This window comes from Sorex fumeus, unplaced genomic scaffold (genome assembly GCF_029834395.1).
Source record: "Sorex fumeus unplaced genomic scaffold, SorFum_2.1 ptg000046l, whole genome shotgun sequence".
NCBI lineage: Eukaryota > Metazoa > Chordata > Mammalia > Eulipotyphla > Soricidae > Sorex > Sorex fumeus.
Window position 1 is genome coordinate 11069223 of NW_026606103.1, and position 60948 is coordinate 11130170.

At 41.3% G+C, this 60948-nt stretch overlaps 1 long non-coding RNA gene and 1 other non-coding gene across 2 annotated transcripts; both read right to left on the reverse strand.

The window, feature by feature from the left end:
• Positions 1–15956: 15956 nt before the first annotated feature.
• LOC130031198 (uncharacterized) lies at positions 15957–18106 on the reverse strand. Its single transcript, XR_008793630.1, has 2 exons — positions 16855–18106; positions 15957–16272 (listed from the first exon to the last, which is right to left on the reverse strand). It is a non-coding gene; the product is annotated as an uncharacterized LOC130031198 (long non-coding RNA).
• A 24936-nt stretch (positions 18107–43042) lies between these two features.
• Positions 43043–43169, reverse strand: LOC130031317 (small nucleolar RNA SNORA9). The gene has a single exon (XR_008793664.1). It is a non-coding gene; the product is annotated as a small nucleolar RNA SNORA9 (small nucleolar RNA).
• Between the last annotated feature and the right edge of the window lie 17779 nt (positions 43170–60948).

Sequence of the window (60948 nt, forward strand, 5' to 3'; positions counted from 1 at the left end):
CAAAAAAATGATTAATAAATTGTGTGCATAAAATGTGCAACATACTAACTATAGTTAGCAAAACCGTGCTATATACCCACACATTGTTCCAACAGCAGATCTTTAATGCGGCTCCATGGGGTGATGAGATGCCACATCTTTGTAGCAATCACTTCAGGTCATTGCACAGCACACTTTAAGCTATAGTACCTCAGTAATTCCCAAACAGGGAGGCTAGTTCTAATTTACTTCTATTTAACTCCCTCGTGCCAAGTCCTTGTATTACATTCAACCATTTCAGAGAACTCAGACACAATTCTATATTACCTTGACTTGTAATTTTCCTTTATTTACATAATACCGATAAAATCATGTGGTCATACTATTGAGTAGAACTGGAGGGGACAATTGGAGGGACAACAGGATCATGGCTAGGCTGCCCTCAACTTCTGCTTATGTCCCTGAGTGGCCCCAAGAATGTCTCTAAGTGAACAGTGCCTCATGGACACCAACAGTTTCCTGAGAATAGAGAGAGGAGCACGGGAAAGGTTGTTCAATGAAGATCCAGTTGGCAGACCTCCACTCCTGACGGTGCCACCGAGCCCTGACTTCAAGAAAGATAAACCCGTAAGGGTCAGAGAGCTGGGAGCCTCTCTCCTCCCAGTCTACGCTAAAGACACTAGGCGAGTCAGGAACGGTTTGAGAAATGCTAAATATGTCCTGTCCTTCTGCGGGAAGGGCAGGCTACTGAAGCATCTCCAAGTGTCACCAACTCTGCCAGGAACTCTCACTGTTCTTGGGACTCTGTGCATCTTGGGGCCATGAAGTCATGGCTGTGTTTATCTGTCGCCTTGGTGTGTCTCTGCAGCATGTGCTATTGGACAGCAGCAGAGTCTAAACATCAAATAGAAAACAATGTCTTTTAAAACACTCTTTATTTTATTTGAGGCAGCACAATTCCCAATACTATTAATGACGGTTTCATGCACCCAGCGGTCCAGCATCACCCCCTCCCCAGAGCGTCTGCTGCCCTGCACCCTGGCCTGAGTGTTCCCACAGCCTAACTCCCCCCATCCCCCACCCGCCCTCACACGCCCATGTTAAGACCAGTTCTCAGGTTATCTTACCACTAGCCATTTGCTATCCCCTTACTATTTTTTGTCCTATCTCTCATATGAGAGAGGTTACTCTGTCTCCTGAATAACTTCACTCAGCAAGATGCTGTTAAATCAGGAAATCAACATAAAACACAAGCAGGAAATTAACACACACAGAGGAAAGCGAATTCACAGTGCCCTGTTCCCAGAATAAAAGGAACTTGCAGCACCTGTAATTACACCATGACTGAGCTGTGGCTGGGACAGGATGCACCCTTTGCTACCTGCTATTCTTTCTTGCTACTCCAACCTGCGTGCTTGCTTGCTTATTGGAATTCCAAGATATGGTTTAGCCATATAAGTCCCTCCCTTTTTTTTTCTCTCAGGACTGCCTCTCTCATCCAGTCTGTACAAGGGAGAGCAGTTCCTGGCCAGCTAATAAACACTCCTTAATCTGAGATAAAACTTTGCTGAATATTTTGGGGAAGGCTGCCTAGCCTATAACAGTGCTCCCCAGATCATCGCCATGGTGGCAAATTGCATGATGGTGCTGTTGGTGGAGGTTCCCCAGAGGGCTTATAGCAACCCGGAGAAGAGAGGTGGGCAGCCTTCAGGAGAAAATGCACCAGCAGTACTGGCTACTGAGTTAGTTTATATACACTTTCTCAAAGCTGCCTCATCCTCCACCCCATTGCTGGGGTGGTTGCCAGGGGAGAGTTTGAGGCAGTTGATGGTCTTTGGATATTCTTTTAGTGGCTTTGTTCCAGCACTGGAGCTTTTATTTCCAAGTTTGACAAGTTTTTGACAAAACAGAAAAGCTCAGGAATCCTCCTGCACTCCCCTGTTGACTCTCTGGGGTGGGGGGGATTTTGTGTCGAAGGATTCTGTGCCTTTGGATTGGTTCAGCTTCAGATGCATTTTGTCCAGCACACATTACCAGAGTTCCCTCTATAACTGTTTCATGTTTTTCTAATAGAAAAAAAGGGATTGCATTGTGTATAGATACACCATAATTTTTTTGAGATAACTTTAGAGAAATTTGAGTATAGATTGGAAATTAGATGATACTAATAACAGCATGTGAATTATTATGATGGAAGATACCACATGTAGAGAAGAAATTTGATGATTTGCTTAAAACATTTCAAAAGAGGAAATATTTCAACCAACTGAAATAGCTTTGGCAAAATTTGAAAAATTATTGAACTTAGGTATTAGATAAATAAAAAAACATACTATTTACTTTTATATATAGTTAGATCTTTGTGTCTGTGGCGAAAAAATTTAAAGTCTAAAGCTGACGTTCCAGTGGCTGTGAGATCCTTGTAGCCAACGGGAAGGCTTCAACCCATGTGAGAATCTGCTTCCTTCCCTCAAAGTCCTACATCACTTGCCTGTCCAGGCATTCAAGTTTAGACCCTGTGCGTCTCACACATACCCCTTCCGCAGTCACACAGTTACACAGTTTATCATGGAACACTTAAAGGTGGTGGTGGGGTCGAGTGTCTGCCAGGAGCTCTCTAGACTTTGCAGAATTCTGGCCTGCAACTGACCCCACAAGGGCCAGAGGTGGTGGGCAGGGAGCCTGTGTGTGTCCAGGCCCAGGGCCCCGAAGCCTGGAAGGGCGGAGGGGCCACCGCTTTCCCGGGCGTCCAGAGCTCGCTGCCTCGCTTGCTGCCAGCCTGGGCTGCCAGGGAGACTTCCCAGTGAGAGATGCTCAGAAAAGACTGGTATGTGGGGGACGAAACAGCGCCCGGATTCTCCCAAAGCTGGGCACCCTGTAGATTCTAGGCTCTTGCCTTTCCAGCCACTCCCCGCCCCTGACCCCGCCCAGCCCACCCTGGGTCCCCCATCCCGCACACCCTGGTCTCCCAGTTCAGCCCACCCTGGGGTTCCCCATCCAGGCCACCGTGGGTCCCCGGTCCAGCCCACCCTGGGGTCCCCCACCACGCACACCCTGGGGTCCCCCGTCCAGCCCGGCTTCTCCTCTCTCTGCAGTCCTGACACCCCCCTCGTTCCGGGGCTTAGCAGAGAGACGTTGAGTCGACAAGAGGACGCGGAGGGGCGGGATGTCTGTGACAGACGTGATTCCCCTCTCGGGACCCTATTTTGGATCCTAGCGGAAGGGACGCAGGACTCCAGGTGCCGCTGCTGGTCACAGGGAAGTAGCGCCACCCCGTGGTCCTAGTCGGACATCACACCTGCCTCCGCCCCCGCCACACAGCTCCTCTTCCCTCTTTACCTGTCGGGGTCTGGGAGTCAGGTACAGAGGCGGTGCAGAGGAAGGATGGAGCAGAGTGTCCGGGCCACAGGGGCAGCAGCACTGACATCAAGAAACTCGGACCACGTGTTATTGTCCTTAGGTGTCAGCCTTATAACATGAGGCTGACACCTAAGGACAGTAAATTCAAGGGATAGATAGATTGCTCCATAGTTGGAAGCCTGCCTCATGAGCAAAGGGGAGAAGGCAGCTGGAATAGAGAAGGGATCACTAAGAAAAAGATGGCTGGAGGAACTGGTCAGGATGGGAGATGTGTGCAGAAAGTAGGTAAAGGACCAAACATGATAACCTCTCAGGGTCTGTGTTGCAAGCCATAGTGCCCCAAAGTATGGAGACACTATGGGGAATCATATCTGCAATGGAGGCAGAGGGAGGGTGGGAAAGGGGTTTTATTCCAGGGATATTGGTGGTGGGGAATGTGCACTGGTGGAGGGATGGGTGTTTGATCATTGTGTGACTGTAACCCAAACATGGAAGCTTGTAACTATCTCACGGTGATGTAATAAAATTAATAAAAAGAAATAAAAAGAAACTCCAACCACAATGATCAAACTGAGAAAGGTGTCTGTGAAGAGGACAGGCTGGGGAGTCTGGGAGAGACCTGGGGACACTGAGGGAGTTAACACTGGCGATGGGATCAATGCTGAGCATTGTATGTCTAAAGCTCAGCTATGAAGGACCTTGGAAATCACAGTGATGTAGTTTCAACAGAGAAATAAGGAGACTAACCAAAAAGTCCAAATATTATTTATGTCTAACAACAACAGCGACAAAAATATATCAACAGAAACATAGTTCATGTGACACAAATGTCCGAGGCCCAAGGTCTTTACCATGTGTATTTTGTGAACCAAGCACCTTGGCTGACAAGTTTCTGGCATAGCTGTAGAAGTGCCTAAATGCACACTCGGACTTTGTTCCACAGAGTGGAGTTCCAATCGATGGCGTGCAGACTTTGCGTCACATTTGTGTCACATGTGGGGATCACAAGCATTCTGAGTGGATGTGCCTGTCTGTGTACACCTCACACACCCGCTTCCTCCCAGAATCACAGACATTCTGAAGCAATGCGCCCTATCCACAGCCTCACTCGCCCACTTTCTCCTGCAACTGATGAAGCCCCACTACTCAGCTAGGGCAGGAGAAGCCAGGAGAGGTGAGACACGGGGCGTCAGCCCCACGACCTTCCTGCTCCCACAGTCCAGCAGGTTAGAGCTGTCCTGAACCCTGGCACTCACCTTTCTCCTCTGATGGAGGACGCAGAGAAATGGGGGCTCCCCTGGGACACAAAGCCTGAGAGACTTGGCTGGCTCCACATCCTCTTCCTTCCATGCATGACATTTCCCCAGGGTCATCTCCTCCTCCCTGTCAAAGGGCCCCTGTTCCCAGTGTTGCCAAAAGTCTGGGCCACCCTAGCAACACCCGTGCCTCCAGCTAACTGAGTCCCTGAGCACCAGCCCAGGGGCAAGGAGGTGCCGGCTGCCCTCAGTCCAGCAGGTTCTGCAGGCGTCTGGGTTCACACACACACACACACACACACACACACACACACACACACACACATAGACACACACACGCACAGAGGGCAAGACCATACCAGTTCTAAAGTGGGTGAGTGAGGAAACCAGAAAAAGTGCTTCTGGGGGCTTTACTGTCCCTCCCAGCTGTGAAAGTACACTGTGCAGAGCAATGAACCAGTTAGGCTACAAAACACAAGGTAAAATGTAATGAGAGAACTTGAGGAGGGCCTTAAATTAGAAACTTTCCAATATGGACTGACTATGGTATAATTTTTTTGCTATAAAACGTTTTTGCTATATTCATTTGCTAAAATATTTTATTAGTTCATATAATGTTGTGACTATCACACACTTATTTTGGTGAACTGTGTTGACTTGTTTTATGCTTCCTTTAACATAATACTAACTTGAAGATTATGGGGCAAATATTTATATGTCTATCTTTCTTTACTGATAGTTTTATACTATATAAGTTATGCAACAAACAAAAAAGTTTGAACCTTCCAGATACCTAAATAGCTAATTTTTAAAAATCTGTTAAGAAGTCATCATTCATTTTTGATGATGTGAAAATGGAACTAAAGGTGTTTGGCAGTACCTAAGTTTAAGAAGTAATCATGTGGGTTAGAGCTAGTACTGAGGTGAGGTGCTTGCCTTGCATGCAACAGACTCCAGTTCAATCCCCAGCATCCCCTGAGCACTGCCATGAGCATCACTGTATGTAGTTCAAAAAAAAGGATGAATTAAAAAGAAAGAAAAGAAAAACAAATAATCATATAATTACATTTTAGAAAAATGTATTTGGACAGGAAGGACAGGACATAATTCTGAAACATTTGCACTTATACCTGAAAGGTGAGAGCTAGCACATCACCCTTTCCTTTCAGAGGGGGAAACTGAGGCTTGGGAGCTAAGTGGCTCCCACAAGTCCCTTTCACTCAGCCACACATCTTTTCCTGGGATGTTGACTGAGGACCAGGATCACCAGATTCTCTTTCTTAGCCAGAATTTATGAAGATAGCCATACTTTCTCAAAGCCTTATTCCCTATATAAGGAGACATCTATGATGAAACAATTTCCAAAACAACCCCTCCCCTAGCCATAAAGCTGGTCATGAAGTAGGCGTGAGTCAATACACAGTTGGCAGTGTCCTAGGCTGAAGCAGCTGGCCCCAGCGTCCTGGACTTAATTCTAGTGAGACCCTCTCTCTGCCATGTAGTTTGCCTCACAGCTGGGTGCCACCAGCATATCTAGGCCACAGTGAGGGCAAGTTTCCTTGTCATCCAACTGACTCATCCTTCCAAGTAATTGGCTTCTGAATATATTGAGGAAGTGGTGCTTGCTTTTCATTTGTTATTTGTTTGGGCCACACTTGGGAGCTCTCAAGAGCCTGACTCGGCTCTATGCTCAGGGATGACTCCTAGAAGTGCTCAAGGACCCTATGGAGTGCCAGGAACCAAAGCCAGTTGGCCATGTGCAAGGAAAATGCCCTCCCCACTGCCTCCTGCTCTGGCCCAGTAGTGAATCTATTTGAACTATCCAGAAGTCCTTCCATGAAACTGAGAATAATCCTCTAGGCCCCTTCCCCTCCAGAGCAGGAGAGTGACCAGGGCAGGGCCACAGCAGTCTCCCATATCACCCACAAACCCTGGTTTCCACCAGGCCAGTGTTGTCCTGTTGACAGTGACAGACTGAGGACATTTAATCCCTGCTGTGGCCTGTCTGAAACTAAGATGTGTGCTGGCAAGCTCGCAAGGAGGCAGTTCACCCCATCCTGACTGAAGGCATGTAAGAAAACAGCCCAGAACAGTGCAGGAACTGGTCTGCTCCTTCCTCCATGGACTCCCCTCTATTTCCCTCTCAGACTCAACCCTGCCTTCGCCCCAGGTGTTCACTCCCAGCCTGTCTCCTGGTCTCACATTCAGCGCCAATGACACCTGCTCATCTGGGTCCCCGGTGAGTTTGTGGAAGCAAGTGGCAGAGGGTTCCCAAGTGGCTCACCCTAAAAATACACAAATATTTTTGACAAAAAAAAAGAAGAAAAAGAGAGAGAAAGGAGAAAATATGGAGAGAGGAAGGAAGAAAGGGAGGGAGGGAAGGAGGAGAGTGAAAAAGGAGGAAAGGAAGGAAGAAATGCACCCTGCCATACTCTGGGAGGAGCCAGAGTCAGAGTTTCAGAAGACTCCAGTTTCCAGTCTTTTAAGGTACTGCATCGCTCTCCCTCCCCTCTGAGGAGGCCAGAGCGACCCCCACAAGACAAGGGGCCAACTGGGTGCAGGTCCCTGCTGCCCACAGGTGGGGTCTGGGAAGGGAAATCTTGCTGGCAGTAGAGACGAGGGGACACAGCCTCCCTCCCCCACACACACACCACTCTCAGCTCTGTGTTCTCTCAATGAAGTGACTGTTCTCACACAGTGACTCTGCTTCCACGTGGCTTGCCACCTGCATCACTCTTTTTAAATTTTCCCTCCTGAAATGACGGGGTGCCATTGGAATGAGTTGTACACGGAGCCATCATTAACAGCTTTGTAAAGGTCATGCTCCATAAAGATTGGAAAAGACCAAAATTAAGTAAAATAAACTTGTCCCTCCTGAAGAGACACCCCCAATAACACCCAGAGGTCAGCGGGACTCTCCTTCCTCCACGCCCAGCAACCCACTCTCCCTGAGAGGAACTGCCCTGCTGAGCACCTGCTGTCCCCAGGCAGCCTAGGTGCACGGTGACTCCTGCATCAGGTGCTGACAGGCAGCAGGGCCTGGCAGGGCGTGTGACCCCATTCCCAGGCACTGAATGCTGAGTCACAGGAGTGCACCCCATGAAAAGCCCGCCCCAGGCCATGCCTGAGCTTGTCTTAGCGTTCCACCTGTCTCCTTCCATCCCTACTGCACACTACTCCCAGTGAAGAACAAAGTTGGGAGGATCCTCCCAGGATAGGAGATGCATGCTGAAAGTAGGCTATACACTGGACATGATTGTCACTCAATGCCTCTTTTGCAAACCTCAGCACCCAAAGGAGAGAGAACAAAAGGGAATGCCCTGCCACAGAGGCGGGATGGGGTGAGGGGGTGGGAGGGCTACTGGGATCATTGGTGGTGGAGGATGGGCACTGGTGGAGAGATGGGTACTTGATCATTGTATAACTGAAACCCAAGCACAAAAATTTGTAAGTCTACAACTGTACCTCATGGTGTTTCACTAATAAAAACTGAAAAAAAGAAAAGAAAAAGCTTTAAAGGTCTAAACAGAGAATTTTACAGTGTGCTAGTTTGTAACAGAGGGCCTATGAAATCTGCTACTCGGATCAAGTGAGTCTCTACTCGATGGAACTGGAGAATTCTGCTCCCACCTCTGACCCCACATTCTCACCTTAGTGTACAGCTCTGCTAGTCACCCAAGCATCCACTCTTTCTTGCTGAGAAAACTGCAGTGACTGAGTTTTGCTCTGGGAGGGGGTCTCTATTCTCATTGTCTGATGCACAAGATCTGACTTCTAGACCTTTCCTGCATCTATCCCATGAAAACTCTTCCACATGGTGTGGCTAGAGGCGCTTAAGACTTGAGAGCTGTCTTTGGCTGTACTTACGGATAAACTCTTATGAATGAATTTGCATTAGCTTGCTAATACATCACAAATCACAAATCATCCTGTTAATCATCAATTGCCTCGAGCAGGGCCCAGTAACGTCTCCTTCATCCTAGCCCGGAGATTATATTCAAGGCTCTTTAGGAAAATGAAACCCATCATTGTTACTGGTATTTGGCATATTGGGTACGCCACGGGGAGTTTGCCAGACTCTTCCCTGTGGGCAAGCTACATTCGGTAGCCTGCCAGTTTGTCCAAAGTAGGAATGAGATAATAAGATGTCATAATAGGATGTCGCATGGCTGCAAATGCGGCCGCGCGGTTCCGGGAGCTGGTTTTTATAGTCTCTGAGTCTTGCTAGTACATATTTGTTTAATATTTGTCAAAGTGAAGCAGTACATATTTGTTCAATATCTATGTGGAACAAACTTTGATCTGTGTCCATTCTAGTATTTTCATCTATACCATGATCTCCCAAAAATATCTCCACAAATATCTCCCATCTTTATGCCTTGCACACAAAACTTAATGTTTTCAGCATGAGAAGAAAGATACAAAAACAGGTCTCTATGGCGTCATGTCCCTAAAGGAAATGCTTATAAGTCTAGAGTTTAGGGAAAGAACATCTGCCTGGTAAGAAGCAATACAAGATTGAAGTTTCCATAATTTCAAGGAATAAATTAGTGGTGCTTTCCATATCTTTTGAACTCCAGAAAAGTTCTTCTGGGAGCAGAGCATGAATGGGCAATGCTGCCTCTTGCTGTCTGTCTTGTTCATTTGTCCGATATCCAGGAGCAAGTCCTGACAGGGTAACAGACACACTGATCATGGACCTGAGGAATCAGCGCCCCGCAAACCCAAGCACAGCTCTGCCTCCAGGGGACTCTCTTCCAAACTTCCTCAGGCTTGCCACCAGGTCTGCTCTGCTTACTGCACTTTTTTTTTTATTAGTGAAACACCATGAGGTACAGTTGTAGACTTACAAATTTTTGTGCTTGGGTCTCAGTTATACAATGATCAAGTACCCATCCCTCCACCAATGCCCATTTTCCAACACCATGGATCCCAGTATCCCTCCCACCCCCCATCTCCCCATCCCACCCTGACTCTGTGGCAGGACATTCCCTTTTGTTCTCTCTCCTTTTGGGTGTTGTAGTTTACAAAAGAGAGGCATTGAGTGGCAACCGTGTTTGGTCTATAGTCTACTTTCAGCATGCTTCTCCCATCCTGGGAGGACCCTCCCAATACCCTTTATTTGGTGCTCCCTTCTCTATCTGAGCTCCCTTTTCCCCTTGCATGTGTGTCTGACCTCCAAGCCATGGAGCAAAATTCCTGGTGCTAATCTCGACCACTCTTGGGTGTTAGTCTCCTATTTTGTTACTTAGTGTTCCCCAGATGAATGCTTACTGTACTTCTGAGCAGTTTTTATGAGAACACAGGGTGGTCCATGTCACAGAGGACAATGTCACTGTCCCTCCCACAGTTCTTCAGGTTCCTTATGGCATTTCTGTGCTCCAAGTCTTCCTCTGGGGAACCAGGAAGCAATGACCTGTGTCCGTGTCAGGTTGTGTTACTCCAGGCAAACATGGGATCACAGCATGTGCCCACCTTGCAGAGTTCCCTCTAGGTGAGCCTGCATCCGCCACTTGGGGCTTGGTACAATCATCCTGGCTTCCTTCTTCCTCTCTCTCGTGTCCAGGCTCCTCACTGGGCTCCCCAAGAAGGATCTTCTTTATAAAAACTTACCCACACACCCTCATGTTGGGTCAAAAGGCCGCCTGAAAACACACAAAGATAAAGTCAGATATAGTTGAGGCTTCCATAATGCCATCAGTGCAGGCACTACCTGGTGATGACTGTCTTGGTGTCCTGCTGTTTGCTGGTCCCAGCAGGACACGGTCTGTTCTGTGAAGGCTGGCACCAAGTGCACTCTAGCCCTTCACTGGCCAGTTCCAAAGTGTGTCCTGGAGTGTCACTGGCCGGGGGAGCACAGATGGCTGAGCAGTGGACTCTGCCAGGGCCTTCAGAGAGAAGCTCCACTCTCACAGTGAACACAGTACAGAGACATGTGGAGCCTCAATCTTCCTGAATTTTGCCCAGCCTCCTCGGCTGACAGTGCACGGTAAGACACTGCTTTTTTGCAGCCCTGTGCCAAGGCTAGTAAAATCCTGCTTCAGTCTAGAGGAAGGGACATGCTTCCTCCAAGAGCTGCTGCAGGGCCGGAGCAGACTATTCCTGCCACACACGCATCCAGAGAGAGTAATTTGACTCTAATGCCCTTTTCCCACCACCACCCCACTCCTCTACCAGAAACACACCCATATTTTAGGTCTTCAGATCACAGTGCCTTCAAGTTCTTTTTTGTATTAAAATTAGTACTAGAGGCCACCACTGAGTCGTCCCATATAAGCCCAGTGTCCGGACTGAGATCTCTAGATCTAGTATCACCAAATACTAAGTTTTAACATCACTAATTATATTGGGTGGAGAAGGCCCAGTCATGATTCCCCATCTTCCAGTAGGTAGGCTTCACACCCACCAGCTGCCACCATCGCCAGGTTGGTCCCATCAATAGCCAAGACACAGAGACTATAAAAACCAGCTCCAGGAAGTGCGCAGTCGCATTAGTGGCTGCACAACCCCTTTTTATCTCATTTTTCCTTTGGAGAACCCGGCAGGCTACCGAAAGTATCCTGTCCGCACGGCCGAGTCTGACAAACTTCCTGTGTAGTACTCAATATGCCAAATACCAGTGACAATGATGGGTCTCATTCTCCTAACCCTGAAAGAGCATTGAATATGGTTCTTTTAAAATCTCAGGGCTAGGAAGAAGGAGACATTACTGGTGCCTGCTCAAAGCAATTGACGAACAACAGGATGATCGTGATCCTGATCGTGAATTATATTGGACTGAATCAACAGAATAGTGGATAAGGTGTTTGTGTGCACACAGTCAAACCAAGGTTGATCACTGATACTACAAGCCCTGCCAGGAATTATCCCAAATGAAGAGCCAAGGGTAAGCCCTGAATACCACCAGGTATAGCCCAAGGACAAATAAACAAATAAATAACATTACTAAGCCTGGCAAGCTACCGAGAGTATTCGATATGCCAGACACAGTAACAATAAAGTCTCCAATGGAGACGTTACTGGGCCCGCTCGAGCAAATCGACGATCAACGGGAGGGCCTTTACCTTTACCTTACCTTACTAAGTATAAGGTTAAGTATTAGTTACAAATACAAAGCATTTTTGGCCTCCAGAGGGTCTTTCTAATTTCCCAATGTAGGTTGGTACTCACTGGGACTCCCTCTGGGATAAGTTATGGGGGTTATCATTTCTATTTCTAAAGGAAATTTGCTGGAAAGACTAAAAGATCTTTTGCTAAAATAGCCACCAACTTCGGGGATGGAAAGACAGGATAGCAGGTAAGACTCTTGCTTGCATGTGCTCAACCTGGACCCAATTAACTCAGGCTGCTCTGTCTCTGGCCCCATCTATGAAGAATTTTCTTTTTTTCCTATGATGGTGATTTATTTTATATATTTTTGAAGAATTTCTTGCATTAGATATTTTTCTCAAATTCCATTAATAAATGGTATTTGATGAGTAGTGAAAAAGAAATAAATCTCCATTAGACTTATGTAAGTAGAAAACCAAAGAGCAAGGAGGCAAAAAGAAAGCTGATATAATAGTAGTGACTTGGTCTGTCTTGTTGCTTGCTCAGTTCTTGGAAAGTAGCTAAGGCATTGCTTCTTAATTAATATAAAATGAATAAATATAAAATGAAGAGGGGCAAAGATAGAGGCCATGTCTCAAATCTCCCCACCTAAATCCATAGCCTTTCATATGTGCTACATTTTCAGAAAGATCCCTTCCCTCATCTTCTCAACATTCCATTTTATTTATTTGTTTTTTTTATGGAATCATTGTGAGATACACAGTTGCAAAGTTTTCCATGATTGGGTTTTAGTCATACAATCTTCCAACACCCATCCTTTCACCAAGTGTATATTTCCCACCTCCAATATCCCCAGTTTCCCTCCTGCCATACCTCTCCAAGCCTATGGCAGACACTTCCAACCTTCCTTCTCTCTTTCTCTTTTTCATAAGAGGAATTTTCTTAAGCATCTACTAGGTCCACCATTAATTCAGATGCATTTTCAACAAAAAGATGAAATTGAAATAGAATTTCCTACAATCAAGAGAGTTTTCCTCCTAAGTATGAATAAAAGATAACACACTATGAGTAAAAAATTACAACTTCTATCTAGGGTCAAATGGATTAAAATGGTCTTACTATTGTGGAAAGACACATTTTCCAAGCCAGCTAAGATAATAAAGCCCTTGTTGTTCTTGCAGATTAAGCCACAAAGATGTACCAAATTTGTTGGCCCATTTCCATGGGAAGCAGAATATTTTGTAAGCTTCCTAAGTCACTGAAAAGTCTATGGCTGCTGCTCCTAGTAGTTATACTTTATAACACACAAACATTTGAATTAGTGAATACTGAACAAGTGTTGTTAAAGGAACAGTAGGACTTGATTCCTACAAATCTCTAGACACCTTTTTTTCTAGTTTATCAATACATACCTTGTTGTTTTTAATATTTCTGTTTAAATATGACTTAGGACCAGAGAGATAGTATCACAGGTAAAGCACTTACCTTGCACATGTCCAAACCAGATTCATTCCACAGCACCACACCCTGAGCCCAACCAGGAGTGCTTTCTGGGCACAGACCAAGGAACAATCCCTAAGCACTGCTGTGTGTGGCCCCAAAACAAAAATAAATATGACTTACTTGATATGCATTATTTGTTGCAGGTGAGTGAGTTGATTTCCATCTAAAACACAGTTCCCCATGTGGTTGGCAAATTACGTTGCAGGTGACCTGACTCCTAGTTCTTTGTCAAGTATTGAAGGTGACTTAGATGAAGTGGGGAACAAGAAAAGTAACCTCAAGAAAAAAAGTGCTTTCACCTTTCTGCTCCAGTCTCTCAGACACCAAGGAAATGGTATAGCATAGGACTGGTCAAGTCAATGACCAGCACCAGAGACACAGTTTGGATGCCATCAAACTGCACCTGGTGTTCTTTGTTCTGCACAGTGCAGGAACTGCTTCCCATTGCTTGAGTTCTCAGAGACTTTGAACTCAGGCTGGAGCAAGGAATTGTTCTTTGCAGGAAAGGAAAGTCACCTCAGCACAGACCTTCCAGGGACATCACCTTCTTCTGCAGAAAAGAATTTTAGGAAGAGATGAAATATTGAAATAAAATAGATTTTTTATAAACATACTTATATAAATGTTGGGGGAAATAAAAATATGGTCAAGAGAACACAAGATTCATCAAAGGAGGAAAAGCCAAGAGCACACATCTCTGATTAAGATGTGAGTTGGTCTCCAAGATGAAGAATGAGCCATAAAGTAAATTGCCACTCAATGCCTCTTTTGCAAACCACAACACCCAAAAGGAGAGAGAGAACAAAAGGGAATGTCCTGCCACAGAGTCAGGATGGAATTGGGGGGTTGGGGGGTGAGAGGGATACTGGGACCCGTGGTGGTGGAAAATGGGCACTGGTGGAGGGATGGGTACTTGATCATTGTGTAACTGAAACCCAAGCACAAAAATTTGTAAGTCTACAACTGTACTTCATGGTGTTTCACTAATAAAAATTTTAAAAAAATAAAGTAAAATCAAGGAATTACATACTTCACATTGAGATGTGGCCAATCTCCAGAGCAGAGAATGAGCCCGCCTGTCCTTAGAGAGTTGATTTACAGTTGGCTTTCTTCCCAACTGCCTTGGCCTGAAGTTCTCTGCATACTGAAAAGTTCATCTCTGTGTTGTCACAGGGAACTACCTTGAATTCTTAATGATCCTTTGCAACCTTTTAGAACCTTTAGATTCTCTCAGTCTGTACCCTGCAGTTCCCCATTGTCCTATCCTGAATTTCCTACTTTATAGCCATGGCCCTGTGGTCAGTGAGACTCCTGTACTCAGTACCGTGTCTGAGCACCCAGGCCCTGCCTGAATCTACCGTGTGTCTGAGCACATGCAAGCCCTACCTGATTCTGAAGCCAACATGGGTATATGCAGAGAGAAAGAAAGAGAGAGAGAGAGAGAGAGAGAGAGAGAGAGAGAGAGAAGGAGTGAGAGAGAGGGAGTGGGAGAGGGAGGGAAAAGAGAGAAAGGAAGAAGTGAGGGAGGAAGATAGAGAGAGAAAGAGTGAATGGATGCAGAAGGGAATGGGAAAAAGAGGGAGAGGGGAAGAAGAGAGAGGAAGAGGAAGGGAGAAAGAGAGGAGGGAGTGAGGGAGGGATATAGAGAGTGAAAGGGAAGGAGTGGGAGAGGGAGAGGGAGAGGGGAAGAGAGAGAGGTGGCGGGGCTAAGGGTGGGAGGGACACCTACTTAGGGACTTCCTTTTACCTGTTGCCAGATACCAGCCCAGATAATACCAGATAATCAAATATCTATTTTGATTGGATACCTTCTATGTGGGTGAGATTTTTTTTTCATGAAAATAAAGTCTTTATTTTCAGTTATTACCCACCAAGAAGAGAAAGTTAGGTTCACAGTTTTAGCTCTTGACACAAAAGTGAACTAGGAGGCAAATTCACATCCATCAGATACAACTAATGGACCAACTTTTTAAACTTTAGGCTATCTTGAAAGCTTGCAACATACCAGATATTGCTATGTATTCTCTAGTGACGAGAGGCCAGCAATGGCCGGCTGCAGAACTTGTGAAGCACTTTTAGAAGCAGGTGTTTTCTCTATGTTGCTAGAAACCAAGATGTTTATCAACATGGTACGTGTCCAGAAACAAGTAAAGATACTTGAAAGTCTCAACACACTTATGGGAGCGTGTATGTTGCAATCTCAAGAGGGGTCACTAGTCGATTCACAAGGACTAGACTAATACTTGCCTCTGGGTAGTAGATATGTAAATATAAAACTATACCGGACATTAACACCAGTGCAGAACACACTCAGCATCATAAGATCCAAAACACCAGCACAAAAGCTTATCCATCATTAAAATCCAATTTCCTCCTTCTTAACGTCAAACTAGTAGTTAACTAGATAAAATCCAAATGAATAGATCTTGTAGTATACAATTTCTCTCTTTAATGTATATGGGAGAACTAGCCAACTAAATAAACATTTTATGATTAAAAGATCTTTAATATTTTTAAGACTGGACATTGCTATAGGTAGAAATTGCATGAAAAAAGATCTCCAATATTAAATAAAATTTCCTTTCCTATTTTATCAATACATGTTTCCAAAAATTAAAATAATAATTCTAGAAAATCTATTCAATCATTCCCTCCATGTTTGTTCTAGTGGTGATACTCCCATCACAGGAATCCATTATTAACCTAATTTTCTAACGAAGAGGGAAAACATATTGATTACCACCTGGGGAACAGTCACCTACCAACTTCAGATCCAACTTAATAGCAATGTAGGAAATTCAGAAATAGTAAGATTTTTGGCTTATATTTCATGGATGGTGCTGTTGTTCTAACCTTATAAAGTAAAGCTGTCTGCTTTCCAAATTCCCAAAACTAAAATACACCCCATTATCACCATATTAACCAGTGCCCTTTGGTTTCTTTAGAACAAGGAATGGTAAAGGGTTGTTGGTTATGGATGCACATTTTTGATTTAGGACCTTTTACACACACATAAATCATACTGAAGTGGCCAGACACTTTACAGTTTACACATTAGCCAGATCAATGTGTGGCACCTACCCTGTCAGAGGGGGAAAACCCAACACCAGTAAAATTAAATCACCTCTATAAAGTAACAAAGTATGAGATTAATACCCAAGAATAGCTGAGATCAGCACCAGGACGATTACTCCATAACTTAGAGGCCAGCGGGTATCCTAGAGGAAAGGGCAGTTCAGATAGAGAAGGGAGCACTAAATAAAGGATGTTTGGAGGATCCTCCCAGGAGGGGAGATTCATGTCGAAAGTAGACTATGTACTGAACATGTTTGCCACTCAATGCCTCTTTTGCAGACCACAACACCCAAAAGGAGAGAGAGAACACAGGGGATTGCCCTGCCACAGAGACAGGGGGGATGGGGGGATGGGGGTGGGAGGGATATTATCCATGGTGGTGGAAAATGGGCACTGGTGGAGGGATGGGTATCTGATCATTGTATAATTGAAACCAAAGCACAAAAAATTGTAAATCTACAACTGTAAAAAACAATAAAATAAAATAAAGGGGAAAAAAATAAAATAAAAGGAAAAGGAATGCAGAATCAAAGTGTATAATAAAAATTAATATCCTGAGAATAAATGTTCTTTCAAGAATAAAAATAAAGAAAAAACAAAAAAAAACAAAAACAAAAAAAAATTAAATCACCTCACAGGATGTTATCTACAAACAGTAAGTAACTTAAACAACTTTCACCAGTAAGGTATCAGTTTGGAGTTTAAAATGGTAAAATCACTTACTATATACATATATATATATATATAGTTGAAATTGTGGATCAATTATAATTTGAGTCTAATGAACCATGCAGGAAGAGCAAGGGTTAATAAACCAATGTGCTTTGAATTTGTTCAAATACTAATAATTTCTGTATATAAAGATTTAGCATATATAACAGCTATCATGAGAAGTGAAAAAGATTTTCCCCAGAAATGAAAATATTAAAACTAAGTTAAAATACAGTTAGTATTTCACACAGCATAAAATTTGACAAATCAAAGTTTACATGTCCCATTGACCATGTGTGAAAATGCAAAGCAGGTATTAAAACTGATACTATGTCCAATATTTAAAACCAGTTTGTAATTGGGAGAACACCTAAATCCTTAATTAAAAAACACAAATGAAGTGAAAGCTTTAAACTGGTACACATTGTTCACACCTATATTTCAAGTTTGGAAATGCATATTTGCAAGCAGCAATACAAAACTTTTCATGAAGAATGCATAATCTCTGAAAATTATGAAAACATCCCTGCTACCAATACATTTCTAAATACAAAACTGACCACCATATTGTTACTGCTGTGTAGCGAGAGAAGTTCATTTTCAAAACAGATAAAATTCAGTCTTTAGGTGTGAATGGTATGAATGACAGTCTTTTTTTTTTAATTTCTTAGTCGTTTGGGATCCTTAAGCATGCAAAACCTCAGACAGGAGGGTCCACAAAGGAACCAGGGTTGTCTTTATGGCAATCCAGTTAAGCCAGAGTTGGGAATGCCTCTGGGTCATCTACATCAGGAGCAGATGTATTTGACTTGTCAGTTCTGCTACCACGATTTGGACGCCCATGGCGATGACGGCCTCCTCTTCCTCCCCTGCCACCACGTCCTGGGCGGCCAAAGTCTCCAAAATTGATCTCCAGCTGAGATGTTATATCATTGGCTGGCTTCCAGAAATGATGGTCCATAACCGAATCTTCAGCATGAGCCTCTTCACTCTTTGACTTATGAAGAACAAATCCCTTCTTCCACTGCCCATGAGCACCTTCAATTGGTTTTCGAATATTAAATTCTACTTTTGCACGGCCCTTATTCTGAATTGCCTTCCATTCATCCAAAGTCATCTCTTTTGGACCCTCTTCCTTTACTTCTTCAACTTCGTTCTTCTTATTTTCAGTGTCTGCCTATGTGGGTGAGATTTGAAATTCTAACTACTTCACCTGGGACTCCACCCTTCTCTCCAGCTGTAACAGCACTAACTAGGAAGAGGACACCTGTTTAAGGCAGAGACAGGAGATGAACTTGGTTTGGAAAAAGTCCATTTTTCTTCAATCCACATACATTTAGGTTGCAAGCAGATAGAGGGAAGGGTGCTGGTAATGAGCTCTTGATAATAATAAAGCTTATTATTTTATTATAAAAAATTTAATTGCCCAGACCTAAAGTCACCTAATGGCATAAATAACATATCCTTTTGAGTTGAAAATCCTGAGAACTTTGGAGATGGAGAAGCTTAGGTCCCACCAGAGAATGGCACATATTTCAGAAAAGGAGAAGCTATGGAGATAAGGAGAAAATGAGATATAGTGATAAGAACATCACAGGACCATCAAAAGTTCAAGGCTTTTGAGAATGCCCAGATTAACTTTCATATATGCAGAGAACTCCAGACAAAGACCAGGTGGAAAAAAAACAGACTTCTCCCGAAAGACATTCTATGCTCTCTGGAGAAGCTGTGTTCACTCCAGAAACACCACGGTCTTTCTCTTTCTCCTCACATCTCTCTAAATTTTTCTTCCAAGAAAAACTATTTTGTTTCCTCCTGCAGTTCTTTTCCTTGAGGGAAGGTGAGGGTCCTGGGAAGCCTGGATCAGATCTAGGACTAACTTTCCTGCAGAGTAACGCCTTGCTCCAGTCTGGTTCCAAGACTCCTTGGGAAGTAAGTTGCCCAGGACCATTTTCCACACCAGCAGAACAAGTGACTGAAGTGGGCAGAAGGGGAAGCTATGACCCCTTTTCTGAGGCTTCACTTAAGCCAGGGAGCCCACTCTCCTGTTGAGAGTCACCTCTCCCACCAGCAACACCAGTCAATAGATCAGTTACTAGGAAGCTCTTCTGGTTGGAGTAACTTGGCGGTGTGAGGAGGGGAAACTGGTTATCAGTGATACTTGCATTAGTGCTCTGGGCTGTTCCTTGAACTTCTTTGGTTGTGCCTTCACGTACAGAAAAAAAAACTGCCCTTGTCAGAGAAGTGGACCATTTTTTAATATGGAACTCTTGATTCTTTTGATCTGGAAAAATAAAAACTAGAGAACTGCCATAGAGTTTCCTATGTTAAAATCAAGGCCTGATTCCCTGTGTGCACTTTTTCCTCATTTTTGTTATTAAATCCACTTGAGAGTTAAAGATAAGTCTTGTTCAAATGAATCCTTCAAGGAGACCTCTTAGTGTTAGCAGGGCAGTCCAAATCTGAAAAAAACTTAAGGAGAATTGAGCTTTTGGCATTGTCTTATGTGGGAATATGGTAGAAAATATGTTCTGTTGAACTCAATAAAATATTCGTGTATTATTATGGGCAAATACACTGGGAGGAAAGCTAACTGCTTCACATTTATTGTATTATCTAAGGTTTGCAGTAGCTCAGAGAGGTAAGGCGATGAGGAATGTTGCCCCAAGGGTTTACCCCTGATTACTTTTAACTGAAAGACATTTAGAGATAAAAGACCTAAGTATGATTTTTGCCCAAATATCTACTTGCTTTCATCAGAAACTGAGTCCCCATGGTTGTTTGGGCAGAGAGAGAGAGACTGTCTTTTACTGCAGACTCTGGTTTCCAAGTCTTATTTTGAAACATATATAAGAGTGAAGTATGCTTCTACTTCTCCCTTCCCTCTCCTTTTCCTCCTCCTCCTATTAACAAGAGAGGATACATTTATGTATTATTTTGGTTTGGTTGCTTTTTTGGTTTGTTTTGGGGGCACACTCAGGGATGCTTAGTGGTTAACCCTGGCTCTGCTCTCAGGAATCACTCCTCCTGCTTCAGGGGATCATATGTGATGCCAGAGATCAAACCCAGGTCAACCACCTTCAGGGCAAGCACCTTACTTGCTGGACTGTTGCTCAACTCATTGTTTATGAGTATGAAGGGTAACCAATACTATAGAATGCCCACCACCCACCCAAATACCAATATACTCCACCACAAACCAATGGACCCTTCAATCCACTTCCCCTCACATGCTGATAATAATATTTCTACTGATAAGAGTCTGAGGGCTGTATACATCTCTGCACATTCTCTGTTCCCTTGCTTTGTTTTATAAAATTTGCCTTTCTATTTCTGACTCAGCTTCAAATGCTACCCTTCAGTTCCATCCACGTGGTGGCAAAGGCAAGAGAATTTAAACTTTTCTTAGATGAGAGTAAGATTCTATTGTGTATACACATTTTCTTTATTGTCACATATTGGGGCATGTGGATGTTCCATAACCGTATTGTAAAGAACTCAGTGAACACAGGTGTGCACATAATGTATCTTAAATTGAATCAGGTAAATTTTTTTCTTTTTTTTAATAGATACACCTGGAGATACAATACTACCAATTTTACGCTTGGAATAATGGTTCTCAGGGCCACCAGAGAAGTACTCATCTGTGCTGGGGGCCACAAGAGATTCAATATGTGTGTTTGGAGGCCACGTGGAGCCTGGGATTGAAATCAGGGTCTTGCACATGCCAGGCATATGTTTCCTACTTCAGCTATTTCCCTTCTTCAAGGCAGAGAATCTTTCTTTAAAAAATTGAGTCATGCATCTCCCCTCAATCATATGATCATCTACTCTTTGATAAAGGTGCAAGAAATGTGAAGTGGAGTAAGGAAAGCCTCTTTAACAAATTGTGCTGGCATCACTGGACGGCTACATGCAAAAAAATGGGCTCAGAACTCTGCCTAACACCATGTACAAAGGTAAGATCAAAATGGATTAAAGACCTCAACATCAGACCAGAAACCATAAGGTACATTGCAGACAAAGTTGGTAAAACCCTCCATGACATTGAAGCTAATGGTATCTTCAAAGATGCCACGCCACTGGCCGAGCAAGTGAAAACAGAGATAGATAAATGGGACTATCTTAAACTAAGAAGCTTCTGCACCTCAAAAAAAACAGTGACCAAAATACAATGACAGTCTACAGAATGGGAAAGTATATTCGCCGAATACACATCTGACAAGGGGTTGATATCAAAGATATACAAAATACTGGTTGAACTCCACAAGAAGAAAACATCCAACCCCATCAAAAAATGGGGCAACGAAATGAACAGAAACTTTCTCAAAGAAGAAATCCAAATGGCAAAAAAGCACATGAGAAAATGTTCTACATCATTAATTATCAGGGAGATGCAGATCAAAACCACAATGAGATACCATCTCACACCTCAGAGACTGGCCCACATTCAAAAGAACAAAAGCAACCGATGCTGGCGCAGATGTGGTGAGAAAGGGACACTCCTTCACTGTTGGTGGGAATGTCGACTGGTTCAGCCTTTCTGGAAAACTGTATGGACGATTCTCAAAAAATTAGAAATTGAGCTCCCATTTGACACAGCAATACCACTCCTGGGAATATATCCCAGAGAGGCAAAAATGTATAGTCGAAGTGATATCTGCACTTGTTTGTTCATTGCAGCACACTTTACAATAGCCAGAACCTGGAAGAAACCTGAATGCCCAAGAACAGATGACTGGTTAAAGAAACTTTGGTACATCTACACAATGGAGTACTATGTAGCTGTTAGAAAAGATGAAGTCATGAAATTTATATACAAGTGGTACAACATGGAAAGTATCATGCTAAGCAAAATGAGTCAGGAAGAGAGGGATAGACATAGAAAGATTGCATTCATCTGGGGAATATAAAGAAACAAAATATGAGATTAATACCCAAGAATAGCTGAGATCAACACCAGGAGGATTACTCCATAGCTTAGAGGCCAGCCAGGCATTCTAGGGGAAAGGGCAGCTCAGTTAGAGAAGGGAGCACCAAATAAAGGGTGTTTGGAGGATCCTCCCAGGAGGGGAGATGCATGTTGAAAGTAGACTATGAACTGAACATGTTTGCCACTCAAAGCCTCTTTTGCAGACCACAACACTCAAAAGGAGAGAGATAACACAAGGGATTGCCCTGCCACAGAGGCAGGGTGAGATGGAAGGGATGGGGGTGGGAGGGATATTATCCATGGTGGTGGAAAATGGGCACTGGTGGAGGGATGGGTATTTGATCATTGTATAATCGAAACCCAAGCACAAAAAATTGTAAATCTACAACTGTACCTCATGGTGTTTCACTAAAAATAAAAAATAAATTTAAAAAAATATATATTTCCATAGAAGAAAAAAAAATTGAGTCATGGAATCTCTCCCAAGTCTGGAGAAGGATTGGATGGACGCTTCAAATGCCAGGCACTTCTATGAGAAGTCTGAGGATAATAAGACCACCTCCAGCTCACTGTGCACTGTGCTTATTCATATTAGCCAACTTTGGGGAACCCTGATATGACAGATAAAATATTGATTCACTTATTAATATAAGTAACCAACTCTGCTGTTAGCCAATCCCCAGAACCTTCAGAAAATGATTAGGCACCCCAAATGAGAGTCCTATCATTTTGTATTTATGCAAAATAACTAAATTTATTAAGAATGAAGCTGGTGGGCCCCCACGATGGCTTATGAGAGGCAGGAGAGAGTTATTCACTTTCTCCAGAGCCATGTCTTCCATCCAGGATCATCTGGGAAGGCTAAGACTGGTAAAGTCTGCAACGAAACCCCCCTGAGCAATATGGGCCAGAGCCCCGCTAGCCCCACCAGATAGCCATCAAGTCACACCTGACATCAGTTTGGCTTTATGGGCATGGTAGTCAATCCCTCTACCCTGTTTGGGGAAGCCACAGACACAGGCTAGAGCCAGGAATTGTTCTTTGCAGGGAAGAAAAGTAGGTCCTGCGCCTCACCCAGGGTTTCCAAGTCTTTGTCTTTCTCACAGAAAGGAATTTCAGGAGTAGATAAACAGTGAAAAAAAAACACACAGAAAAACAGATTTTATTTGGAGACTTTTAGGAAGGGGAAGTTTGGAGAGCAAAGGAGAGAGAATAATGCACTCAAAATTAGAATGCAGGCTTCTCCAGAGACAGTACACATCTCAAGAGGGAAGTAACAGGTGACAAATATGCTTGGGCACCACGTGTGCTCGGCCACATGGCCAGGAGCAGCACATGGCCTCAGGCAGCAAACATGTGTGCATCCTTTGTTTAAGGTGGCTTTTATAGGGTTTCTCTAATCTGCCCCCACGTCTTTCTAGCTAGGTAGGAGTCCGTCCATTGCTAGGGTAGTTCTGGTCCTCTTTGAAATTCCTTTCCTGGCCTTTGATCCTGCTGAAGCTTCTCTGGGGGGCAGGGATCAACCTTCTCTGGTCGCTTGGGGGCAAGGTGGAAGTCTTCTCAGGCTTTTTTAGTTCCTGTGCTCACAAGGTGGGCTCTGATGGCCTTGGGACTAGATGGCCTTACTACTCCCGGAGTTCTATTGCCATCCCAGGCAGGGTTTGGGTGGTGGGTAGAGGGGGTGGCTTTCCCTAATCTACCTGCCTATATCAAAAGCAAATCATTTGGTAAAATAAATATGGATAGAAAAACATGCTTCGGTATCACGCCTTTTTGTAGAGATCAGATTCTAGTTCTGTAGAGATTAAACTTTCTAGGGAAATGAGGATATATACATCCTCTCCCCCCTGCTTCTAAGGCACATTGTGAAGAAAAGTTAGACATTTATAATATGTATTTACTCCTAAGGGTCACTTGCTGTTCAAATACTCTAAGAAAGTTATTAAACTCATGGCACTTCAAACTAGAAAGCAATTGAAGGTCTTTGGATCCACAACCCAGTGTTATAACAAAACCTCTGTATGAGGCACTAAGGGATTCTGAGCCCCTGGGCTGCAGTAAGAGCTGAAAACTGGCACAATTCTAACCCCTAAATATCATTGAATTTCAGCTCCAGTTTTGACAATACCTAACCTTGAAACAAAAGGCCATTAGGAGGCTGACAGGTGTGGCAGATTGATTAAGCTCTGTTGTTGGACTCTGTTATGTAACTCTGAGGACACTTAATCTAGCAATCCCTGTTCTCCTCCCTGAGGAAATCTGTGCAAGTACAAATCACATATTCGCAGACAGATATTCTAGAAGGTCTAATTTAAAAGATACACCTCTGGATAATCCAGACGGAACTCAGTTTACTGATGGAAGCATCTACTTCATGAGGGGCATAAAAATCTGCATATGCTGTTGGGAGTCTGACCAGGATCGTGGAAGCAAAATCTTGCCAGGAAGAATGTCAGCTTAAAAAAGAAAAAGATGAATTAATTACTTTCCAATTGAGCCTGCCAGTTGGCTAACGGCCTTAGAGTAAACAACTATACTGATTCTAAATATGCCTTCTTAGTCTTACATGCTCAGGCAGCAATATGGAAGGGACAGGGATATCTAACAGCTAAAGATAGACCAATAAAGACTGTTATTGAATCACTATGAGATACTGTTACAAAACTTTCATGATTGAGCTTCAGTCATACAATGATCGAACAACCCATCCTCCACCAATGCACATTTCCCACCACCAGCATCCACACTTAAGTACCTATTCTTAAGTGTGGGACGGAGGTCCTTGTTTGACTTGCATTGATCCAGCAGACAGAGAAGCATGTCTTCCTCTCTCCCTTAATCCTGTGTTTTTACATTGAAATCTCGCCATCCCCTCATAGCATTCACGGTATTCTAAGAGGTTGTCTTTCTTGTCCCAGTGTTTGCCTCTAGAGAGGATATCGCAATCACTCCCTCCTTTCACAAGCACTGCAAGTGTACCAGGAGCTCACAGAGCCAAGTCCCTCCTACTGCCCATCCAGATAAGTCCAGACTCTCTAGGATTACTCTTCAGGCTTAGTTTCCTTCGGACTCGCACCCACATCTCTGATTCACCATTGCTCGGTATTTCCCTCATCCACTTACTCAAGCATCTTGATAACATATGTATCCTCTGCTCTTGGAATCTGCCTTTTGTTCTCTTTGGCAGGCCTTAAATTGAAATCCTTTCAGAGTAAGTCCTCAGCATTTAGCCTTCGGAGGGTTTGATCAGAATGTCCTCTCCACCACTTTGTCATAGTCCTTTTACAGCCCTCATTTCTGCCCTTGAGTAATTTAATTGCGCATATATCTTCCATTAGGTTGTAAACCCTTGGAAGACAGGGATGTCGCCATCCATTATGATTTCCCCAGTACTTGATATGGTGCTTTTTGCTTGTGTGGTAGTGTGCAGGGGCTGGCAGCTCCAGGCTCTGTGCTTGGAGTTGCTCCTGGGGGTGCTTGAGGGATTTTAAGGTGCCAAGGATCCAACCCAATCCAGAGTCTTCTACATAACAGAGCATGTGCTCAGTCTCGTTGAGCTGTCTCTGATATGGTACTTTGAATGCATTTCGTATTCATGGTTAGTGGAGTTAAGGCTCAGTGTACTTGTGAATCAAGGTTTGTTTTTAATAAATTCAAAGTATAAATTGTTATATTAGCAAATAGTATTGTTTAAAATGGAACTTACTCATTTTTTAAAATCTCTATCCCATTGATATCAAGGATTTACAAAAAACTGGTTGAACTCCACAAGAAGAAAACATCCAACCCCATCAAAAAATGGGGCAATGAAATGAACAGAAACTTTCTCAAAGAAGAAATCCGAATGGCAAAAAAGCACATGAGAAAATGCTCTACATCATTAATCATCAGGGAGATGCAGATCAAAACCACAATGAGATACCATCTCACACCTCAGAGACTGGCCCACATTCAAAAGAACAAAAGCAACCGTTGCTGGCGCGGATGTGGCGAGAAAGGGACACTCCTTCACTGTTGGTGGGAATGTCCACTGGTTCAGCCCTTCTGGAAAACAGTATGGACGTTCCTCAAAAAATTAGAAATTGAGCTCCCATTTGACCCAGCGATACCACTCCTGGGAATATATCCCAGAGAGGCAAAAACGTGTAGCCGAAGTGACATCTGCACTTGTTTGTTCATTGCAGCACTCTTTACAGTAGCCAGAAACTGGAAGAGACCTGAGTGCCCAAGAACAGATGACTGGTTAAAGAAACTTTGGTACATCTACACAATGGAGTACTATGTGGCTCTTAGAAAAGATGAAGTCATGAACTTTACATACAAGTGGTACAATATGGAAAGTATCATGCTAAGCGAAATGAGTCAGAAAGAGAGGGATAGACATAGAAAGATAGCATTCATCTGGGGGATATAAAATAATAAAATATGAGATTAATACCCAAGAATAACTGAGAGCAACACCAGGAGAATTACTCCATAACTTAGAGGCCAGCTGGGTATTCTAGGGGAAAGGACAATTCAGATAGAAAGGGGAACACCAAGTGGAGGGTGTTTGGAGGATCCTCCCAGGAGGGGAGATGCAGGTTGAAAGTAGACTGGACTGAACATGTTCGCCACTCAATGCCTCTTTGGCTGATCACAGCGCCCAGGAGTAGAGAGAGAACAGGGGGGAATGCCTGCCACAGTGGCAGGGGGGGATAGGGGGATGGGAGGATGGGGGGGGAGGGATATTATCCTGGTGGTGGAAAATGGGCACTGGTGGAGGGATGGGTATTTGATCGGGGTATGACCGAGATCCAAGCACAAAAATTTGTAAATCTACAACTGTACCTCATGTCGTTTCACTAATAAAAAAGAAAAAAAAAAAGAGCGGGATAGACACAGAAAAAAAAAAAAAGAATCTCATGCTTTCAAAATAATAATGCGTTCGTGAAGACTGAGTGATATACGGAAGTATAGTGGCAATAGGGGGAATGAGAAAAAAAATACATATATATGTGTCTAAAAAAAAAAATCTCTATCCCAAAGCAACTCAATGAATTCTACATTATCCTCCATTTTATAGAGGTACAAAACAGGAGGTATCTTGCAAAAAGTTCCAGAGTGAGAGGAATCTGTGGCTTAGAAGATCTTGTTTTTCTAACTGAAAAAGGCCCTCATAATTCTCAAAAAAAATCCTGAGAAGTCAACCAAGGTTGGTTAAATGAAGAGAAAGGATGAAAGTGGGAAAGAGTACAGCTCTCCATATGCAAATCCATCCTGTCTGTCTGTCTGTCTGTCTGTCTGTCTGTCTGTCTCCATTTCTCTCACTCCCTCCCTCTTCCAAATCTTGGTTCAGCCTTGGGAGAGTATAGGAGTCCGGGAATTTATCCATTTCTTTAAAGTTCTCTTATTTCACAGCATAAAGATTCTCAAAGTAATCTCTGATTTGAATTTCCATAGTTTCTGTTGTGATGTTACCTCTTTCATTTCTGATTCATTTTATTAGGGTTCTCCCTCTCTCTCTTTCTTTGAGAGTCTTGTCAATGGTTTATTGATCTAGTTTATTTTTTCAAAGAACCAGCACTTGGTTTCATTGATCATTTGGATTGTTTTGGGGATTCCAGCTTTTTTTTTTAATTGAATCACCTTGAGATACACAGTTACAAAGTTTTCATGATCTGGTTTCAGTCATAAAATGTTCAAACACCTGTCCCTCCACCAGTGTACATTTCCCACCAGTGCACCAGTGTCCCCAGTCCTCCCTCCATCCCTCCCCCCCCCTCTCTCTCCCCTCTATCCCCCTCTCTCTTTCCCTCTCTCTCTCTTTTACCTCCCCCATCTCTCTCTCCTTCCCCTTTTGAGCATCATGTTTTGCAGTATAGATACTGAGAGGCCATCATATTTTATCCTTTACCCACTTTAAGCACACATCTTCCTAGACTATAGACCAAACATTATGGCTACTTAATACCTGGATTGCAGACCACAACACCCTAAAGGAGAGAGAGTAAAAGGTACTCTCCACCTGCCACAAAGGCAGGAGTGGGGGGTGGGGTGGGGATTATGGGGGGATGTTGGGAACATTGGTGGTGGAGAATGAGCACTGGTGGAAGGATCAGTTGATAAGATAACTCTGGAATTAATTCAAGAGGAACAACATAAAAATAATCATGGTCCCAGAGGGACAGGAAGGCAACTCTTGTGAAGATGCAACAGTCAGAAACATCACTGCTGAGTAGTTCCCAGAGCTGGAGGGGGCAAGCACCCAGATCCAAGAGACTTGAAGGGTACCAGATAAAAGAAATCCAACTAAAAATACTCAAAATACAAACTAGTCAGAATGATGAATGTCTTAGATAGGTATAGAGCACTTAAAGATTAAAGAAAAAAATGACATGCAAAGGAGTGTTGGTACAAATGACAGAAGATTTCTTACATGAGGCCCCAAGACAATGGTGGGAGATAATTAAACTCAATGAACAACTTTACCCAGCCAGACTCTCATTCAGATTTGAAGAAACTATACACAACTTCACGGATAAGAAACATTTCAGGAATTTTATGACTCAAAACTGCTGTAAAAAGAGAATGAAAAGGGCTACCGTAGATGAGAGAAATCTCACAACTAAACCAAATTTCTACAAATAGACGGTACAAACTCCAAGGCAATAATCACACTCAATGTCAGAGGCCTAAATGTACCAATTAAGAAACATCAAATGTCAGTATGGATTAAAAAATTGAGTCCAACCTTCTACTGCTTGCAAGAATTAAATTTAAGCAGTAAGGGCAAACAGATTCAAAGTCAAAGATTGGAAGACAATATTTCAAGCACACAAGCCCCCAAAAAGCCTGGGTGGCCATACTGATATCAGACAACATTGACTATAGTATTAAAAGGTTTTAAGAGACCGAGAAGGCCATTTCTCAGTGATGAAGGGATATGAACATCAGAAAGAACCCACATATTCCTAAACACATTTAAAATTCATAAAATGACCAATAGACTTGAAGGACATTGATGACAGCATAATAATAGTTAGAGATTTCAACACCACTCTGTCTCCACTTGATAAATCAGCTAGGCTAAAACTAAAAGAGGAAATACTGGAATTTACTGGAATTGAAGAGAGAAACAGAAGAGAGGAACTTAGTATATATACATATATTATATAAATATATACACACAATATGTATGTATGTGTGTATATACATTCTTCTCCAATGCACATAGGGCATTCTCCATGATAGAACACAAGTAAAATCACAAAACATAACTCCAAAAATTATTTAACATTCTCAAGTCAATCAATGCAATGCACTACATCAACACAAAAAATTAAAAATCATATCAATAGATGCCAAGAATATATTAGATAAGAGGATGAAGAGGAAGGAGAAAAGTAGCTTGTAGAAGAGAGCTCAGAACTTCCCCAGTCTCTGAACGGAAGCTCCAGAAGAGAGATAATGCAAGGTATCAAAGTAGGAACACCTAGATTACTCTGGATTATAGACCTGAGAAGGAAGGGAAGGAAAAGAACCTGAGAAGGACAGGGAAGGAAAGGAAGAAGAGGCAGATAGGAGGTAACGTGGGCAAAAGGACTCAGACACATTGGTAGTGTTACTGTTTACATATTTTATTTAGGAATGCAAAAAAAAATAAAAAGAATGTCAAAATTATAATGAGTAATTCAGAGGGTATTAATCACTAACAATTTAATGATTTAATTAAAAAATATTCAAAGCTCTTTTTAACTGCTTACCTCCCAAAGAGTTGAGGATTTCAGCAGATGGCTTCTTCTAGGAGTTTTTTTTTTTTTTGGTAGAATCTTTAGAATTTTCTAAATGTGGCATCCTATTTTCTGCAAATAGTTCAATCTTGACTTCTTTCTTTCATATCTGGATGCCCTTGATTTTTTTTTTTGGCCTAACTGCTATGAGCAGTACTTCCAGTACTATATTGAATAGGAGTTGTGAGATTGGGCAATCTTGTTTTATAACTAATCTTAGAGGTTTTTAGTTTTTTGCCATCTATAATACTTGCTGTGGGCTTATGTGAGATGACTGATTATATTGAGAAAATTTCTTTCAAGTTCCATTTTGTTGAGGGTTTTTATCATGAATGGGTACTGGATCTTGTCGAATGCTTTCTCTGCGTTGATTGATGTGATTATATGATTGTCATCTTTTCTTTTATTGATGCAGTGTATTATGTTGATTGAATCACAAATGTTATATCAGTTTTGCATCCTTGGGATGAGTCCTACTTGGTCATGGTGTATGATCTTTTTGATGACCTGCTAGATTTGATTTGTTAGTATTTTGTTAAGGATCCTTGCAGTTATGCTCATCAGGGATATCAGACTATAATTTTCTCTCTCTCTCTCTCTAACTTTTTTTTAATATCTGTGCTTTTGTTATGAGGGTGATATTTTTCTCATAGAAATTGTTTGGTAGTGTTCCTATTTCTTCGATTTTCTGGAAGAACTTTAAAAAGATTGACAGTAGGTCCTCTTTAAAGTTTTGAAAGTATTCACCAGTGAATTCATCTTGGCCTGGGCTTTTGTTTCTGGAAAGAATTTGATTACATTTCAATTTCTTCAATAGTAATAGGTTTGTTCAGGCATTCCAAATTTGGTACAGACTTGGTAGTTTATAGGAATACAAGAATTTATCTGGTTCTTCAAGTTTCTCTTGTTTTGTTGCATGAAGATTCTCAAAAAATCTCTGATGATTCTTTGAATTTCTGTGGTTTCTGTTGTGATGTCCCCCCTTCATTTCTCAGTTTATTGGGGTTCTCTCTCTTTCTTTGTAAGTCTTGATATCAGTTTATTGTCTTTCTTTTTTTTTTCAAGAACAAGATCTTAGTTTCATTGATCTTTTGGATTATCTTTTGTGATTCCAGCTCGTTCATTTTTACTGGTTTTTTTTATTTCCTTCTTGCCACCTGGTTTAAGCTCCTTTTGATGGTCATTTATCAAGATCTTAAAGTGAGAAGTTAAGCTGAATATGTGGGTTTTCCTTTCTGATGAATTCTTACAGAATTCTTACTAAACATTCCTTTTATAACTGTTTTAGCTGCATCCCACAATTTCTGGTAACTTGGTCTTTATTCTCATGTCCAACGTTTAGATTCAGCCTTCTGGAACTGTGAGTTACCCTGGATAGTCTTTGTCTTGGTCAACACAATAAAGTCAGACAGTCTCTCACCCTGTTCGTTCTATTCTAGGCCATGGGTCCCAATGTGGAGTTCTTCAGCTGAACTTCTCGGTCCTATCTTGGCATTAAAATCAACCAACAATGATCTTGTAGAAGGTGTGGTCTTCTTTATATAACTTCTCCAACTGCATGTAGGACTTCTCAATTACTCCTTCATCATAATTGGATGTTGGTGCGTTTACAACGAAGATAGAAACTACTGGCAGTGGGCCACATCTATTCAAGTGTAATCGTCCTATTCAGGTTGTAAGGCATTCGAAAGAATCAATGCTGTGGCCAAGTTCGTGTTGACAAGGACACCAACACCTCGGATGCCTCTTTTGTCGCATGTTCTGCCCTATTGTCTGTCATCTACAAGCTGTTCACTTGAGTCATCCTGAATAGGATTGACAGAACACTAGATGAAGGACAACCATGCGAGCAAGCCAAGTTCCGCAAAGGATTCAGCACAATTGACCACATCCACACGATAACCAAGCTCATTGAGGTTTTTTGGGAGTTCAAGATGCCGCTCTGCCTAACGTTTATTGATTTAAAGAAGGCCTTTGATTCTGTTGAGACAGAAGCAGTCATTGAAGCCCTAGCCAATCAGGGCATTCAAACTCAATACATCAATCAGGGTCCTCTGTGAGCTGCATTACGGATTCACTACCAGGATCTCACCATTCTACAAAGAAGTGATCATCGATGTCAAGAGAGGGGTTCAGCAGGGTGATACCATTTCACCGAAAGTCTTCAGTGCCACCCCCGGAAACATCATGAGATGACTGGAATGGGAAGGAATGGGAGTGAAGATAGACGGTCGGCAACTACATCACCTCCGCTTTGCTGATGACATCGTTCTAAATAACACCAAACATTAGCCAAATGGCACAAATGCTGGCCGACTTTGACCGTGAGTGTGGAAAGGTCGGTCTACAGCTGAATCTCACGAAGACAATGTTGTGAAAAACAGTCTTGTTCCAGATGTTCCAATCGCTCTCAATGGAACGACCATTTCCAAATACAACAGTTATGTGTACCTATGTTGAGAAGTCAACATGACGAATGACCTGGCACCTGAGTTGCGCAGGAGGAAGAGAGCGGCTTAGAATGCCTTCAAGAACATCAAAGAAATAACTAAGAGGACAAAGAACCTCCGGCTCTGGGCACATCTCTTCAATTCCACTGTTCTTCCTGCATTAACATATGCCTCAGAGACCTGGGCCCTACGAAAACAGGGTGAGAATGCTATTCGGGTCTTCCAAAGAGGAATCGAAAGAGCTATGTTTGGAGTGTCACTTTTCACTCAAATGAGAGAAAGAATCTGGAGTTCCAACCTCCTTTGACGGTCAAGAATCAGGGATGCTGTTTTGTTTGCCAAGGCGTCGAAAATCAGATGGGCTGGACATGTAATGATATTTGGAGACTGCCACTGGACTAGAGCCATTACCACCTGGATTCCATGGTACGTCAAAAGATTGCGTGGCCGCCCACCTACAAGATGGTCAGACTTCTTCATCAAGACCCTGAACGATCTGTTTGAGGCTCTTCATGTTCCTAGAACGAACAGATGCCATTGGGCTACACTAGCACATGACAGGAACAAATGGAGACGTTACTGGCATCCACTCAAGCAAATCGATGAGTAACAGGAAGTCAAGTGATCAAGTGATATCCTTAACAATTGTTTTCTAGCCTTTGACTTTGAGTCTATGTTTGCTGTTTAAATATGTTTCTTGCAGACAACAGAGTGTTGGTTTCAATTTTCTAATCCATCCTACCATTCTGTTTCTCTTAATTGGTATATTTAGCCCACTGACTTTGAAAGCGATTTTTGTTGGGGCGGGGGGGGGGCTTGTGCCATCTTTTTGTAAGAATTTGCTATGTCTGTGGGGGTTGTCTTATCTTAAAGTGACCCATCTAAATGGCTTTAAGTCTATGAAGTTTAGCTGTGAAGTTGTGTTTTGTTCCTTCAAAATCTGAATGAGAATCTGTCGGGTAAAGTATTGTTGGTGAGGCATTTGTTTCATTGAATTTTATTCACTGTATTTCACCACTATCTTCAAGCATGGAAGATTTAATCTGATAAATTGGTTGTACATATTAAGGATGCTCCTTTGAAAGTGATGTCCTTTTGTGATGTTTTCTTTCAGTATTCTATCTCTATCATTTTCAGCATTCTGATTAAGATGCATCTCATGGTATTTTCATTTTTATTTCTTTTAGCTGGCACCCGTTGGGCCCTCTGGATCTGGGTGCATGTGCTGTTCAGCTATGGGAACTCAGAAATGATGGCCTTGACAGTTGCTTCTTCATAGGGTTTTTTCCCCTGTCCCTCTGGGAACTCAAGGATTCTTACATTGTTGTTGAATTCATCCCAAAGTTCTCCTGTCATCTATTGGTTTATTTTGAGGCTATTTTCTATCTTCTGGTGTCTTCTGGAGATTTCCTGCACCTCATCTTGGAGTTCACTGATTCTGTGTTCATAAGTTGTTACTCTGTTAATGAGGTTTCCCAGTGAGTTTTTCATTTCATCTTCCAGGTTTTAGATCTGGCATTTATGTTTGTATTTTCATTTGTATTTTCCTTATTTCTGCTCTCATATCCTCTTGTGTTCCATTGGCGGTGCACTCCATTGTTTCTTTGAGTTTCCTATGGATCTTCATCAATCTCATTCTAAATTCTTTATCAGAGAGGTTATATAGCTCATTGTTACTGGTTGGTTCATCTGGGCTAAAATCTGCACTAAGTTTAGTGGGTTTCTGTGTTGCTTTACTATTGTGACTGTTGTAATTTGAAGTTGTTTCTTGTGTATTGTCGTAGTTAGAATGTCTGCATATGTCTATGATTAATTATGTAGAGGTGAAGAAATACATGGCTGTTCCTCTTCATTCCACGACGTCGCTCTTCATAGGTGGGGTTCAATCCTGACCTGGGGAGCAAAATGGCGTCCCTGTATTCAAACCAGAGTCCCGGATGTCTTCCTGGCCTTCTTTTTGGTTTTCAGGGACTACAATTGGGCAGAGAAGATGGCTTCTTTACTGTTAGTTTATTATTTGTTTTTAACATAGTTGTTTTTATTGATTCATTTTTAGCCTATGTCTTCCAATATGCTTCCATGATTACATCTGTAATTTGGAGAGCAAAATTTACTTCAAGAATTGTTCTACCAGCAGAATTCCCATATTCAAATAAAAAAACCCATACATTTAATATGCTCAAACCAATAGCATTAAATATTTTTATATTATTTTTTCTCTAACTATACAATGCAAACTGAACATTACCTATACATTTACTTATATTCAACCCTTTTTGAATTAATACAATAATTTTATCACTCTCTTTGGAAAATAAGCAAAGGAATGAGTTTTATTAGAATAAGCAGCTGAACAATGAAGAATCTGCTCCTCATGTACATGGGCCTGGGCTCTATCACCAGCACAGAAACAGCACCACCAATACAATGCAACTCTTAGAAATCTTGCTGAACAGTTCTCAAAGTTAAAGAATGCAGACATCCAGATCCAAGGAGCCAGACGAGTACCAGCTAAAAGAGACCCGAATAAAAACACTCCAAGGCTAAGCGAAATGAGTCAAAAAGAGAGGGACAGACATAGAAAGATTGCGTTTATCTGGGAATATAAAGTAACAAGATACTAACAACCAAGAATAGCCGAGATAAGTACCAGGAGGTTCACTCCATGACTTGGAGGCCAGCCGCACATGCGGGGGGGAAAAGGGAAAAGGCAGCTCAGATAGAGAAGGGAGCACCAAATAATGGGTTTTGGGAGGATCCTCCCAGGATGGGAGAAGCATGCTGAAAGTAGACTCTAGACCTAACATGATTGCCACTCAATGCCTCTTTTGCAAACCACAATACCCAAAAGGAGAGAGAAACAAAAGGGAATGCCACAGGGGTGGTATGGGATGGGGGGGATGGGGCGGTGGGAGGGATATTGGGAGCACTGGAGGTGGAGAATGGGCACTGATGAAGGGATGGGTACTCAATCATTGTATAACTGAAATCCAAGCACAAAAATTTGTACTTCTACAACTGTACCTCATGGTGTTTCACTAATAAAAATTAAAAAACAAGCCAAAAAATAAATATTTAAACTTTAAATTCAATTACTATGCCATATAATTCAATTTTCAGGTTTATTTTAGGGGCAGAAAAATCAGAATCAAGTTTGTCATCATCAGATATAGTATAAAATAATAGGAAAAAAAATAATTTTTTAAACTGAGCTATATTTTAAGTGATTCACAGTACTAAGGGGATCAAGTGTAAACGATTGTTTTATTTACTTTCAATAATTCCTAGGTTCTCAAAGATTTGCTCAAATGAAATGTTCACTCCTAAATAACACTAAATAATACTATTTATCTTTGTTCTCGGAGAGCCTGGCAAGGTACCAAGAGCATCTCACCCACATGGCAAAGTTTGGCAAGCTACCCGTGGCCTATTTGATATGCCAAACACAGTAACAACAAGTGTCACAATGGAGACATTACTGGGCCCGCTCAAGCAAATCGATGGACAACTGGTGGACGTTGCTACAGTGCTACCTAAAATTAATATTATTTCTTTTGGGGGGGGCATACGATGCACAGGTATTACTCCTGGCTATGCACCCATGAGTTACTCCCGACGGTGCTCGGGACCATATGGGATGCTGGCGACCGAACCCAGGTTGGCCGTGTGCAAGGCAAATGCCCTATCCGCTGTGCGGCTTAATTTGTGGCTCCAGCCTCAAATTAATATTGTCTTAAGTACAAAAAAAAGGTCAAATGAACTCCTCTCAAAACTCAAATATAACTTTTATAAGTGGAAGCACACTTCAAATCATTTCATTTCATTTCATTTCATCATCCTGTTATTCGTCGATTGCCTCGAGCAGGCCCCAGTAACGTCTCTTTCATCCTAGCCCTGAGATTATATTCAAGGCTCTTTAGGAGAATGAGACCCATCATTGTTACTGGTATTTGGCATATTTGGTATGCCACAGGGAGTTTGCCAGACTCTGCCCTGTGGGCAGGCTACATTCGATAGCCTGCAAGTTTGTCCAAAGTAGGACTTCAAATAGTCTGATAAATAATTTGAATAAAAGTATGGCTTTAAGGAATGCATGCAGGTAAGAAATGCTGAAGAGAAAAAGCACACCACACTGTATTCTGATATTGGAGAAAACAGCAGCATTTTCTCAAATGACTGCTGCCATTCAGTTGTCTGGTGATGGAGACTGAATGTGTACATGGTCTGTTTCACCAGCAGGGTGAGCTCGGTCCTCTGCGATAAACGTTTCTATGTAAATCTCATGGAAGCTAAAAGAAATCTTTTCTATAGTTACAAGCATGGGTGAATACATGGATAAAAGCAAACTATTAAATATGATTGTATAAAAATTTTAATACTAATTCAATATTGACTTTTAAATATGATGGTATAAAAATTTCATAGAGCAGCCCTATAAAAATAGCTTTAAAAAGTAATTACTATATTAAGATTCTACCACATATGTTTTGTAGTCACAGTGTCACCAAAGTAAAATTATATTTTACTGAAGTATTTAAATCTCTCCTATTTTTCTTACTACTAATCTTTATTGTTTTCTCACTTGTATTTGCTAATTTTTGTTTTGCTTTTCCTATTCTTTTTTTAATTCCACGTGCTTGGTTTTTCATCTTTTATAAGATTATGGTTTAGCGCTATGCTAAACATTAAAAGAAAGTGAATCATTTTCAATGGAAATATATAGTATACAAAGCATATTGAAAATATTTCAAATTTTTAGTGTACAATAATTTTAAGCAAATATTATTACCAAATACAAATTTTATTTATTTATTTTGCTTTTTTTTTTTTAGGTCACACCCAGCGATGCACAGGGATTACTCCTGGCTCATGCACTCAGGAATCACTCCTGGCGGTGCTCAGGGAATCATATGGAATGCTAGGAATCGAACCAGGGTTGGCTGCGTGCAAGACAAAAGCCCTATCCACTGTGCTATCGCTCCAGCCCCCAAATACAAATTTTACATATAAAATATTTCAGAAAATTTAACCAGAATTCTGAACAAACTGCCAAATATAGAGGATTATTTCATCAACATAAAGGAGAAAGTGCTTAATAACTGATTTAGTAGAAGGCACTATGCCCAAATATCTTCCAATGCAGCTTCAAATGGTTGAGTAGCACTGTCCTCCCGTTGTTCATCAATTTGCTCGAGCAGGCACCAGTAACATCTCACAACAAATTGTGAGACTTGTTGTTACTGTGTTTGGCATATCAAACACGTCACGGGGAGCTTGTCAGGCTCTGCCTGCAGGCAAGATACTCTCGGTAGCTTGCTGGGCTCTTCGAGAGGGGCGGAGGAATCGAACTCCAGTCGGCCATGTTGGCTGCTTGTAAGACAAATGCCCTACCGCTGTGCTCTCGCTCCAGCCCAAATGGTTGAGTATGAAAGTTTATCCATAGGATTATAAGATCAAGTTAACCTATATATGTATTTAAAAGGATGTTTAAGTCAATAAAGTTCAATGCCACCTTAAAAATCAAACACATTAGTTTATAATGCGAAACTTACTCAGTATTGTCATGGCATTATAAAATAAATAAAACTGCATCTTTAATAACAAATTGCAATCTTCAGATTAGTTATGTGGATAGATTATGGCATTATTCACAGAAAACTTTTAGAAAACAAGAAAGCGTACACACTGTCTGAAAACCCAGAAAACAGGAGCAGGTATTAAAAGCCGAAATAATGGTGCCTCGCCTGGACTCCTCAACCCCTACTCCTCTACACCACATGGACCCTCAGACTGCAGAAAAAGCTGTCAGAAACCTAAGAAACTGAGATGGGACATTTTGGCTTTCAAGTAACTTTTAATACCTAATAATATATATAATTTCTTTTTACAAAGAATACACTGAACTAACAACATTTTTAAGTTATGCAACTCAGATTTATGTAAAAACAATTGTTTCCAATTAATGCTCAATAACATTAAAGGTTAAACTGGAGCGATAGCACAGCGGTAGAGCGTTTGCCTTGCACGCAGCCAACATGGCCGACCCGAGTTCGATTCCTCCGCCCCTCTCGGAGAGCCCGGCAAGCTACCGAGAGTATCTCGCCCGCAGGGCAGAGCCTGGCAAGCCACCCGTGATGTATTCGATATGCCAAACACAGTAACAACAAAGTCTCCACTGGAGACGTTACTGGGCCCGCTCGAGCAAAATCGACGAACAACGGGAGGGCCTTTACCTTTTAACATTAAAGATATATTACAGAGATAGGTATATTATTATGGGCATTCGCTTTAAAAGAAATTCCGAGAATAAACATAGCTTTCAACATTAATTCACACAATGAATGTATGACCAACTTTAATTTTATTTATTTATTTATTTTTGCTTTTTGGGTCACACCTGGCGATGCACAGGGGTTACTCCTGGCTCTGCACTCAGGAGTTACTCCTGGCGGTGCTCAGGGGACCATATGGGATGCTGGGAATCGAACCCGGGTCGGCCGCGTGCAAGGCAAAGGCCCTACCCGCTGTGCTATCTTCCAGCCCCGACCAACTTTAATTTTAAATGGTATATCTGCTGACTAAAAAATATGCAAATCATTTAAAACACATACACTTCAGCAAAATTAATGGATACTTCTTTTCTATAAAATTATGTAAAGGGTTTAAATTAACTTTTATCTTTGACTTTAGTGAATTTAAACTATGTGTAATAATAATATTATCATCCATATAGGAAAGGAAAAAATCAAGCTCTCACTATTCGCAGATGATATGATACTATATCTAGAGAATCCTAAAAGCCTCTACCAAGAAACTCCTTGAAACAATAGACTTGGACAATAAAGTCGCAGTACCAAAAACTGTGTCCCAGAAAATCAAGTAACTCGGAATCAGCCTAAGGAGTAAAGGACCTCTAGAAAGAAAACTACAAAACGCTACTCCACAAAATAAAAGACGACATGAGGAAATGGAAACATATCGCCTGCTAATGAATAGGAAGAATTAACATTGTCAAAATGGCAATACTCCCAAAGGCACTATACAGATTCAATGTGATCCCTATAAAGATAGCCATGAAATTCTTCAAAGAAATGGATCATCAAGCACTCCTAAAATTCATTTGGAGCAACAAATGCTCATGAATAGCTAAAGCAATTCTTGGGGAAAAGGGTGGGGAGGCATCACCCTCTCCATCCTCAAACTCTACTACAAAGTGCTAAGAATAGTTGTAATAAGTACCAGGAGGTCTGCTCCACATCTTGGAAGCCGGCAGCACATGCCGGGGGAAAAGGCAGTTCAGACAGAAAAGGGAACACCAAGTAAAGTGTGTTTGGAGGACTTGCTGGGAATGCAAGATGCGTGCTGAAAGGCTGAAAGTAGACTATAGACCGAACACGGTGGCCACTCAATACCTCTATTGCAAACCCCAACACCCTAAAGGAAAGAGAGAGAAAAAGGGAATGACCTGCCATAGAGGTGGGGTGGAGTGGAAGGTGGGGTAGTGGGCAGGCTACTAGGTTCATTGGTGGAGAATGGATGGGCACTAGTGGATGGATGGGTACTTGATCATTGTATAACTGAAACCCAAATACGAAAGTTTGTAAGTCTATTTACAAACTAGTTACCATGTAACTGTACATGGTATCTCACTAATAAATATATATGTATATATTATCATTACAACATATAACTCATAGAAATTAAATTTACAAAATTCAAGATTAATCTTTACAATATAAATAAGGGAAAAGGTTTCTAGAAATACGAACTACCTAGTCTTGCATGGTGTCCAGTATTTGATTGAACCAAAGTCCTATATATAACGTAAAATCTTCTTGATACACATGTCAGTCATTTCTTGGAATTATTTAAAAAAAAAGGAAATCTATCAAAACAAAAAATAGATTAATTTCTTACGTTTCAGATATTTATCATTTTTCTCTAAGAAAGCATCTTTAAATAAACTAGTAACTTGATAAAACAGAAATGAGCTTGAAATTCACTAGAACAAATTAACAGTAAGCACAAACTAGGCAAATTATCAGCAACTGATTAGTTTCTCACATTTCATATGTTTCTCATTTCTCTAAGAGACTTTCTTTAAATAAACTACTTCATAAAAAAGAATTGAGCTTAAAAATTCACTAGGACACCCGAACTTCAAACTGTACTACAAAGCAGTAATAATTAAAACAGCATGGTACTGGAACAAAGGCAGAACTGCAGACCAATGGAAAAGGGTTGAATACACTGACATCTCTCCTCAATCATATGCTCATCTAATCTTTGATAAAGGTGCAAGTAATGTGAAGTGGAGTAAGGAAAGCCTCTTTAATAAATTGTGTTGGCATCACTGGACGGCTACATGCAAAAAAATAGGCTCAGAACTCTGCCTAACACCATGTACAAAAGTAAGATCAAAATGGATTAAAGACCTCAACATCAGACCAGAAATCATAAGGTACATTGAAGATAAAGTTGGCAAAACCCTCCATGACATTGAAGCTAATGGTATCTTCAAAGATGCCACGCCACTGGCCGAGCAAGTGAAAACAGAGATAGATAAATGGGACTATCTTAAACTAAGAAGCTTCTGCACCTTCAAAGAAACAGTGACCAAAATACAAAGACAGTCTACAGAATGGGAAAGGATATTCACCGAATACACATCTGACAAGGGGTTGATATCCAGGATATACAAAATACTGGTTAAACTCCACAAGAAGAAAACATCCAACCCCATCCAAAAATGGGGCAATGAAATGAACAGAAACTTTCTCAAGGAAGAAATCCGAATGGCAAAAAAGCACATGAGAAAATGCTCTACATCATTAATCATCAGGGAGATGCAGATCAAAACCACAATGAGATACCATCTCACACCTCAGAGACTGGCCCACATTCAAAAGAACAAAAGCAACCGATGCTGGCGTGGATGTGGCGAGAAAGGGACACTCCTTCACTGTTGGTGGGAATGTCCACTGGTTCAGCCCTTCTGGAAACAGTATGGACGATTCTCAAAAAATTAGAAATTGAGCTCCCATTTGACCCAGCAATACCACTCCTGGGAATATATCCCAGAGAGGCAAAAATGTATAGTCGAAGTGACATCTGCACTTGTTTGTTCATTGCAGCACTCTTTACAATAGCCAGAAACTGGAAGAAACCTGTATGCCCAAGAACAGATGACTGGTTAAAGAAACTTTGGTACATCTACACAATGGAGTACTATGTAGCTCTTAGAAAAGATGAAGTCATGAAATTTACATACAAGTGGTACAATATGGAAAGTATCATGCTAAGCGAAATGAGTCAGAAAGAGAGGGATAGACATAGAAAGATTGCATTCATCTGGGGGATATAAAGTAACAAAGTATGAGATTAATACCCAAGAATAGCTGAGATCAGCACCAGGAGGATTACTCCATAACTTAGAGGCCAGCCGGGTATCCTAGAGGAAAGGGCAGTTCAGATAGAGAAGGGAGCACCAAATAAAGGATGTTTGGAGGATCCTCCCAGGAGGGGAGATGCATGTCGAAAGTAGACTATGGACTGAACATGTTTGCCACTCAATGCCTCTTTTGCAGACCACAACACCCAAAAGGAGAGAGAGAACACAGGGGATTGCCCTGCCACAGAGACAGGGGGGATGGGGGGATGGGGGTGGGAGGGATATTATCCATGGTGGTGGAAGATGGGCACTGGTGGAGGGATGGGTATCTGATCATTGTATGATTGAAACCAAAGCACAAAAAATTGTAAATCTACAACTTAAAAAAAAAAATAAAATAAAATAAAGGGAAAAAAATTCACTAGGACAAATGAATACAAGGCACAAAGTAGGCAAAATATCAGGTAGTGCAGCAGGCAAGTGCTCTCATTGAGCATGTAGCCAGACTTAATCCTCAGCACCCTGATCATCATCAGGACTGAGCCCTGAGCACAGAGACAGGAGTAAGTCCTGAGCACGCCCAGGTGTGGCTTTAAACAAAGCCCACCCACAAATGTTTTCCCTCAATTCCCTGTTGTATCACAATCACATCTCAGGGTTCATTCCCACTGCTGACTGTCAAATACACTTACTTTGCTTCTTCATCCTCCACATGAGGACGATCATCTGACATGTGTCTTTTTCTTCTCAGCTCACTTATTATAACAGCTTCCAATTCCATCCAAGTTTCAGCCAGGTGAACCTTTCACCTCTTCTCATAGTTGAGCGGTATTGCACGTGTGTTTGTACAAGCTCCTTATCCACTCATCTCTTGTGGGCACTTGCGTTGTTTCCAGATCCTGGCTGCAGTCAACAATGCTGTGATGAGTACAGGTGTGGAGATGTCCTTCAGGCTGAGCCAAACCACAGTCTCTCCAGTGAAAAATGAGGTTCCTATCTGGCACACCCCCACTGGCACTTACTCATTTCTGGCTTTGTGTTACACATTTGTGAGTCCCCATGTGAGTGATATTTTATTTTCATTTTGATTTGCATTTCCCTTATAATCAATGATGACGAATTTCCTTTGCCTCTGTGTCAATTTCACATCTTGAGACCATGTCATTCCTTTCCACATTTTTGAATCGGTTTTTCTGTTGGAGAGCTTTAAGAGCGCTTTATGTATCTTGGATATTAGTCCTTTATCTTGCGTATGGTCTCGAAATCCTTTCAATCAGCAGAATGTCTTTTAATTGTAGGGCACATTGCTCACAGAATGCAGAAGTTTTCTAGTTTGAAATAGTTCCGTTTCTGTTTTTATTACCTTTGCCACTTGAGTTCTTACATTTCAGACTTCATTGTGGTCATGATTTTGGAGAGTCTTGCCTATGTTTCCCCAATGGATTTTTCAAGATTCAAGTGCAATATAAAAATTTTATTTGAGTTAATTTTTGTTTACAGGGTGAAAGAGGGGTCTATTTTTCCCTTATTGCTTCTGTTTTATTCTTTTTCTTATTTTTCACGACTGTCTGAGATTTCTAACACCTTACTCTGGATGGAGCAGGTCAAGATCTCAAACCGTTTCATAATTGCTAGCACTATGGGAAAGCACAGGGTCACTCCAGACCCAAGTATGATGAAGGCTTGCACCTAATTTCATTTTTTTAATTGTGACTATCTAGTTTTCCCGTAATCATTGGCTAAAGAGGTTTCCTTGCTCCAATTCATGCACTTCTTCATAAATAAATTGCTCATGCATCTGAGTGAGGGTTTCTCCCTGACCTCTCAATCCTATGCCATTGAGAAGAGACTTTTTTTCTTCCGGTACCAACCAATTTTGATTGCTAAAGCTTTGTGTCAGATTTTAAAGTCTGGGGACACAATGCCTCCCATTTTTCCTCAAGATTGCTTTGGCTATGTCAGGAGTTTTGTAGCTTAATGCAAATTTTAGAAAAATTTACTCCATGTCCTTGAATAATACCATGGAAATTTTATCGGAATTTGCTATTTCTGTAAACTGCTTTGAGTTAAGATAGTCATTTTCAAGATGCTGATTCTTTTTTTTTTTCTCTCCACTCTTTTTTTTTTTTTTAGTGAAGCACCATGGGGTACAGTTCTAGATTTACAAATCTTTGTGCTTGGGTTTTGGTCATACAATGATCAAATACTCATCCCTCCACCAGTGCCCATATTCCACCACCATGGATAATATCCCCCCCATCCCCCCCACCCTGCCTCTGTGGCAGGGCATTCCCCTGTGTTCTCTCTCTCCTTTTGGGTGTTGTGGTCTGCAAAAGAGGCATTGAGTGGCAAACATGTTCAGTCCATAGTCCACTTTCGACATGCATCTCCCCTCCTGGGAGGATCCTCCAAACACCCTTTATTTGGTACTCCCTTCTCTATCTGAGCTGCCCTTTCCTCTAGAATGCCCGACTGGCCACTAAGCTATGGAGTAATCCTCCTGGTGCTGATCTCAGCTATTCTTGGGTATTAATCTCATATTTTGTTACTTTATATCCCCCAGATGAATGCAATCTTTCTATGTCTATCCCTCTCTTTCTGACTCATTTCGCTTAGCATGATACTTTCCATATTGTACCACTTGTATGTAAATTTCATGACTTCATCTTTTCTGCGGGTAGGGCGTTCGCCTTACAAGCGGCCAACATGGCCGACCCGAGTTCGATTCCTCCGCCCCTCTCGGAGAGCCCGGCAAGCTACCGAGAGTATTGGATATGCCAGACACAGTAACAACAAAGTCTCCAATGGAGACGTTACTGGGCCCGCTCGAGCAAATCGACGATCAACGGGAGGGCCTTTACCTTTTACCATCTTTTCTAAGAGCTACATAGTACTCCATTGTGTAGATGTACCAAAGTTTCTTTAACCAGTCATCTGTTCTTGGGCATTCAGGTTTCTTCCAGTTTCTGGCTATTGTAAAGAGTGCTGCAATGAACAAACAAGTACAGATGTCTCTTCGACTATACATTTTTGCCTCTCTGGGATATATTCCCAGGAGTGGTATCGCTGGGTCAAATGGGAGCTCAATTTCTAATTTTTTGACAAACGTCCATACTGTTTTCCAAAAGGGCTGAACTAGTCGGCATTCCCAGCAACAGTGAAGGAGTGTCCCTTTCTCGCCACATCTGCACCAGCAACGGTTGCTTTTGTTCTTTTGAATGTGGGCCAGTCTCTGAGGTGTGAGATGGTATCTCATTGTGGTTTTGATCTGCATCTCCCTGATGATTAATGATGTAGAGCATTTTCTCATGTGCTTTTTTGCCATTCGGATTTCTTCTTTGAGAGAGTTTCTGTTCATTTCATTGCCCCATTTTTGGATGGGGTTGGATGTTTTCTTCTTGTGGAGTTCAGCCAGTATTTTGTATATCCTTGATATCAACCCCTTGTCAGATGTGTATTCGGCAAATATCCTTTCCCATTCTGTAGACTGTCTTTGTATTTTGGTCACTGTTTCTTTGAAGGTGCAGAAGCTTCTTAGTTTAAGATAGTCCCATTTATCTATCTCTGTTTTCACTTGCTCGGCCAGTGGCGTGGCATCTTTGAAGATACCATTAGCCTCAAAGTCATGGAGGGTTTTGCCAACTTTGTTTTCAATGTACCTTATGGTGTCTGGTCTGATGTTGAGGTCTTTAATCCATTTTGATCTTACTTTTGTACATGGTGTTAGGCAGAGTTCTGAGCCCATTTTTTTTGCATGTAGCCATCCAGTGATGCCAGCACAATTTGTTAAAGAGAAAATGCCGATTCTTATGATCCTTAAACCAAGAATATGTTTCTATTACATTAAAAGGTAAGGTAAGGTAAAGGCCCTCCCGTTGATCGTCGATTTGCTCGAGCGGGCCCAGTAACGTCTCCATTGGAGACTTTGTTGTTACTGTGTTTGGCATATCAAATACTCTCGGTAGCTTGCCGGGCTCTCCAAGAGGGGTGGAGGAATCGAACTCCGGTCGGCCATGTTGGCCGCTTGTAAGGTGAACGCCCTACCCGCTGTGCTATCGCTCCAGCCCAAACTATTACATTAGTTCATTTTAAATTCCTTTCAGAAGTTTCGCAGTTTTCACTAAATAGGTCTTTTACCTCCTTTGTTAAACTAAGGGGTTTCTGTTTTTTACATGATTGCAATTGGGTTTATTTCTATTCTGGATTTGAGGTTTTTTTGTTGTTGTTTGTTTGTTTACCTGTAAGAATAAATTAGAATCCTGTGCACTGGTTTTGTAGCCTGCTACTTTACTATATTAATATATTGTTTTGAGGAGTTTTTCAGAGGAGCCTTTTTGGGTTCCTACATACGAAATTCCTAACAGTGCTTTGCAGGTTTTAATAAGTAAATCTTTCACCTCCTTTCTAAAAATTGATTCCACATTACCTGATTTTTTCATAACTATAAGCAGGATTTTTAAATTACTCTTTTATCATTGTTTACGTATAAAATCACAAAAGATTTTCCTGTTTGCTTTCGTAAGCTGCTACTTTACTGTAAAGATTTATTGCTTCTAGGAGTGTTTAATTAATGATTGGTTTTGCAGTTTTAGGGTTCTTGATGTCATTTGTAAACAGTGAATTTGATTTCTTTGCCAATTTGAACACTAATTTAAATTTTTTTCTTGCTTAATTTCTGTGGCAGCAGCTATCAGAACTGTATTGAATAATAGTGCTCTCAATATATTGTTACATCCATAACAGCGTTGGGAAGTCAAGCACTAAAGAAACAAATTGTGATTGAAGTCGACTTCAGGTTAACCATGTCACCATAACACTAGAAAATACTTTATCTGTGAAACAAACAAAAAACTATAATGTATTTAAAGAATAAAATAAGGGATTCACACTATGCTAACATACACCTACAGAAAACAAAGGCAATAAGAAAAATACAAAACCCAAGAAAAGTAAGACATAAATAACATTTTTCCCTTTCTGATATTTGGGCCATTCTCAGTGGTACCTGAGAGTGACTCCCAGTTATTTACTTGGGGACTTCCTGTGGACCTTTGGGGGCCAAGCAGTGCCAGGGATCCAGAACAGAAGATCCATGGCAAAACATGCTCTCAAGCCATCTGAGTCATTGCTCTGGACAGAGGATTATTTTTTAAGGGCAATACTGACTCTGTCTCCAGTGGCAATTACTTTTAGTAAAAGTTTACTCTTCCCCATAAAAAAACATAAATGGCCAAATACATTTTTAAAAACACACAAGTCAGTAATCTACTTTATATCGTCTACAAGAAATTCTCCAGCTCTAGACACACACAAAGGTCAAAAAAATGGAAAAAGTTTTCCCATGATGGGAGAATTATGCTGAAAGTGGACTATAGACCAAACATGATTTCCCCTCAATGCCTCTTTTGCAGACCACAACACCCAAAAGGAGAGAGAGAACAAAAGGAAATGCCCTGCCATAGAGGCAAGGTGGGATGGGGAGGAAAAGGGGGGTGGGAGGGATACCAGGAACAGTGGTGGTGGAGAATGGGCACTGGTGGACGGATGGGTACTTGATCATTGTATAACTGAAACCCAAGCACAAAAATGTGTAAGTCTGCAACTGTACCTCATGATGTCTCACTATAAAAAAAAATTACATTGTCATCAAAACTTATTAAAATAAATAAATAAATAAATAATGTTCTTCTGAAAAAATTTAAAAAATAAAAAAGTTTACTTAGGAAATAAAAACGAAATCCAAGCACAAAAATTTGTAAGTCTACAACTGTACCTCATGGTGTTTCACTAATAAAAATTTTAAAAAAAAAGATTTCCCATGCAAATAATAGCCAAAAAGGAGCCACAAATGTAACCACAGTAATATTAGACAAAACACTTACCAAGAAAAGCCTGTATGAGTGTTTGGATGAGCGCATGCGGCCAAGAGACCTGAGCGTTGGTGCTGGAGAAGCAGGAACCTTGAGAGCAGCGAGTGAATCCACGGAACTGTGAGGTCTAGAAAACGGGTCTGCAGCAGGAAATGAGGCAACCAGGGCATTTGCTCCCCAGTGAAATGGGTTCATGTTTCCAGGAACAGCCTTCACCAGGCATAGAAGAGGATGTTATCTGCTTAGATCCCTGTAGAAAAAGCTCCAGAATTTGTGTAATAGCTTAGAAAGGTCAAAGGAGTGAGGAGCTCTCTTAGATCTCCCATCCTGTCCAGCAGCAAAATCCTGCTATTTTGTTTCCACAGGGCAACCAACAATCACCCTGATACTAAAAGCAGTCAGAGACAGCACAAAAAAGGAAAACTACAAACCAATAGCCCTGAAAAATAAAGATTATATGAACCTATCAATAGGTGCAGGGAACACATTTGACAAAATCCAACATCCATTAATGATTAAAAACTCTCAATTAAAAAATGGAGTTGGAGAAATTTCCCTCAATATAGTTAAAACCATTTAACACAAATCCGTAGAAAGCATAGTACTGCATGGAGGAAAACTAAAAGCCTTCCCTTTCAGATGAGGCACAAGAAAAGGATGGGCTTTCTCACAATTTCTATTCAATATTGTACGGGAAGTCCATGCCATAGTAATCACGCAAGAAGATATTAAGGTAACCAGATAAAATGTCAAGCTCTCTTGATTTGCAAATTACATGATACTGTACTTAAAAGCTCTGAACACTCTACCTAAAAAAAAACCCTCCTAGAAACAAGAGAATTGAATGATAAAGCAGAAGGCTAGTGAATAGACACCTCTCAGAGGAAGATAGGTGGATGAGCAGTAGGCAAATAAAAAAATGCTCAGCATCACTTATCAGAGAAATCCAAATCAAGACAACAAGGACACATACCACCTCACACCAGTGAGAATACAATCTGTTCATAGACTAGAAGGATTAACATAGCCAAGATGGCAATAATCCTCCAAAGCATTATACAGATTCAATGAAATTGTATGATTCAATAAATCATTATACAGATTCACTTCTTTATAAAAAATGCCCCTTGTATGTTCCTGACATTTATATGGGCTGACAAATCCCCACCCAAAATAGCCAAAGCAATCCTAGGGAAAAGGAGAACTGGAGGAATCACTCTGCCCAATCTCAACTATACTGCAAAGCTGTAGTGATTAAAGCAGTGTGGTATTAGAATAATACCACAGACCTTGGTATGTAAAATAATAAACAGACTTTAAGACCAGTGAAATAGAACTGAAAACCCAGGAACAGATCCTCAGGTATACGGACAGCTAATCTTGAGTAAATAAGCAAAACATCTGAGGTGGAGCATGAGAACTTCTTCCACAAATGGTGCTGGGAAAACTAGTTGGTCAATGCAAAAAAAAAAAAAGAAATCAGAACCTTTTCTAATACCATGTACAAAAGTCAAATCAAAATGGTTAAGTACCTCAATACCCAAAAAAACATAGGCAGAAGAACACTTACGGACACTTGAAGCTAGAGGCATCTTTAAGGAGCCAACTGCCACTGGCCAAGCAAACAGAATCACAGATAAACAGGACAATATCAAAACAACTTATCTCAATTAAAACTGTTACAAAAACACAAAGATTCCCCCCAAACTGGAAGATAATTGACCATCATTCATTTGATAAATTGTTAATATCCAAGATGCATATAAGCACTGATAGAACCATGGGAAAAATCCAACCCCATAAAAAAACGGAGAGAAGAGATAAACTGAAACTTCTTCAAAGACATACAAATGATCAAAAGGCATATGAAAAAATGCTATACATAAGTAAACATCATGGGAATGGAAATCAAAACAATGAGATAGCACTTTACACTACAAAACTGGCATATATCAAAGGATGAGGAAGAAGAGGCTGGGCTGATAAAATCTCAGGGCCAAAATAGGCTGCCAAAACGAAGAAGGACAAAAATGACTGTCTGTACTTTCAGTGCACGTATGCTGGCATCAGATGCATCCATCGAGGACCTGATGGTGCAGGCGCGAAAAATCAAGTACAACATTATTGGTCTGACCGAGACGAGAAGGCATCAATCACATCATGCCATTTTTGACACTGGGAAAGAGCTGTTCCTCGGAACATGTGACAAAAGAGGCGTTGGTGGTGTCGGTGTCCTTGTCAACACAAACTTGGCCATAAACATTGATTCATTCAAATGCCTAACAACCCGAATCGGACAATTACACTTAAATAGATGTGGCTGGAGAAGTTCCATAAAGAAGACCACACCTTCTACAAGATCATTGTCAGTGATTTTAATACCAATATAGGACCGAGAAGATCAGCCTAAGAACTCCACATCAGGACCCATGGCCTAGAATGGAACGAACAGGGTGAGAGACTATCCGAGTTCATCATGTCGACCAAGACCATCTATGGTAACTCACAATTGCAGAAGGCTAAATCTAAACGTTGGATATGGGAGTCTCCCAGTGGATGATTCCACAATGAAATTTACCACATCATATTCAATCAATGGTCTTGCCTGACCGATATTGCTGTCTGCGCTCTACCCTCGCTCCAAAGAGGTGCATAATAGCAAAAGGATGCTTAGCGCGTGTGTGCATGTGCAAGAACTACTGGCAAAGGCCAGATTCCTGCACAAGACCAACCCGAGCTCAATCCTTGAGACCCCAGATGTCCCTGAGGCCTCCAGGAGAGACCTCTAAAATGCAGAGCCAGGGTAAACCCAGGGCACTGCAGGGTGTGGCCGCAAAACAAATGAAAAAAAAAAAACAACTGGAGACAACTGAATGCAGCCTAAAGCTGCAGTGCTGACCCTCTCATGGCCCATAGTCATGGCCATGTCCCTGTGTGTGGCAGCTGCAGACTCTGGAAGTCAAAGCGTGGTTCATTTTGGGGATCCTTGTATGGTCACCATCCTCATGTCCCTTGGGGGAACTTGCAGCACTTGGTGCCCTACACGAAGCCTAAGTTCCAGAGACCCATCATCAGGATGTTGCCCATGTTACACCCACATGTCACACAGCTGGGTGTCTCTGAAGTATCACCAAATACGTGGACACCTTATGGTAGTGATAGGAGGCCTATGTCCTCTACAAATTCACGAGCTTCCTAGTCAACTTCCTGAAGAGCTGTTTTCAACATGGAAGTCATCTGGAAAGGCAAAGAGAAGCACAAGTCCTCACTTCCCTTCTTCTGCTGCCTTCTGTGCTCCATGGGAGAAATTCTGCTGCCCTGGTGCAAGAGGGTTGTGCTGCAGGCTGTGTGTATGTCACGATCAGACTGGCCACCACCGCTGAGATCTGTGAGACGTGCAACATCTATGTGAAGGAACATTCAGCTTGCAGAGAGCTTGCGTTCATTTGGTCATCATCAACGTGCCCCCGTTCTTTGCCATGTATAGACTCCTGATATTTTATTAAACACCAAAGGAGGATCTGAGCCCATCTAGCAAATGGGGATGTTCTTTCGTGTGAAGCTCATTATCTTCTGGAAAACAGTGGTGATTGCTTTGTTGGTAAAAACTTCATGTGATTTCAGACAGAAGAGACAGAAACATTCTGCATAGAAATGTTCATTGCTGCCATAGTCCACCACTACACCTTATATGGGAGATCAAGAATTACGAGTGTGCAACTCTTTGTTCCTTGAAACGTCACTTTTTCCACTTCACAACCACACACTGGTAATTACCACGAGCTTGGAGACACACTGATGGCACAGAACGTGCTCAGTACAGTTAGAGGTACCTGAAGACCTTTAAAATGACAAAGAACATCACATAAAAGTCGAAACTTCAGAATCCATAATCCAGTGCTGCACTTCTTTATGCTTTTTCTTTCTTCCTTTATTTCTCTATCTTCCTTTCTTCCCTCCTTCATTTCCTCCTACCGTGCTCCCCTCTCCCTTTCTCCTCTTTTTCTTTTATTCTTTCCTTTTTCCTTCCTCTCATATAGCAATGCAGAGGACCATGGGTTGGACAGCCAATCTATGGAGAAGACATCAGACATAAGGACGGTCGGTCCAGGTACAAGTTCCAGTTCTGCACGGACTCATTAGGCTCACCTTGACCTGCCTCCAGTGAGGCTCCCACACTCCCACAGGCAGAGAGGGAGTGTCCCAGTGTCTGCCCACAGGAACTGAGGGGGGGTGTTCAAGAAAGGAAGAAAGAAAGAAAGAAAGAAAGAAAGAAAGAAAGAAAGAAAGAAAGAGAAAGAGAGAGAGAGAGAGAGGTCTGCCATAGAGGCAGGCAGATGGGGGGAAGGAAGACACATGGAGAACATGCATACTGGCATACTGCTGAAGAAATGGGTGTTGGAACATTGTATGACTGAAACCCAATCATGAAAAACTTTGTAACTATGTATCTCATGGTGATTCAATGCAATAAAAAAATATTTTAAGTGCCTCTCAAATCTGTGTGTGTGCGTGCGTGTGAGAGAGAGCAAGAGAGTGAGAGAGAGAGAGAGAGAGAGAGAGAGAGTATCTTTCTAGTCACTGTATCTGAATGTATTTGAAATACTGGAACGTTAAAGCCCAGTTAAAATCAAAATTAAAGGCCTTTAGGACAAGCTGGAGTTCAGTTGTGAAGTCACATGTACCAATATTTAGAACTATCTGGTTTTTGAGATATTTTTAATGATTCTAGGATGACTAGACTAAGGACTCCACCCAGCTACTTAGTGAAGTTGAAAGGAGAGCAAGCCAGCCATACCCTGGAGAAGTTACGGTTTACTTGTGAAGAGTTAGCCCTGATACTAACTGGAAGAGGCCACTTTAATATGGGAGCAGCCTGGAAGTTGTCTTTCCTTGCAGTTTCATTAAAGAACAAATTAAATAAATCAAGATAATTAATTGTAATCACCATTTTTAATTAAATTGTTAGTATGTATGTTAAAGTAATTGATTTAAATTTGTCTTGAAAGTTTTACAATTATGATGTTGAAATTAATAAGTAGGTATTGTTTTGTGATAACTTTTGTGGAACAAGGCTTCCCAGAACTAGACGCTAAGGAAAATTTTGGATAGGAAGCAAGGGAAGTGCTCAGGAATAATCATTCCATGGAAAGAATGGAATAATAAAACATTGCATGATATTTGCTTTTTTATAAATTAAGATCCATTTGGAAGACATTGTCATTTAAAAAAGATCTTTACTATTTTAATTATATGACTATAAAGTTAAGTATATAACTTGTAGTTAGTTATATAATACAATAATTTATAAGTTATATTATTAAATAATTATTATAGCACTGTCACTATAAATCTGTCCTCCCGTTGTTCATCGTGTTCATCAATTTTCTTGAGCGGGCACCAGTAACATCTCCATTGTGAAACTTGTTGTTACTGGGTTTTTTTTGTTTTTTTTTTTTTTGCATATCGAATACATCATGGGTAGCTTGCTAGGCTTTGCCGTGCGGGCAGAATACTCTTGGTAGTTTGCCGGGCTCTCCGAAAGGGGTGGAAGAATCAAACTCAGGTTGGCCATGTACAGGCAAACACCCTACCGGCTATGCTCTCACTCTGGCTCAAATAATTATTATGTGCTACATAATTTAAATTAAGTATTTGACTACAAAATTGAGAGAGAGAGAAGGAAAGCGCCTGCCATAAAGGCAGGCTAGGGGAGGGGCAGTGGCAGGAGTTTTCCCCAGGTCATTTGTGGTGGGAAATGGACACTGGTGGAGGGATGGGTTTTGGAACATTGTATGCCTGAAAACCTGGTCATGAAAGCTTTGTAACTCTGTATCTCATAGTGATTCAACAAAAAACTTCACAAAAGCCAATAATTTAACATACCTAGCAATATTTGATCTCTGAGATTTTTGGTAAGTTTAAATTCTTAGGCTGATTTGGTAACCTTAGCAATAGCTCCATTCCTCGATGCTCCTGAAGAGACTGGAGGAAGTCTCCAGCTCAGGAATTTATTGTTTCTTCACTATGGATTACAGATGAAAGGGAAGAGAAGTGGGGCCGTTTTAAACTTCAAACTGCTAGGTTACCCTGTGACTTTGGGTGATTTCTAAAATAAAGGATTAAGTTTTAAAAAATGGGACACAGTTATAAGAAGAATTTTTTGTTTGTTTCTGAATTTTTTATTGGATTCTGCAAAGCCAGAGAGCCCTAATAAGAATTTTTAGGCTATATTGCTAATTATTTTGCCTAGAACATGAAAATGCATTTCATTAACACAAATCATCTTATATGGTAGTTTTGACACCTGGTCTGAAACAGTCATGACCTAAGTCTTAAGTATAAATATGAAATTTTTATAGTGCTTAATATGTGATTAAATTAAATAATTCTTGATATATGATAATATATGTGAGTTTTTAAAACTCTTTAATATGTTTTCCTAGAAATTGTGGTTTTAAGGATGCAAAATAAACCTAGGTTAATTTACAACAGGAGCAAAGCTTTTTTTGTTTTTTTGGGGGGTTTTTTTTGCTTTTTGGGTCACACCTGGCGATGCACAGGGGTTACTCCTGGCTCTGCACTCAGGTGTTACTCCTGGCGGTGCTCAGGGGACCATATGGGATGCTGGGAATCGAACCCGGGTCGGCTGCGTGCAAGGCAAAGGCCCTACCTGCTGTGCTATTGCTCCAGCCCCAGTAGCAAAGTTTTGCTGGAGCAAAAGTGTAGTATGTAATAGTTAACTGTTAAGTATTCTAAAAATTTTTGGCTATTTATAGAATAATGTGTTTGTGTTTGGTTTTTGTTACACTTGAAAGTTTTGTAATTTTCAGTGTACCAATATTGTCTGGTCTATGCATGTGAAACGGTGCTGTGAAACGGTGGCTCTTAAACCAAGTTTGCGAATGTCTCCAGTATTTTAACTCAGAACTGTGATAGGATGAGAATCCACGTGTCCATGCTTTTCTGTTACTACGTGAGACCACAACTTGGGCTCTTCATAGAAGGGTTCCCCTGAAGAAATAAAATGAAGAAATAAAAAGAAGCACAACCTGATGACAGTTAGCTCCCCATCCCTCTTTGCAAAACTGAGACCTGGGATTATGAAGACATCACCATCTCAGCATGGTGATGGTTTGATAGTATGATATTTTTAAGAACAGTTCTGAGTGCTTTATGAATAGGGAATTTTAGGAAAACAAAATATGTCTTAGGGTAAAGGGAACTTAAGATTTTAAATACTGTAATAGAAGTTATGTCTCGTGGGAAAATGGCCTTTAATAAAAAGGAGGAAAAATAGAAAGCTAGAAAAAATATTTGACTTCAAACTAAGGTAGACATAACTGATTTTAAATATTGTCCCCTTTCATAAAATTGTGTTAATTTTCAAGCACTGTTTTAAAGATATAAATATGAACAGTGTCTAACATTATCTAAATTGTACTGCAGATGGGGAAAATGTGGTTAAGCTATATTTTACATCAAATAGAATGTTTTTACACAATTTTAAAGTTTAAAAGAAATAGAGGAGGTCCAAGAGATATTACAGCAAGTAGAGTGTTTGCCTTGCATGTGACAGACCAGTTTGATCCCTATATGGTCCCCTGAGTCCTGCCAGGATCCCTGAGCACAGAGCCAGGCACAAGACCTCAGCTTCCTCACTCCCAACCTTTAACTGAAGTAAAGAAGAGAAAAAGAGAAAGTCAAAGAAAAGGAAAAATAGAGTTGTTATGCGTGTAACAAAATATTGAAGATGAGCATAAAATTAAATAATTTGGTGCATGATCATACCATATGTTTGTTTGAAATGAATTTAGAAACATTGTGTTCTTTCAGTTAATTACCTGAGTATTACACATCAGGATGTGAGTGAGATATTTGCTTGTATCTTTCCTTAATGCCTTTTGTGTGTTTTGCTCATGTCAATTTCTTGTTGTGTTGGACAAGGAATACTTAAAAAGCTATGCTTTTTCTATAAATCAATGTGTGAGTGGATTAATTCTAAAATACTAGCAATGCAGGTGGACTCTGATTAAAGAACCTGGGCACTCATCACATTCACTTATTTGAAGCTTGAGTTGCCTTACATTGGTCTTAAATCCTAATACCTCCTTGGATGGCCCTGAGACAAGCTCTATACTAGCCTGACTTCTACACTAGAGTGTGTCAGGGCCCACATGAATTATAACTGGATAATGGCTCTTCTTTGGAACAGGCTTAAGGAAGCAACTGACAAGAAAACTAAGGGGTTGGGGAAATGAAAACAAATTGGCCTGAAGCCTGTAGTTTGCGGAACAGGACCAGGTGTCCCTACACACCCAAAACTCCAAATCAACAACCTAAATACATGTCTCAAAATCTGGAGAAGGAACTACAAATAAAATAGCACTGTAGCACTGTCCTACCATCGTTCATCTATTTGCTCGAGCGGGCACCAGTAACGTCTCCATTGTGAGACTTGTTGTTACTGTGTTTGGCATACCGCCACGGGGAGCTTTCCAGGCTCTGCTGTGTGGGCGGGATACTCTCCGTAGCTTGTCTGGCTCTCAAAGAGGGACGGAGGAAGTGACTCCAGGTCAGCCACGTGCAAGGTAAACACCCTGCCCGCTGTACTATCGCTCCAGCCCACAAATAAAATACAAAGAGTGAAAGGATAAAATTTAAGTCAAGAGAGGAAATCAATAAAATAGAAAGCACAAAAGAAATTCAAAGAATCAATAAAACTAGCAGCTGCTTCCTCAAATGTTAAGCAAGAGAGACAAACCTTTCACTACACTCACAATCAAGAGAAAAGAAAAAAATGTTCAAATAAAATAAATCAGAGACCAAAAGTGTAGATTATAACAGATCCCTTGGAATTTCAGTATGTAAGAGGTCACTATGAAAAACTTTATGATATTAAGTTGAAGAATCTGGAAGAAATGAACAGATTCTTAGAATCAGCACTGTCTGTCCTCCTATTGTAAATTGATTTGCTCGAGCGGGTCCAGTAACGTCTCCATTGTGAGACTTATTGTTACTGTGTTTGGCATATAGAATGCATCATGGGTAGCTTGCCAGGCTTTGCCATGCAGGTGAGATACTCTTGGTAGCTTGCCAGGCTCTCCAAGAGGGTGGAAGAATTGAACCCAGGTCGGCCTGGTTGGCTGCGTGCAAGGCAAACACCCTACCCGCTGGGATATCGCTCCAGCCCTCTTAGAATCATATCATTTTAAAAATCTGAATGAGAAGGATGTAGTGTTTATTAACAGACCAATCATGACTAAGTAGTCTCATCAAGAACAACATTCCAGGCCCAGTGGGATTACTGGAAAGTTCTATCTGACTTTCAAAGAAGGTTTTTACTAAAATGGAAGAAAAAAATCATAGATCATATTGGTGAATGCAGAGATAACTTCTGACAAGTTTCAGAATCCATTCATGTTGAAAAAAAACTTTATTAAAATAGGGGTAGAAGAAACCCTTTTCAAGGCAGTAATGACCATCTGTAACAAGCCCAAGGCCAAGATCTTTGTTTTTTTAATTGTTTTTATTTTATTTTCATAATTTTTGGTAACACCCTTCAGTTTTCTTACCAAACTCAGGAGTCACTCTCCTGACTGATTCAGGGACCATATTGGATGCTAGGGATTAAACCCGGGTCAGCCACATGCAAGACAAGCACCTTACTCGCTGTGTTATCCATCCAGCCCAACAGCCAGTATCATTCTTAATAATAAAAAATGCAAAATATTGCTTCTCAGATAAGGTACAAGGATGTCCACTATCCTTTCATCCTCCACCTTTATTCAATATTTTATTAAAAGTCCTGGCTACAGCAACAAGGCAAGAAAAATGAATCAAGGGATCCAAATTGTGAAAGAAGTCCAATCATTACTATTTGACCATGACGTGATAGTATATTTAGAAGACCCTAAAGAGTCATCCAAATGCTACTAAAATTAATAAATCAATACAGTAAAACTCGCTGTAAAAAACCCAATGCACAAACATTGGAGTCATTCTTATATACAAATCAGTGAATGAGAGGAGTAAGCCACCAAGGAGTCTATCCCATTTAAATTAGTGTCCAAAATAAATATATCAGTTTCCAAAATATCAAGCATCTCTGATTAAACCTAACAAAAGATGTAGATCTACATCATGAAAACTTTCAACCACTTAATAAAGACATAGAAGACCTTAGGAAATAAAAAACAATTCCATGCACAATTACAGACAGAAAGACTAAATTTATTAAAATTATTAATCTACCTTAGCTCATATATTCAACATAATTCCCATCCAAATTCAGATGACATTCTGCGAAGACCTAGAAAAGTCAGCAATATAGTTTGTACGGAATCACAAGAAACCACAAAATGTCAAATCCATACTGAAAAAGAAGAGATTTGTAGGTATCTCATTACCTATAATTTGAAACTATATTTATAAAACTATAAGGATCAAAACTGCAAGGTACTGGCCTAAAATTAGGCTTTATTCAAGTTACTGGAATAAAGGTACTGCAAGGTACTGGAATAAAGTTTGGTTTTATGATCAATGTTAAGAATTGAATACTCAAGGTAAAAAAATATTTATAGACATATCTTTGATAAAAGGAGGTGAGAACATGAAAAGGAGTAAAGATAGCCTCTTCAAGAAATGTTGCTGAGAAAATCGGATAACCACAGGTAAAACATTAAAGCTGGATCCACATCCAAAAGTCAAATCAAAGTGAATAAAAGATCTTGAGATCTGACTAGAAACTAAAGTACATTTAGGAAAATATAGGCAGAATAGTCTGAGATTTCAACCTCAAAGATGTCTTCAATGATATGATTGGCAAAGGAAACAGAATTAAAAATAAACAAATGGGACTATATTAAAATGTTTCTGCATGGAAAAATGAAAGGCTGAAACTAAAAGACAGCCAACGAAATGTGAAAAAACTTGCATTCAACACATCATAAAGGGTTGATCTCCAGGATATTTAAACTACTTAAAAAGATCAAAGAAAAATATCCAAAGACCTTATCAAGAAGTGGGTGGAGGAAAGGACTGAGCAATAGTATAGGAGGTAGGGCATTTACTTTCCCACAGCCAACCCGGGTTTAATCCTCAGCATCCTGTTAGGTTCCCTGATCATCGCCAGAAGTAAGTAATGAGGGCAGATCCAGGAGTAACCACTGAGCACTGAGGTATCCCCTCAAAACTGAGATGGGCCTAAGAGATGCTGCATTTGGCAAAGGAACCAATTGAGAGTCGAGCAGCAGGAGCTGTTCTTTATCTTCACATGGGGCCACCGCCACCCACGGGGACAAGATGCCTAGGTTTCGCACCATCACTGGACCTGCCAGCTGTGCCCCAGCAGTTTGTCTTTTAGTCCTGGTTTTGCTACTCTCTGGCCAGGGCCATCTGTCTGCTGGTGAGAGTCCTGTGCTCAGTACCTTGTAACTATCTGGATGTCTGAGCCCTGCCTGTACCTGAGCTATCCTGAGCATCAGAGCCTTGCCTCTAACTGCCAGAATCTGGGCACGAGTGATACTGCGCCTCGTGTCAGGGTACACCACACTACCTAATCTATTGGGAGGACAGTATCCAGAATGCATGTTCTCAGAGAGAGAGACAGAGAGAGAGTCAGAGAGAGAGTCAGAGACAGAGACAGAGATATAGACAGAGAAAGACAGAGAGAGATAGAGACAGACAGAGAGAGCACCCCAATTCGGGACTTCCTTTAATCTGCTGCCAAATCCTACCCTCAGCATTCCAATTCTGTGTTCAGATTGGCTCCCTGTTCCATGGGCTGTTCCATGGGCTGAGATTGGCTCCCTGTTCCTGGGACTCTACACCTCAGCTCCTGCTGTGTCTTCCCCCGCCCCCTCCCCGAGTAGTGGTTACCTTAAATTCTTTTAGGGATTGTGGCAAAGGCCTGTCTTCTAAAACTCCTTCCTGTTGGCATGTGGACGCTCGTTTTGCTTGGGACTCCTAGGTGCAACACTTGTTCCCTAACTGGAACAGTGGGGTAGGAGTCAGTGTCCCTGATGGCTGGTCAGATAATTAGTGGGGCTCCAAGACTTGAGAGACAGACACGCTCAGACCTGTGACAACTAAAATCTATTTCACTAAGACCAGGGAACTTTGGAGAGAATATTCCCATATGAAGAAACAGAAAATATAAAAACATCCCTTAACACCCATAGAAACATATAGAACCATTTACAAGTGAAAAACACATTTAACTATTAGCCTTGAAGAGATATTTTGCATCTTCTAGATTTTGTGCTTCATAGTTCTTGTCCTTGTAGTTTGTGTTGGAATCTAAATAATTATTTCTGTGACCTGGGTTTTAGTGGGTAGTCTTCTAATCAGTGACTATTATCATGGAAATGGGTTTCTGCAGAAGTTTTCTCTAATTGCACATTTACTTTTCCAATGCCCTTCCTGATGGCAGTAATAACATCTCCCTTTGGAGCTGGTTTTAAAGTTCTCAAATGCAACAGCAGTTCGGGCTCGATTCTTTCCTGTGTCCTCTGTTCCCTATTTCAATCGACTTTCTATCTCACTTTCAGTAGTTCTCCAAGGCTAACCCTTGAAACCAAGCCTAATATTTGAAACTTTCTCTGAATGTCCAGGGCAGTCTATGCTGCCAGTAGGCACAGACACGCCTCATTCATGGGTGCTCACCATCAGACATTAAGGATGCTGAGTCTGGTGAGGGAAGGAAGGTATTGTCATTTGGATAATTTGCTCCTGTGTATGTACAGTTATCAGACAGCTTACCTTTGATATAAGGAAAAAGCTTCTAATGAAAGCTGTGAGTTCCAGGCCTAGCCAATATGAAACCAGAGAGCACTCAAAAATGAGCAAAGAGACTTAAGGCAGTACAAGAAAATGTCTCCTAGACTGACTTGAGGAACTCAGGAAGGCTATATCCTCAGACTTGTGTAATTCACTGGATGGTGATACAGCAGCCACCGAAATATTTCTTCTACTTGTATGTTTTCAGGTGGAGAAACCACCAAATGGTTCCAGCTGACACATGATCAGGATGTCCTATGAACAACTGGGGAAAGTTTGATTTGAAGTTTCTCCATAAGGAAGGACTCAGTCACTTCTGTACCAAGTCTGGCCACAACACAATTTGGGAGGTCAAGTATGGCCAGCACAAGGAAGTATAAACCATAGTGCTGTCTGGGAACTCTATTAGTTTTGTAAAAATATGTGTAAGCACGTTGTTCACCTTATGTTCACCTGCTTTATGCTTTATGAGAAAAACCTGGACTTTGTTGGAATTGTAAATTGGAACCCTCTTTTCTTGCCAAATGCCATGAGACTAGAACAATGGACAACCCCTAAGAGCCCTCTTCCTGCAGTGCTCATAGCCCCAGAGTTGTTTCTCCCTTATCCATACCCACAAATGGATCTGTTGACCATCGGGAAAGCAGGAGACTTAGGATTTATGGCTTTGTGCCCACTTCAGGAGGCTCCCCAGGGATGCAGGAAATATCCAGGATCCATGTGCCTTTCTCCTTGAAAGTTATAGGCCAGATAAAGCCAGATCTAGGGAGACTCTCGAATGACCCTGAGAAGTACATAATGAAGTTCCAGGGCTTTCT